Source organism: Lissotriton vulgaris, chromosome 7, assembly GCF_964263255.1.
Source record: "Lissotriton vulgaris chromosome 7, aLisVul1.2, whole genome shotgun sequence".
Lineage (NCBI taxonomy): Eukaryota > Metazoa > Chordata > Amphibia > Caudata > Salamandridae > Lissotriton > Lissotriton vulgaris.
In genome coordinates this window covers 1,056,441,309-1,056,513,397 of record NC_141695.1, presented here as the reverse complement: position 1 = coordinate 1,056,513,397, position 72,089 = coordinate 1,056,441,309, and positions in this window count along the sequence as shown.

Here is a 72,089-nt window from a genome sequence, read left to right as displayed (position 1 = left end):
TCTAATCATTTGTAGCTCCGTGATCTTTGGAGGAGAACAAATGAGACACTATAGCTGGTCGGTTTGGGATTATGGGTACTGATGTGGTCCTGTTTCCTGCGCATAGTTCTGTGTATGTGCAGAATCCCTGCAACAATCCATAAGAAGGCCCAATTCCTCACGGGTACTGGCGGGGCTGGGCCACACCTCTGTGCCATTGAAGTCTCACAGGAATGCCAGGCAAATATGCCTGACCTGACACACCTCATTTGACAACCTGGTATGGTGGTACTTCTCCCTCAAGTCCGACATTGCCTGCGCAATAGATCGTGAAAAGGGGTGGCCCGTGGGAATGATCCTTAAAGGGAAATTCAGTTGCCCAACAGTCTTCTGCAACTGATGTAACATGACTATCTCCTTACTAAAACAATTCTGCAAAGTCTGGGAGAAGGTGGAAACCTTTCCTTGTGGCAGCAAAGACACCCCAGCATCCTGGCGGCAGCCCAGGTTCTCTTTGAAGGTTTTAGGGAGGGTTTCAGGATAACAGAGTCAGAAGAACTACTTGGTTTCTGATGGTGGAGCGTTAGCTGGATCACTTTTGCTAGCGATCCACCAACTACTGTAACTCCAGATTAATGGTGTCAGAAGAAGGCAATCGTATTTAAGGGAGGGCTTACAATGCTGTTTATACTATTTTTACAAAAACAAATATTGCCTAGATTTCTATTTTTATTTTTGAAGGAGCTCTAATAATGTATGCTCAGCCAAACACATTTCTTTATGTTTGAACCTCTTTTTTATTTATTTTATTTCTTTCTTATCTTTTTATCAAACTTTTTTGTTTGTGTGAAAAGAAAAGAATGATACAAAATTGACATATATTAAATCAATCTATTTACAACCACATTAGACTAAACAACACATGTTACGTCACAACAATCAACTATACATTTTACATTACAATACACACTCAATTATATCCAAAAAAGCACAAACTCAATTGGCACTTTTTATATATGACTCATATAATGAGCAAATCAAATTCATAAAGAGCATATATTCAATAAACACTTTCTTTTTACAAGAAAAGATCTTGTTTTTGTTCCTTTATGCTCTTTCTGACATGCCAAAGATCTCTGCTAAAGAGACTCTCATAGGAAGCCCGTCGGGTATTGCAGCGCTGACCCAATGAGGAGCAGCCCTATGATGAAGGATGACTCCCAGCTGGGTGTGTGAGGGCCCTAAATTCCAATAGGATGAATCCCCATCCTTACACTTTCCTTGACCACTCTAAAACAGTTTTCCTTGTTCCTTTGTATTAATTAGGAACAGCAAACCTTCTGTTCTTTCATTATATAACTATTCTCAACATTTTTACAATCTGACCACATCCTTTTTAGTCGAGCGTGGACAGCGCTTGTGCTGCTCTGCGAGGTATACTGTATCCAGGTATGAACTTGACGCTCCGCCCACTCTCCGCTCATTTTTTCAATTGACTGGTGTGACTGTCCTTTGTAAATATTGGCTTTTGATTTGTGAATAGGCTTATTAGTCCCTCCTTAGTGTATCCCTGTCTTCTGTTGTAACCTCCCATCAGGACTGGCCCTTTTATGTGTGTCCTTACTGTATAGCTTGCATTAGCCCTTCAGGAGTACTCTTTGCTTAATTAATCTAAAGAGCACTGATGGGATGCCAGCTTTAGCAATGGCGCACACATTTCTTTTGTGTTTGCAGCACGCTATACGCGCTTTCACTTTCACAATAGGGCCATGCGCATCACTTGTGGGACAGGTTGCGCAGCTCGCCCAACTCATTTTTTTCTCCATTAGATCATAGCAGCAGCACGCCTTATAGAGCACGGCTCACCCAACTCGTTAACTTTAACTATGACGGCGCATGCAGTACCCTCCCCCCGCCACCACCTCCTGCGGCACACCACTCTTTATCTATAGCAGACCACGGGGTACCCTCCACTGCCACCTCCCGTGCGATATGAGATTTATTTTTTAAAAAGCCCCCTTGGAAGAAGGCCGCCCTGTTGTTGGTAGATGCACTGTGTTAGTCCCACTTCTCTATCCAATTGCCGTTTTGGAATCTGTGCCTTTTCTCTCTGTGTGGTGGCTGCTGTTCACTCTCATGAAAGGCTCACCTTGAGCTCAACACAACTATATGACCTGACGCTGTTTTTTAACAATTCTGTGTGGATTTCAATGTCTCTGATAGCTCCAACCCTTTGGTGTTCTACCTGGGCAGTTAGTATATATACTGTCCCTTACCATGAATCCCTGTTCAGTTTTAGTATTCTGTTCCCTTTTCATACACCCTACTGTATAGTGTAGTGTATGACAAGAAAAGGAAATCACCAGAAATGTGAGAAAAAATGTGAGAGAAGATGTTGAGTACCTCACAGAAGTAACACCATGGGAGTCCGCTGGTTAGTTCTCACCAGTAGACTCAGCTTCTCATCCTTAGCATTACCACATCAAAAAATAAAGAAGAGAAAGAAAAAGATCGAAGAGTGTTGTGATGGTGAAAGAAAAATGTGCACCACTAGTAAATATGCTGGTGCTACGGAGAAGTATCTCCCTCGTGCAACTACGTACTGACCCAAAATAAGGTGGACCTTGTGACTTAGGACCACATTAGTTGGAATTAAAAACAAGCTATACCTCCACTAGCTTTACCTCTTCATTCCTTGCCGTGGGGTTGCTCACTTTAAAAGACACTCTGTTGCCTTCTAAGAGGGCCAACATGTTTCGTCGCCTTTGGAATTTTGGCAATTTCGTCAGGACAAGGGTCAGTATTCACCACACTGCTTGTATTTCATATCCATGTCACCTGGGGAACAGAGTTAAAAACAGACACCACATGTTGAGTACAATCTTCTAGAATGAACAATCCCTGGTAATTAGTCCTTCAAAACTGGTAATGCCCTGTACACTGATTTACCGTTTGGATGCCCGAATCTGGCATACCGGTGACCCCTTTGTTGTTACTCACACAGTAAAAGTCCCCATGCTGCTTTCTGTCAGCCTGCCAAAAGAATATACACATGTTAACCTTGTGATCGGGTATGGTGCCTTACTACCGCATTTCACCCCTGATGTATTCTCCCTGTGTTCTAAAATGAATGTCGCGGTTGTCTTAATGATTTGCACTGCTCGCGGAAAAAGTATCTTGTTCAAAAAACCTTGTACTGTGTTTCACATTATGAAATGCCCAACTTTCAAGAAATGTATGAGATAACTCGCGCTATGTTTTGCACGGTTACCGATTTAAAATCCGTGTTTCGATTGTGCTCTAATCAGTGTAATAAATTGCACTGCCCTCAGAAAAGGTACACACCCCTTAGCGTTCTGCTGGTTCTCATTTGTTTTGAAGTAGATGGCGCGGAGACCCGGGCCTACATAAAAAATACAGAATATCTGTCAACGGCCCATGCTCCCACTCCTTACCGGATCTCTGAGTGCGTTTCCTTTGAAATTGTGCGCTCGGACTGCAAGACGAGTCTCCTCCTTTTAGAGGGACTCATCTCTGTGCCAGGTACAGGCTCTCACGGTGACTGCTCCCGCGATCTCGCCTTGATGCCGACCCTTTGATTAGAGTCTACTGTGGGCGCCATCTTAACACCCCCTAAGCGCTCTGTGATGTTATATTGCACTTGATTTACAGAATTCACACGAGGTGTGAAGGGGCCAAATGCACTAATATATTTAAAAAGAATTTAAGGAAATGTTTCTCAATGCACCAGATTAAATGGCCTGCTGTGAGATAAGAACTGCAGATTGCAATTACCAATTAAGTGGTATTGTAATGGTTGCTTTACAAATGTAATGTGTAACATGTTGGGTCTGAGATTTGCAGATTATATCTGATATATCTGTATAACATGTTTGTTCTAAACCTTGCAGAATATATCTGATGTCTCAATGATGTATGGGCATGGCATACCATCAATGGAACGAGAGAACACCTAATGATGTGTTAGCCTCTTATAGTGGGATCAGTCAAATAGGTGCCCCGGGGTATAACGATCATAATGTCACCCCCTGAACTTCTATATTGAGGTCTTGTTGTGTGTTGTAATGTGTCTCATACTATTTCACACTATGCCCACTACAGTCTATAGTTATTAATAACAACAAGCAGTTAAATACGTATGGTGCTGGTTATATAGTCTGCCTTTTTGGTATGGTAAGGCAGCTTAATGATTACTTTATACCCCCACTGGTGATATGGGAAGCTCTGGTGTACTATACGTTCGCCACTTCATGTGCCAATCCTATTTCACTCAATGACATCGTTCAGTCCCCATCGGTCAACTCCCTCTTGATAGATCCAGCGTGCCTCTTTTGTTGTCAGTCATGGCTCCATATTGTGTGTGTCTCCCACTACTTTTTCCAGTACCACCCATTTTATGTTCGTATGATGGTGTTTCTGTTCCAGGAAATGTTGTACAAGCTTGGTTGTCAGTTTCCCAGCTTTCAGGGTGCTCATTCTAACTTTCATCTTCCGTGTGGTGAGACTAATTTATTGGAGACCGCACGGACAAGTGAGCCTGTAGATAACATTAGTGGTGTTACAATTACTGAATCTGTTGAGGTGCCAGGTCTTCCCATTTAGCAGTGTCACACTTTTAGAGGGTTCTGCCAATTCACATACTGAGTATCCCCCATAGGGGTAATGTCCAGTCGGTATCCCTGTTTCCCTGGTGTTTAGTATAGGGCGGGTGTTAAGCAATTTGTCCCGTAAATTTGAGGAACGTTTGAATGCAAATCTTGGGGGCGGCATCTTCATACTAGCTGTATTTAGTATGTGCCAATGTTTTCTGATTAATCCCCGAATTTAAGGTGATAGGGGATCAAAGGTGGTGATCACAGGTATGCATTCACCTTTCTACCGCTTGTTCCTCTCCAATAGGGCAGCTCTTGGGGTGTTCAATCCCCTCTTCTTGGCCTGCCTGATTACTTTAGGGGGATACGCCCTTTGCTCCAGTTTAATGGCCAATCCTTCTGACTGTTATGCAAATTTCTCCACATTGGAACAGTTTCTGCGATATCGCAAGAAATGTCCCACTGGCAGATTATCGCGCAATGCACAGGGATGACACGATCTGTAATGCAGAAGAGAATTCATATCTTTAGGCTTCTAATGCACGTTAGTCAGAAGTTTCTTGTTTTCTGCATGTATGTCTAGATCTAGATAGACCGCTGAGTTCTTACTGTAGGTCCATGTAAATTGCAGACAGGGGTTCAGATTGTTAGCCAGTTTAAGAAATGTTTGAGATCTTTTTCCTCACCATTTCAAATACATAGAATATCATCTATGAATCTCTTCCAGAGACCAATGTTGGTCTGGAAGGGATTCACAGTGTGATAGATATAGTTGGTCTCAAATTATCCCACATAGATACAGGCCAAGCTGGGGGCAAACATTGCCCCCATCGATGTACCCATTACCTGTAGATACAGTTGGACCTTGTATGCAAAAAAAATTCTTGTCAAGGCTATTTCCATGTATTGTAGGATGAACGATTGGGGGACAACAAAGAACCACTCACAATTCCCCAGGGCCCGCGCTGCTGCAACCAGCGTGGCTTCCTGGGGAATGCTTGTGTACAAAGATTCCACATCAATCTTGACCAGAAATAGTTATTTCGGGTCAAAGTCAATGGTGTCCAGAATTGTGAGGACATCGGTGGTATCCTGAATGTATGAGGGTTGTGTAATCACACATTTCCTCAAAAAGAAATCCGAGAACTGGGATATTGGCTCCAAAAGAAATTGAATACCCAAAACTATTGGGCGCTCCAGTGGGGGTCTTTGGGGTTTGTGGATTTTGGGCACCACATAGAACGCTGGTACCCTAGGTTTTGTGTTCACCAGAAATTCTGCTTCCTTGGTAGTTAGCCATTTCTTTTCTTTGGCTTCACCTACCATTTTGTTTATGAGATCTTGTAATTCACCTCTGGGATCACGCGCCAAAGGATGGTAATTCTGGCGGACACCCAAAAGTTTGGATACTTCTTCCTCATAGTCCAACTTGTTCATAACCACCACCGCTCCACCCTTGTCAGAGGGCTTGATGGTTATCAACACGTTGTCTTGGATACTTTTGAAAGCATCCCAGTCTTCACCTTGAGCTCAGTCAGCGGAATGGCAGAGGTGTAAATCAATCCAGAGGGCACCTTCAAGTATATGCTGGTGTGAGTGCAGGTGCCTGGAAGGGAGGAACACCGAACACCATGCAGTAAACGCTGCAATTTTGTTTAATGTCAACAAAGTTTGTGCTCCCACCCACCCTCCAACACAAATGCACTGAGTGTAAACATCAAACTACCTCTGGATATAGCAAAGTCATTGTATTTATTTTTAAATATATTTGTTTACGTGTGTGGTCGCGCTTCAATGTAATTATTGGCACTCACTTCCCAAATGCGCTATGATCACTTATTACAGTGTAGACTGCCAGCATTGCACGTTCTCCAGAAAAAAAACTCATAAGTTTGTACGAGCTCTGCGGAAACTAATAAGAGGCAAGCAGCAGGTGTTTGAGGTAGGTAGCTGCTGTGAGAAGTTGGCCTGGCATATGATGTCCACTATTCTAGTGGGCACCTTGCACCAGTCCAAACGATGGTAGATTTAGACAACTTGCAATGCAAGGACTATAAATAGCACACAGTAAATAGCACAGTATACGTTTTGCCCCAGGGGCCTCACAAACCATATACTAAAATAGTGGTATAAGAACCACGTGAGGGATAGAAGTGAGGCCTAGGGCCTGTAGAACCGCTGGGGCAACCAGGAAAGACCCAAGGTAGGGACACAGGAGACCCATGGGGGACGCGTGCAGTGTCTAAACACAGCCGCAAATCACCATTGACTTCTACAGAGGAAAAGCAAGTTACAATTTTAAAGATTAAGGACACTTGGGAGTGAACTACAGTGTAACCCTTTTAGACTTAGACACTTTGAGAGTCAATACCCAAGGTAACACCGGAGTACTCGTGTTACCTCACCCAGGGAAGCCGGGTGCATAGGTGTCTTTTGGTGTCGGGTTTCGTCGTCGATTCCAATGGAGAGCTGCGAAGAAGTGCTGCAGGCGACCAGAGGAAAAGTTTCCGGGTGGATCCAAGGATGGATCAGAGATCTGAAGAACCTGAAAGCAGAGGGGATAGAGTCTGAGTCACTAGTCAGTGACCAGGATGGCGACAGGAAGATGCTAGCCAATGTTAGGTGCTTTAAGGTAAAGTAGGTAAAGCTTGACTCTTCAGCCACGAGTACCAGGAGGCGTTGATGATGAGGACCGGGAGCTGGATTTGAGCTGTCCCACAAAGGATGTCGAGTGCTGCAGTGTCAGAATCCGGATTGGACCCAACAAGCCTCGGCAACAACAACCCATGCAAGAAGACAAGATTGGCTTTGGTGCAGACCAGCAAGATCTGAGGGACTCACCCTTTGGAGGAGAGTCAGGGCAGGTCTGGAGCAACCAGGAAAGCCCAAGAAACAAAGGATTGTCCTTTGTGGGGACCCACTAGCCAATGTACTAATAATCGCAATGGAGCCTTGAGCTGCGGTGAAGAAAGGGGACTCACGGAACACTGGTGGAGTGCAGGCCTCTCAGCTTCAGTGCAAAAGGTGCTCGGGGCAAGGGCAACAAATATCCCAATGCACAACTTCATGAAACTTCGGAAAGTAGGTGCAGTTGCAAACTTGCAGGATGTCCAGGAGGTCCGATACCATGTCTCTCGTGTCAGCTACAGGTCTCAGCTTTGCTGGGGACTCGTGTCAGCCTCGGAGATGTCTGGAAGTCGGTACCCTGTGTTGCAGATTCTTTGGGATCCGGTGGGAGCCTCAAAAATGCAGACCAGCAAGATGCTCTTCGGTGCCTGTTTGAACAGGGAGGTCACTCCTTGACCCCAAGGGAGATTTCGTCTGTCTTCCAGTCAATATGGAATGTCGAACATCCAAGATTTTGTCTTCAGAGTTATATCCAGGGTAATCTAAAGTCCTAAGGACTGGGTTCCTATACTTATACTAAGTTTAGGGGATGGACTAACTCTAAGGTCCCACCTATGGAAAGACCTAGGGAGAGGGTGGTTATGCCCCTTCCCCTCCAGTTTCATGCCAGAGCTGAGGCTGAGTGCCCCAGCAACCGGTTTGAACTGGGAAATGCATGGAGCACCTTGTGTGCCCCAGGCAGTGTCTCAAAAGTATTCACTGAATGCAACCCACCCTGCCCCATTACACTAAAGCCTGTCTGTGGAGGTGCCAGCACCTCCCTGGCCAGGAAACCTAATATCCAGACCTCCCCTGCCAGAGTTTTGTCCAGCAGCAGGAGGTCAGATTCGTGTCTGTGGCAGCAGCATCCATTTGGTGATGCTGAGGCTCTTTAAAACATTTACCGGATGTACCAGTTTGAACATGTCTTCTCCCTCTGGACGGGTGGAATGCTACCCCCGCTGCCAGAACTGGCAGGGGGGGAGTTTTCCAAAGCGTTTGACACCTAACACAACATGTTTTGATAAAGAGAAACCAAAGTTAGCATTAACCGCGAGGATTATAATGCACTTAAGAGTATATGGTATGGCTATATCATAGAACAGCTATAAGGAGGGATTTCCGAAAGGTGCAGAGGGGCTCAGCTCATGCTAGGGCACCCTCTTACCTAGGGGTGGCATAATACTTGCTTTAGCCCCTGGTAGGCCTCTGGGGTACCTATGCCCATGGTACCTAGGGTACCATATACTAAGGGCTCACAAGGTAACTCAGTAACCAATCTGGTGTGTACCTAAAGTACAGGGTATAAATTTAGGGACAGAACAGCAGAATAGCAGGGCCACAGCCAGACTAAAGTCGAAAAACCAGTGAAACACAGCAAAAAGTGGGGGTAACCATAGGAAGCAGACCCTACTCTCCTACAGCTGCACTACGGAGCTGAGTGTGGTGACTTTTCTTTTGAATGGCTGCTTTGGCCCATCGTTGCTTCTGCCCTCCCATCACCCTCTGACACAAAGGCAGCATTTCCCTTGAACAGATGGCGCACCCTCACTGCTACCCCACCCTTCAACACAAATGCAGAAAGTGCAAACATCAAGGGATGGCTGGATTTACCAAAGTCATACTGCGTATCCCGCCACTTTCAATAATTGCTTTTTCCTTCTATGCACACTCCGTTGTATTTTTTGTATGTATTTATAATTATATTTCTTTGCTTGTGCTGCTTGTTCAGCCATTAGGCCGAGCACTGTGGAAGTTCTTTTCGGAGCTACTACAGGGTCATCTTAAGAACAGCCACAGCCTTTCACAGCCTGCAGGAGCCGCAAAGAATCATTAGGGCAGAGATGGCACTGCGCCTGTATAAAGTATTTTCCCTTCATCAAAAAGCCCTCTCATCGCCGAGACCCGCAGCTTCAGGGCAGTGACACAAAAAAATATGCCAAACACCGCTTTAGAGACCTTTTAATCTTCAGCTGTTGAAGAAGCTTTAAGGTTTTCTTTTTTATGTCACAATAGGCTCAATAGTCGATCCATCTAGGCCATCTTTATCTATGACACATGGATCATTGTGCCCTGGGACAGATAAAGCTGTTTCACACATGCTTTTGGGCTGTGTGCATACTGCCTCTTGTGTCTCACTCACTCTTTCTGCTGTCTAAAATGTGTTTAGTCCATGTCTCCATCTCTAACTCCTTACCTGGCTTCTCTCGTCTCTAATCTCAACATAGTGATCCCCACCTTCTCTTCCACCTCTTACCTCTTCTTCAGTGTTTGGGGTCTTATCTGCAGACTCTTGCCCTCCATGTTGTGGCCTACTATCCCACTCATGGCCCCTTGATGTCTTCTCCTATTCTCTCTTCAAATCACTCCTGCCTGCAGCCTCTCTCACCCAGGCTGCTACACATATCCTCGTCATGACCCCTTGCTGTCTTCTCAGGTCCCCCTGCCTATGGTGCCACAGCCCCATGTTTTCTTCAGCCCCTCTTCCTCCTGGCTGCTACATCTCTCCCCCTCATGGCCCCTTGCTGACATCTCTCCTGCTCTCTTCAATTCCCCCTGCCTCTGGGGCCATAGCCCCTTGTTCCCTGCAACCTCTATCTACCCAGGCTATTACATCTCTCCCATACAGACACTTCTACCCCCTGCCAATGCACTCAGCACAACTGTCTCTTATCTCCCTGCCTATTGACCCCCCACCTCTTTAGTCTTCTTATGGACCCTTGCTGTCCTCTCTCCTTCTCCAGCCTTCCCTCATTCTTCTTCTGGCGCTACATCCCAATATGTCCTGTAGTCACTGTCTCACCAGGCTGTCACATATCTCCCCCTCATGGCCCCTTGCTGACATCTCTCTTTCTCTCTTCAAGTCCCCCCTACCTCTGGGGCCATAGCCCCATGTTCCCTGCAGCCTCTCTCTCCCCAGGCTATTACATCTCTCCCATACGGACACTTCTACCCCCGGCTAATGCATTCAGCACAACTGTCTCTTATCTCCCTGCCTATTGACCCCCGCCTCTTTCGTCCGCTCTCTTCTTCTCTCCCTCCCCAGTTTCAGCATCACAGCCCTCTCTCGGCTGTAGGGGACAAGGCCACAGCCCTGGCCCAGCTGCATGTAAACAAAGGGTGTTTATGTTTACCATGAGGTAAGACTATTTTCCTAATCTCATAATAGATAACTGCTCATTAAAAAGTTAAATATAATCACTGGGCCTGCTTCTCTGTGCATTTAATAGTTTGTTTCCGTGTTTTTCCACTATCTGCCAGTGGTCCAGGTCTTAACCGCTGGATTTCTGGACTCTTTTTTTCCATTATTCATTAGGTCTTGCTGCTTCTCTAGTCCCGTCAGTAATTCCTCCTTCTAAGTCTTCCAGACGGTGCTCCTTGCTGCTACTTCATTGGAAAAAAACAATCAATGGGAATCACACTTTCAAAGAAAAATCAACGCTTTGCTGAGGCCAAAATGTGGTCATATTTACCTATCACCTTTCATTTTCTCCCGTAGAGCGCTACGTAAGACGTTTGGCTGATGCAGTTAAAAATCCTTTGGAATCTCATTGCTGCCCAAAGCCGATGATAATCAGTTAATCATTTCCTTGTCCTCAGAGTGGGCCGATGACAGCAAAACCTTAAAAAACTATCTTACAGCAGTCTCAAGCTGGATACAAGAACATTGTCTAAAACGTAATGCTTATGCTAATAAGACTTGGATCCTTCTGCTGGGCAGTCATACCCACCAATGTGGAGACCATTGGTGGACAGAAGTGCTAGGACCTACTCCGAAACCTAAGTCTGTGATTAAACACCTTGGTGTATGGATGGAGGATTCATTATCATTTGAAATCCAGGTTAAACCCATAGCAGCCCACTGCTTTGGCATCCTGAGAAGCCTTAAACCCAGCTTGGGAGTCTGTACCTGGGTGGCAAACGATTGGTCTTGAGCCGACTACAGGTCATCCAAAATGCTGCTGCCAAGCTTCTTTTCTTCCTCCCCAAATTCTGTTTGGCCTCTTAGCTCTTATTCAAGCTTCACTGGCTCCCTATTAAGAAGTGGCCAAAGTTTAAGGTGCTCTGCATCTCCTACAAGATTCTCTAAAAATCAGGGGGCAGATTTACAAGCCCCATGCATCGCCAGTGCATCACGTTGCGTGACACACCGGTGGCACAGCCTGCTAAGGGATATTTACAAGAACAGGCAAAGTCACCCTGCGTGACTTAACCTGTGCTTGTAAATATCGCTCCTGTTCACACACACTTTGCGTGTTAGGGGTGGGACATGGGTGTTGCTGTGGGTGTTCCCATGCAACACCCATGTCCACTGATGCATTTCCAGATTTACGAGAAATCGTAAACCTGGAAATGCATCAGTTTGCTGCGTCATCATAGGGGTGCCGTAGCCAAGCAAAACGAGAAGAAGTGTTTTAATTTCTCCTTGTTTTTTTCCTCTTTCAATGTGTGCTGCATTCTACAGCACACATTGAAAGAGGGAAATGCCTGCAGTGATTGCTTTTGTGCAGGAAGGGGCCCTTCCTTCACAAAAGCAATCTCCCCATGGCGCAGGCATCCTTGCACCATGGTGCAAGGGTGCCTGCGCCGGCGCATGGCAGCTGTTTCTGCGCCAGCGCAAGGGAGAGTAGAGGAATGCAACATATCATTGTAGATATGTCACATTCCTGTGCTCTGAAAGTGCCGCAGGGTGGCGCAGCCAAAGGGCTTGCGGTGCCGCTCTGCGGCACTTCCTTGTAGATCTGACCCTAGGGGTGCAAATTCTTGCTGCTCTGATGCATTCTAACTCCCCTACGAAAGCCTTACGCTCGGCATGCATGAATCTGACCTCAATACCCCAACACAGGAGAGTCAGGATGGGAAGATGCTCTTTTCATGTCCTTGCACCCCACCCTATTGAACTATTTGCTCTCCTCATTAGGAAAGACTCCAAACCATTTAAGCTCCCGGAGGCAATTGAATACTTGGCTGTTCTCCCTAGAAGCCCAGTCTGCACTCTCCTACTCTGCAGCCATCTTACCTGTGGATAACACCGGGAAGCCTCCTTGGAGGCATCCGTGCGCTTTAGAAATCTTAATCCCATAACATTACATTTTCATTTGGAAGCACAACTGTCTGCCAGCCCATTATTCTCAGGGTCTGAAGTGTTGTACTTAACTTGCGGCAAAGGTGAAAATTAACTGCACCCCACCCTTTGCCACTCTTTACCAGCCTACATATTACATTTATTACACACATGCTAGCACTGTATTTCCCAGCGGTAATATAATGTGGTAAATATGACATATCAAACTGGTGTTTATCGCAGGGCATTCTCTGCAATAAAGCAGTAAAGGAATTTATGTTAAGAAGACAGACAATAAATGTTTATCACAGATTCGTGAAATAGGTTCCAAAAATAGACAGCAATTTCCTGATCTGATCTACAAATGTGATCACGTTTCCTTCCTCTTAGCAGTTTTAGCAATATTTGAATTTTGCATAGCTTTGTTGGCAAATTATTGGCTCGGCTAAAGCGTTCCAGCCAACCACCAAAACAAAACCAAAGTGAGCAGCAGCCTTGTTTGTATCTATGCTGAAAATTCCTCACATAAAACCACTTAATTTTCTTAAGAATTAGGGATAATGCCTTAGCCTTGTATTTATTATTTAATGAAAAGTGGAATGGACCTTCAAAGAAAGATTACTTTCTAGCTCTTTGCATGACGAGAACTATTAAAGTTGTGTTAACAGGCTGATGATTCAGGTGTTTTTGACTTTCATGGCCATCTTTTACAATATGAATGGTATTTCAGACTGCCTTTAAACAAGACCAGATGTGTAGTTTGCCTTTGCCACACACAGGAGTAATTCAAAATATTAGTCTTGTGAATGCATTTTGATATTAAAACAGAAAAGGTATGTTCATCAAAACAGCTTCAACAACATATAAACTAAAACAAGAGTTTATGCAATATTAAAAAATGTGTGAATATTAATTTGAAATATCGTCCAGCATAGTCACTTTGAGGTTGAATCTGACCAAATAATTGTTTTAAAGATTTTAGCATACATGCATATTGAGGGTCTTCCAATGTTGTAGTCAAATCAGTGTGTGAAAGTTACAGATTACAAAAAATCCTGGCACAAGTAAACATTTCTTTTTAAATTACAGTATCCGAGAAGATTATGTTGCTGAAACAAGCATTTCCCCTTCCTTCATTCAGCTATGAAAATGGCTTTGTAGTCCCAAAACTATGATGCATGGCAACACTTGTAGGTAATAAATATTTAGAGGCTTCTTTATAAGAGGCTTGCGCTGCTGGAGCATCACTTTTTTTGACGCTCCGGCGCGAAAAATCTCTCCATCATGTCTATGAGACAACGAAAAGCAACCTTCATTTTCATTTGGAAACCATCCCAAATAGGGACACTGAACTATTAATTGATTTGAAGCTTTGAACTTGCACAAATGGTTCCTGCTCAACTGGTCACATCTTTGCATTTTTCACGAATAACCCCACACTTGAATTCCCCTCTGTATTACCACTGACGTGGTCAGACCATAAGGCAGTTTTTTTCACTGTAGAAGTGCCGAATGAGACTACACTAAAAAAAACTCCACACACAATTAAAACTAGACTCTGGCATAAAATCGAGTGTAACAAACTGACAGATAGCCTATCAAACCTCCCTGACCCCCAAATTTGGTGAAAGATATAGATTAGTCCTGGGCAGAGAAATTCACTCCACTCACAAAGTTGGTGGAATTTAGGAAACCTGCACTCCACTTATAATACAGATTTACTGCTCAATACTGCCATCCGGCTCTTAGCAGAATATTTGTTGTTGTTGTTGCACACTGGTGAGAGATTTGCTGGCTCTTAGCCAGAGTGAAAGATTTTGACAACCGCTAGAACCTATTCTGGTCGCGACCGCGTCTTTTTCGTGATGTTGCCAAACGTGAGTGACCGCGGCTGCAACTCAAACAAATTCTCTACTTGAGAAGCAGCAAAATCTACTCCAAAAATTTTTCTCCTATCCAGAAGCTTCCCCCTAGTGCTTAGTCCAGGTCCTGGTCACTTTTCATTTGGATTTAGAACTAGAAGGATTACTCTCTTATCTGCTGCATATATACTATTGGATTCAATGACTTTGTTCTTGAGATAACCTCCTTTGTCTGGCCAGTGTGTGTTTGTGTGTGTGCCATAGGTCACCATTTTTCTTTGTACTCAATGCCATGTGTCCAGGAGCCATTTTGTGTAGCCAGTGTCTATAGGCCTGCATGTGTTCTTTGTTTTCCATGCCTTCTTGCTTGTTGCTGTTTGGCCATGTGGCCGACAATCATTTTGTGTAGTGAGCTGGTGTGCTGTTGCTATAGACTTGCATGTGTTCGTTGTTGTGGCCATTCCTCCTTGCTTGCTGTTGTTGGTAGGCCATGTTTGGTGGCCATTTTGTGTAACCTAGCGAGCCAGTGTGCCTTTGTCACATGTCTGCATGTGTTCTTTGTTGTGGCCATGCCTCCTTACTTGTTGTTGTTGATTGACCATGGTTGGTGGCCATTTTGTGTAGCCTAGCCACCCAGTGTGCTTTTGCCATAGGCTTACTTGTGTTCATGCCTCCTTGCTTGTTGTTGTTTGACCATGTGGCCGGCGATCATTTTCTGTAGTGAGCTCGTGTGCTTTTGCTATAGGCCTTCATGTTTTCTTCAATTTGGCATTACTCCATGCTTGCTGTTGTTGGTAGGCCATGTTTGGTGGCCATTTTGAGTCTCCGGGACGTTGCAGCTCCACCGGCTGGCCTGCGGTATCGTCCGAAGTGGGAGGGGTAGGTGCCTAGACGCCCTCTGCCAAGAACAATCAGGTAAGGCGCAATGCTCCGTGCTACGCCCTCCGCGAGCGTTTCCATCCGATCGCCGTGGCAGGGACCGAGCTCTAAGCGGGTGAAATGGTAAGACGCGCTGACCGCCCAACCCCTAACTCGGCGGCAATACTTACTCCTTTCAGGTGTTTCACACCAAGTTCTGGCCCCACCAGGTCAGCGCGAGGGAGCTTTCCTAGTAAAGAATACGGGTAAGATCATAACTAGGCTCATTAACGCTATAATATCCTGGCATGTTTGGTGGTTCACGATAAGGTTTAGTCTCCTGTAACACACTGACGCCATCTAGTGTTCATCTTTGAATTTTTCAAGGAAATGTATAAATATTGTTCTTTCTCTCCCCAAATGTTGTCTCAAACACTGCTTGAAATCACGTGTGCTATTGACTTAAGTGACAGCCGTTTATATCACAAGATTTTTAACGCATGACGTATTCCAGCAAAATGTGTCTGATATATACTACTATGCATGCCACTTCCTAGGGCAGACCTCTGGCATGCCCACCTACTGTATACTCCTAACAGTCACAGAACGCGAGAATTCCACGCTCTTCACAATGGCTTTCTGCCTCTCTCTCACTCTCATATCTCTTCACGATGGGGCCTCTAGAGACCCTTCGACACCTCGCTACACTATACTAGCATGTCAAAGGTGCATGTAAGTTCTACCGAGGGACATAGAGAGATACATAGAATCTTCTGATGACACCCTTCTTCTCCTCTCTCCCATTCAGTTCTGGGAAGGGTCCTGACGAAGGATTGCCATACGACACACACCAGGTCGTATACTGGATCCCTCTGATCACTGAGGGATCCCCTGCAATTATATGAGCACTGTTTATATTTTTTGGTCCTGACGAATTGCCTTCGTGGCGAGAAACATGTTGACCATTTGTTCACTAAGGGTTGAATGAGGCTCTACTACCTTGACTGTTCCGCCTCAATACCCCTTATTATTTTAATAAAGCAGTGAGCCATGCCATTAAAAATCTACCTTTTGGACTCTACTGACTTTTTTTAATCTCACCCACGCTCACTTTTGCACAACCATAAACCCTTTCCCCCTTTTTAGGCCCCTTACACCCACACACCCTTTGGCGAAGGAATAGAAGATCCCCGCCAAAGTGCAACATCTGTTGTTGCCCGACAGGCATTGCACCGCCAGTCTGTCGCAGGGGCAGGATACCGATGATGACGCTGGACGATCACCGGGTGGGATTACAAATGTAGTCCAACCGGTGACCTGTGTGAGGTATCCCTAAAAATTCCGAAAAGGGTTCACAACACTCACCCTTTCTGCCTGACTCGATGAGAGAGAGGCTCATGCCAGTCATTTAGTTGACTTTGCCCGGGGAACTCTGTATTATTATTTGTTGGTTAGTCTGTCTGGGACATATACATTGGACCCCGTTAACAATTGTCCTAACCCCGTGCTTCCCTCCTTTTTGATACAATTCTTTGCGTGCCTCGTGCACGGGAACTTCTTTTAAAGGTTACCATTTGGCGAATAAACTACCCGCCACTTTGGACCACCTTGAGACAACATTTCTAGTGAGAGAATTACATTTATTTTGACTATAACCTGACTCTGATTAGCAGACATCCTTAGCACCGCATCTGGACCTCTACACGATCATGGAGGACGTCCCAGGGCTCAGCTTCAATGAGGACACTATAGCCGAGGCATTAAGAACGACGCCATCAATCCTTACCAATCCGCCAATCGCAACATCTGGTGCTTCCTCCGATGAATGGACCACATTGTCTGAGATGAAAAAGGAACTCATCAGGATTACCATTCATGGAATCATGATGACAGAATACTTGAGGAGCAATATAGCACCGCAAGGTTTAATTGTAAACATAATTCCAAGACTTTTTCTGGACGACAAACGGTTCAAAGTGGATTGGTGTCAAGTATCGTGGAAGTGCACCAAGGACCTTCTCTTTCTGATTAGTCAAACGGCGAAACGCCTATCGGATGCACTACAAGAGAAAATCTCTGCCATGGAAGCCACCATGAAGAATGAAATATCCAAGAATAATAAGACAGCATTTACGACCAAACTCTCGGAAATAAACCAAGAAATGGCAGATCACCACGAGTTTTTACTGAAACAAAAAACAACTAAACTCGAGAAAGATATTGCAAAATTTGCGAAAGAGAAAGTATACCCCTACTTGAAGGATGATTTCAAAGGAAAAAAGAAAACCTATTCTTCTGATGATAACTCAGGGAGTGATGCCAGACGTGGATCGACGAGCAGTGACTCTAGTGGCGGGTATCCACCTAAAAATCCTCGACCACCCCGTGCATGGCAACAAGGCTATCATCAAGGCCCAGTCTTCCACGGACCACCACATATGGCACCCCCATGGCAGTACCCCTTCTACCCACAAGGCCCCCCGCAATTCTACCCCCCTAATCCGCCACCTTTTCAAGGCAGAGGTTGGGGCAGAGGAAGAGGGCGAAAGCGAGGCGGGCAAAAGGGAGTACAGTGGCAGGACCAAACACCAGCACCAGCGGCAATGGAGACCAGGAGCACGACATCCAGGGGGAGACGAGCCTAATTGTCAATCTATCAAACAGAACTCTGACACCAACTGAGACGAAAGTCTTAGAGAAGGGTCTTGGATTTGTCCCTACACCAACCCCTGATACATTCCAAGAGATGATCGAGCTCAAACAATTTTTCAGGAAGATTCGCCTTCGGGCCTTCTTCGAAAACCAACCTGAGCTTCCGGATCTTGACACGGGCCTGAGAAAACCTTCCACCTTTACCCCCAATGACGGGATGGTACCACCCGAAGTTCTAACTTTTGAACGGGCGGTCCTGAGGAGCATGCGGGACAGACCCCCGACCAAAACTTTTCATAATCTGTCCAAAGCAGAACGACTAGCATCTAATGATCTAGGTCGAGACGAGTCAATCGTCATTAAGCAGGCAGACAAGGGGGGCGCCACGGTCATACAGAATTACGAGGATTATGATCGTGAGTGCAGGAGACAACTGGCAAACACTAACCACTATAGACTACTCCTGGAGGACCCAACCAAACGACTTACCACCACCATCATGGGCCTTGTCATTGAGGGGGAGACTAATGAGTGGATTAGTAAGAAGGAGGCAGACTTCTTGGTGACACTAGATCCTGTCACCCCTTACTTTTATACTCTCCCCAAAATACACAAGGGCATCTCTCCGGTCCCGGGGAGACCGATTGTTTCAGGAATTGGGTCACTGTTAGAACCGCTTTCGCAATTTTGCGATGCTTTTTTTCAACCTTTTGTCAAACAGATACCATCTTACCTGCAAGATACCAGGGATGTACTCCGCCTGATCGCAGATATTGATGGGAGAGAAGACACTGACCTGCTGCTCACCCTCGACGTGGAGGCACTATATACGAATATTCCGCAACAAGCGACCCTGGAAGCAGTCGATTCATTGATGCGAGAAGAAGAATGGCTGTCCCCAACACCGATAGCCTTCATCATGGAACTTGCCCATATTGCTCTGACCGAAAATTTCTTCAGGTACGAGTCCCAGTTATACCATCAGGTCCGGGGGACCTCTATGGGTTCTACCTTCGCGCCGAGCCTGGCGTGCATCTACATGGCCTCGTTCGAAAAGAAGTACATCTACCCCCCAGAGCATAACCCATACCGAGAGAACCTCACTCTCTGGCGTCGCTATATTGACGACATCTTGATCTTCTGGAAAGGGGACCGTCCGAGCTGTGAAGCCTTCTGCGAATGGATCAATCTACAAGACCCTTTCCTGAAATTTACCGGCACCATCTCAGAAACATCAATACCTTTTCTCGATTTAACCATCAATCTAGAATCGGAAGCGATCACTACCTCGCTGTACAAGAAGGATACTGACAGAAATAGTTTACTCCTCTACCAAAGCCACCATACAAAAGCTCTGCGAGACAATTTGCCTTTTGGGCAATTCCTTCGAATACGGAGGAACTGCAGCTCTGTCCAAAACTTTAAACAAGAGGCCCAGACCCTGCAACATAAGCTCCAGGACAGAGGTTACCCAACACGGTTGTTGAAGAAATCGTTAAAACGAGCATTGAACAACAACAGAGATGCCCTTCTCGAGGTTCACCCAAAAGAACAAGATGACACTATCACCTGTGTCACCTCCTACACCAGGCATTCGTCGTTCATCAAAAAAGCTGTGACCACACATTGGGGTATCTTGAACTCTGCAGGGATGGAACTGGCACGACCACGGTTTGCCTTCAAGAGGACCGCGAACCTGAAGGGCACACTGATCCATACCCGCCCAAAGAAATCGCATACTCTACCAGTCAGGACTCTGTGGGATCTTCCCCCTGTTACTGGACACTACAGGTGTGGTTCCTGTGTAGTATGCCCCCAAACGATCCAAGGTAAAACTATTGAACTCCCAGGGGATCTCATCTGGACAATAAACAAACACACCAACTGTAACAGCTCGAGATGTATATATATCTTGGTGTGCCCCTGCAAAATGCTGTATATCGGGATGACGATGCGTCCCGTAAAACAACGCATAATGGAACACAATAGTAATATCCGATGTACCAAAACACACACCAGGCTTTATGACCACTGTAAGGAACACAAACACACCACTGAAGACATACAGTGGACTGTCCTAGAATGCCAACCGGGAATGAACCAACAAGCCCTGTTCAGATTGGAGCAGAGATGGGTGCATCGTCTACATACCGATGAGAATGGTCTAAATGATGCGGTGCCCTGGACAATGCTCACCAGATAGCTGAATGCTGGGACCACTTTGTCCTTATTATGCCAGACACTTTCCAACCAAGAAGTAGAATTACCCAATTCTCTGCTATTAGCACAGAGGGATCTGTAGATTTACCTACTACTATCTCCCTAGCAATATCAACAGTATGTCTATACTACTTCCCCCTTTCAAGATGGCACCCAGCTTTTCTTCCCTCCTCGCCATACAACGAGGGAATCTTCGCTGTTCAGTCACGGCATTCCGTTGCCTGGCAACACGTGTAGAAAAAGGTAGGGCTAGGACCTTTCTCAAGATTTGCCCGGCGCTAACCGCCCTTGTACCATTCAAATTACCAAGCAATGAGGCAGGCGCCGGAGACCAGAAGGCAGGAAACAGAAGTTTATTCCGACGGAGCAGAACACATCAGATCAGACAACAAGGTATCGTCTTGAGGTGCTCTAACAGCCTCTCGGAGGCCTGGCCTCTTATACACTGGTTTATGGCATGTGACCTTCCTTTATTACAATCACAATTTTGTAAGGCAAGAAGAGAAAACATCCCCGTAATCCTCGTGTTAATCCCACCCCCATATACCTTCACAATGGAGGTCCTCAACCTGCTGATAAGAGAGAGGGTCATCACGCAGCTGAGTGTTTCGTCGAGTCTTAGGGTGTGTGCGCCTGATCATGTCACAGGGGGTGGGGAGGCCTGGATCAATAGAGGGTCCTTTGAAGGAGAGCGACCTAATACAATAAGGGCAGTAAATGATATCTCTCGGCTTTAGGCAATGGCCTCGGACCTGTGTGGACAGTCGGACACGGGGTGAGGGGCCATCAATGGAGTGGTATTCATGCTGCGTGGACAATCCAGTGCAGAGGGGTGGTTTATCAACAGAGGGGCATTCATGGGAGGAGAGGAGGTGTTGGTCAGGCGCTGGCGTGACTCCCAAGGACAGGGTCATGCAGAAGGGTCATGCTCATAAGGAGGAGGGAGCCAGGGTGCGCGGAGGATGCTTGCTGGGTCAGAGGGGCGCGCTGGCGATCGGTCGTGGACAGGGAGACCATGATATCTAAAATGGCTGCCGTGCACGTAGTTCATAGGTGACAAGCTGGCGCAGATGATGTTCAGATTGCAAACTAAAATTCCACAGTCCTCCCTTTTAACATGTCTCGCCAACTTGTCAGTTCGGATTTATCCCCATAAGGTCACGTATTTCTACTTCATAGAGGGGGCTCATGTGCTCATTTCGGAAGTCCAAAGTCTTTGGGCACATACAGCTAGAAACAAGGCCGAGCAAAGGTGGCAGACTTTGGATACCTAAGCAACACCCACATAATATCACAACAGGTACCGTACGAAGGAAGACAACTTCCAACCCCAATTTTTCAAAGTGTCCCAAAACCAGTTCCCAAGCGACCATCCTTCCTGCTCTTGGTGAACCTCTGAGGACAGTCTGTGGAGGTGTTCAATGGCTTTGTAGACTGAAGGCGAGTTGTCAGGCACGTAGGTGCAGCAGCTGGATCCGATGATGCGGCATGCTCCTCCTCGGTCGGCTAGGACCACGTCTAGGACGAGTCGATTTTGAAGTTCCGCAGTGTTGTTGGCGAGGATGCCAGCCGTGATGTTGATCGTTGTTTCTACGGCCTGGGTCAGGTGTCGGATAGCACGGCTGTTTGCCATTGGACCCCACAGAGGAACAAGTCCCTTTGCTGCATCCAGGAACTGTGCTCCGGTGGAGTCGACTTGTCCAAGGTCGTCTGCACGCCTCTGCCGGTGATGGTTGGCAGGGGCTACATATGTGGGTGGAAGAACGAAGGCAATATAACAGGTGCCCTTCCAACCTCTCGGGAGCCAGGTGTAAGCCTTGGTGCCACACACAAAGTACATGTTTGGAGAAGCAACAAACGAAGGGGGTTCAGCTGAGTCCAATGTTCTGGTGATTCGGCAGGCGCTGTAACCCACCAGTTGCGTTCCCTGGCCTTCGAGACATACGAGACCTGTGACGTTGATGACAGACAGGGCCACAGTTAGAGTGGCGGTAGTTTGTTTTTGCAGATGAGTGAAGGTGGTCCTGGCTGGATTGTGGAGCACCTGTACTTCGACTCGTTCTTTGGCTGGAATGTCTTTGATGAAGGTAGCGCCCGCGAGCGCAGGACACAGGGCAGCTGGGGTCTTTCCTGTTTTGTTCAGCCAAAACCCAGAGTAGAAGTGTGACACTGTCCGGCTGGAGGTGGCGTTGTCCCTGTGGCTTTCTTGCATGAGGATCAACCAGGCGAGGCAAGAGCCGTGAACTGAGAAGGGTGAAGGGATGAAGGGGATGGAGTGTCCAGTGGCATGCGGGAGCAACCCGCAGATCCAACAGTTCGTAGCATTTGCAGCAAGGTTGTGTTGGTGCAACAGTTGCACGAAGGAATTGTTCCAGAATTCCTTGCGCCTTTCTCGGAGCTGAGGCAACAGAGAGATTAGGTGATGCTCTTTCAGGGGTGTTGGCTGTGCAGTAGGTAGCAATGTCTCATGAGCCGGTGTGCTTTCCTCCAGAATCCAGAAGGAGGTCAGGAGGAGGAGGCAGAAGAGGAAGACAATGAAGAGTGCAATAGTCTTTGATTTGTGTAGGTTGTCAGTCTTTGGATTTCTATACTGGGTATTTCCTGTTGCTTCCATCATCTTCTTATCTGGCGCTTCCATCATCTTCTTATCTGGCGCTTCCATCACCTTCAAGGGGCTCGGTAGTGGGCAGAACCACAGACTTCGTTTAGCTTCTCTCCCGGTGACCCTTAGTTGTGTGTGTGTCACCGTTCTGAGATTTAACTTAGTCCGTGGCCTACTTGGCCGAAGCTCCCTCCTTTCGACGCAGGAAATACCCTTCCCTGGATGGCACAGTAGGATCAGAGAATTTTGCAAGTTCGAGTGCCTCAGTATCTGGATAACAGTCCAATATCGGTCGGTCTTTGCTCAGGAGCTCTTCTTGGGTGCTGACGTTTTCTGTCGTGGCCAGGTTTGCAGAGACCTTCCGGCAATGATGCGCGTGCAGCCAGTGCTTCTTCCCCTCCACTCGGAGTGCCGTTCGGGTGGTGATCAGCACTTGCCAGGGGCCCGTCCACCGAGGTTCCAGACTCTTGGTTCGCTGGAAATTTCGTATCAATACGAAATCTCCCGGTTGGATGTCGTGACCGGGGCCCCTGGAAGCATCGGGGATGGCCTGCTGCACCTGTTGATGAATGACAGACAACGTTTTAGTTAATTTGCACAAATAATCAGATAGTAGGACGTCTGGGACGTCATGAATGGAGGTCGGTTTGGGAGCAGTCCAGAGATTCATTGGCCGCCCGAACACGACCTTGTAGGGGGTCAAATGGTGCTTGGTGGGAGTGGAGCGCATTGATAACAAAGCCAGTGGGAGGGCATCCGGCCAGTTAAGTCCAGTGGTGGCCACTATTTTTGCCAGTTTCAGCTTCAGTGTGGCATTATGGCGTTCCACTAGACCAGCGGATTGGGGGTGGAAGACCGCATGGAATCGTTGCTTCACCCCCAGCCCCTTCAGGATTAGTTGGATAACCTCAGCTATGAAGTGGGGGCCGTTGTCGCTCCATAAAATTCGGCAAAGGCCATAGCGAGGGAAGAATTCCTTCAGTAGTACTTTGGCAGTAGTCATGGCAGTGTTGTCGCGGGTTGGATAGGCTTCTACCCATTTGCTGAAGGCACATACGATGACTAGTACATACTTCAGGTTTTGGCATCTCTCTAGTTGGATGTAATCCATCTGAAGGACCTCAAAGGGGTGATTGGGGGTCCCAAACCCTCCCCGGGGCACTACAGTTCCTTTCCCGGGGTTGTGTTGCAGGCAGATAAGGCACTGCTGAACTAGGCGTCTGGCTGAGTCAGGGATTTTGTCGTTGTGCCAGACTTTGGAAATGAGTTCGATCATGGGTGCAGATCCTATGTGTGCGGGGGAGTGAGCCATGGTCAGTATGGGAATCAGATATGAGTCGGGCAGCATCCATTTGCTTGCATCCTTCGTTCGCCAACAGCCTTCCTCATCCTTCAAACCCACCCTTGCCCACTTAGCTAGCTCGTGAGTGGTGCTGGCCGACTGTATGTCTCGGATCATTACTCTTGTATCACTCCATGTTTCTGCTTGTGACCTGGTCACGTACATGCGTGTCACCGTCCTATTCTCGGCTGTGGTTCGTGCAGTGATGTCGGCCAATGCATTCCCTTGTCCAACTAAGTCTGTCACCCTTTTGTGTGCCTGACATTTGATCACCGCTAATCGTTTGGGGAGGAGGACTGCTTCAATCAGAGCGGAGACTAGATCTCCGTGGAGGATCGGGGTGCCGTGGGACGTCAGGAATCCCCTCTCTCTCCACAGGAGCCCAAAATGGTGGACCACTCCGAAGGCATACTGGCTGTCCGTATATACGTTCGTGGTGGTCCCTGCGGCTATGATGCATGCTCGAGTGAGGGCTATCAGCTCTGCTGCTTGGGCAGATCGTTGTGTGATGCAGGCTGTCTCAACTACTGTTCGGGCTGTCGTTACTGCATAGGCAGCTGAAGTGGTGCCATCTGGGAGTTTGATGCAAGAGCCGTCTACCCATAGCTCTCCATCGGGGTCAGGGAAAGCAGTGTCTCGGAGGTCAACCCTACTCCTAGTTTGTTCGTCCGTGAGGGTCACACAGTCGTGGATGGGGGGAATGCCGGGGTCATCTTCAGGCAGGGGTAACAATGTGGCAGGATTCAAAGTCGTGCATCTCCTTAGTGTGATGTGGGGTGCAAGTAGCGTCAGTTCATACCCTGTCAGTCGTGCGCTAGTCAGGTGCTGGGTTTTGGTCTGGTTCAAGAGGGTGTCAACTGCATGGGGTACTAGCACTGTGAGAGTGTTGGAAAGTACAATTCCCTCGCTCTGACGAATAGAGACAGCAGCGGCGGCTACTGCTCGAAGGCAGGCAGGCAAAGCTCTGGCTACAGGATCAAGAGTGGCGGAGAAGTAGGCACAAGGGCGCTGCTTAGGACCAATTGATTGAGTTAGGACAGACAATGCGCATCCCTCCCTTTCGTGGGTGAAGAGGGAGAAGGGTTTGGAGTAATCCGGCGTTCCGAGGACGGGAGCTGAGCAGAGTGCATCCCGTAATTCCTTAAAGGAGGCTTGACACTCAGTGGTCCAAGGAAGCGGGGAGGGGACATCTTTGGTCAACAAGGCAAGTAATGGTTTCACAATGAGACTGTAGTTAGGCAACCACTGTCTGCAAAAAGAGGTTAGGCCAACCAAAGAGCGGACCTGCTTTTGCGTTTTCGGGATGGGGGTATCTAGGATGGTTTGGATTCGGTCGGGTGTAAGTTTCCTCCCTTCTTTGGACAGAAGATGGCCTAGGTAAGTCACCTGTGGCTGACAGAACTGTAACTTCTTTTTGGAGACTTTATGGCCGTTCTCTGCAAGAAAGTGTAGGAGTTGGACGGTGGCTGTCGTTGCGAGCGGGGTGGTGTCGGCCGCCAAAAGGATATCATCAACATATTGGATCAACACCACTCCTTCTGGAAGCTGGAAGGCATCCAGCTGTCTTTTGAGGGCCTGGCTGTAAATGCTGGGACTTTCAGTGTACCCCTGGGGAGCTCTACAGAATCGGTACGAGCGGGATTTTAGAGTGAAGCCGAAGAGGTAACGGCTGTCTGGATGGATGGGGATAGAGAAAAACGCGTTCTTAAGGTCGATAACAGTAAAGGTGGTGGCAGTGGACGGGATGAGGGTCAGAATGGTGGTGATATCAGATACCACAGGATATTGGGGTACAACTACCTTGTTAATCTCTCGCAAGTCGATGATGAAGCGGTACGCTTTCTCATCTCCTTCACCTTGCTTCTTAACAATAGGTAGGATTGGGCTGTTGCAGACGTTGCTAACCACCTCTTCAACCACTCCTGCGTCTACCAGAGACTGAATGATCGCTACCAGTGCCTTCTCACCCTCTGGCGATATCCGATACTGCAGGAGTTTCGGGAGCATAGCGTCCTGTCGTACAGTTATGTGAATAGGATCAATCATCATTCGCCCCACATCAGAGTCATTTTTGGCCCACAGGTACGAAGGTAGGGTGTCAAGCAGGGATAGGTCAGCATCAGTTATAGAGCACATGTGTCGTGGGGGACGGGATCTGGGCATGTCTGGGTTGTCGTACAGGATGACTCGTATTCCATCTGGGGAACACCTAATGGTAGCTCGAAAATGCTTCAGTAAGTCAATGCCCATAATGGCGTCAGGGGAGTTGGAGGAGAGGAGAAATGTCGCGTCAGTAGTGTGGTTTTCTAGGTCAAAGGTAATAGGTACGGACAGGGGGTTAGTGGAGGGCGTCCCATCGAAACCTATCGACGTTATGTGTGAGCCAGACAAGGGTGCCCTTGGAATCAGTCGTTTTGATAACACACTACGTGTCGCCCCAGTGTCTACCAAGAATGGAGACTCTGTACCCAAGACCTTAGCGGTGACATAAGGACCTTGCTGGTCAACACAGAGCTCGACTGGATCCCTCCCTTGCCCCTGGCAGTCCTATGCAAAGTCGGGGGCATGTTCACCTTCAGATAGCTGATATTGGTTCTGTCGGGGACGGTCAAATGTGTTCAGTCTTCCTGATCTGTCATTATTGGTGTCGTTGGGGCTCCCTCGTCCCTGTATTCTATTCCTTGGACCACCCGCCACATCCCTGGACTCCCTATTTCTGTTCATTTCTATCAGAACTGGACACTGAAATTTCCAATGACCGAGCCCTTTGCAGAAGGCGCATTGGTCATTGCTAACGTCTCTACGTCCGGTGTGGGGTGCTGGGGTGTGATCTTTAGGAGGTAGATCTCTGGGGGTGGTTGATTGGTAGTTCCCCCTTTGGTGTTCCCGTCCTAGCGCTATACCCTGTATCTGGGCTATCATTACCCTTTCCTTCAAATCTTTCTTCTTTTTCTCGGACGCCCTATCATTCTCATTCTTTTGGTGCTCGTAATACTGAGCCATCTGAAGGATAGCTGCGGGTTTGGAGGCCCCCCAACTACTCTCACTCGTCTGTAGTTTTTGGGAGACCTCCTGTGTTAGTCCCTTTACGTAATTTTGCACAAACAGGTGCTGTCCGGTTGCGGTGGTCATGTCTTGGCCACTGTAGTCGGAGAACACGGTCTCGAATCGGGAGAAGTATTCTGACACATCCTCCTGGGGTTTCTGTCGACAGGCCGTGACTATCGACCAGTCGACTTTTCTTTCCGGGACCAGGGTTTTTAACTTCTGGACCAGTTTGTCTGGGAGTTCCAGTATGTCCTTCACCGGTTTACTCCCCGGCTCTCGCTGTCTATCTAGTTTACCGAGTTGGTCCCAGGTATGTCCAAACAGATCCGTGTGGTCGACCTTCCGGATTTGCTTCCACACATCAGCTGGCAGGCATAACCCAAAGAACAAGTCAATATCTGCTAAAGTCATTATTGTCGAACCCAAGGCTGTGCCTAATTCGGTATAAAATGCCGTCGGGTTCTTTCTTAAGTCGGGCAAGGTTTGCTTGAAGGTTAGGATGTCTTGTCGGTCCCATGGTTGGTAAACCCAATTGTACACAACCCTCCCCTTTGCATTTTCACTATTAACATCATCGCTCGTTCCCTGGCCCCGTGGCGGGATCCAGTAAGGAGCCGCTTCTCTGATAGGCATCATAGTATTGGCTACCTCTGCCGAGGTTGTTTCAGGGACCGTAACCTTGGCTTCTGGTTTCTGTTCCGCGAGGTGGCGGAAGACCTCGAGCATTTGCATGAAGAGCTCCGTCGCCTCACGTTCAGTCCCATCTCCAACATCGATCTTCCTATACAGTGTTGTTAGTTTAGCGGGACCCTTACTCTGATACCTATCTTCATACGCGTTCAGGGTGTGGTAGCTGAACCGCAAAATAAAATGCCGTCTATGGCTGTCGGCATGTGAATTATATACGCTCATTGTGTATTCTTCGCTCTCCCTTCGTTCTACCAATGTCTTTGCTATTTCGTTGATCCCATCCCGCTCGTCTTTGCTTAACCTACTTAACCTGGCGGATGATTGTTTGCTAGCCTCGGGGTCGTCTAATGAAGTTGTTAATGTGGCTGATGTGGAGGTCGCAAGGGCCGGTGCACTAGCACTAGGGCCACTTTCACTCACACTCGGGGCTTGCAAGTTTTGTTGGCTGGGAGCATATGGAGGGGGCATGTAGATGATCGGTGGACCTAGCAGTAGCTCATCGTTTGCCCGTTGTTTGGAGGGTAGTTCAGGGTAGAGCGCAGAGGGGGTCCTAACAGGACATTGGCCTGTTGACCCTGATTCTTGGTTTTGTGTAGCTTCTTTTCTTTCTTTTATTTCTTCTTCTAGTTGCTTTGCGGCCAGATGGGCTGCCTTCCGTAATTCTTTCCCTATTCTTGCTTCTTCTCTTTTCTTTCGCTGTTCCGTTTCTTTGCGCCACATGCCGATACTGTCGAGCATAGTGGGCGTGGTCTTATTCTTCTGGAGCGCTATTTCTAATGTTTTTATTTTATTTTCACTAAAGGAACCTATCAGTGGCCACTGACTTTCAGGGTTCTTTTTCGTATATTTATGCCATAGTTTAGTGTAAGCTATAGCGACTAGTCCATACTTAGTGAACATGTCCTTATTAGGGGTGCCCTCCAGTGGAGCTGGATGGTTCATCTCTAATAAGCGGTCCGGGCTAAACAGGCTACCAACCAGTGGGGAGAAGATAGGCATGACGGTTTACACCGGGGACAAAAATCTGCACTACCTATCTTATCACGGCGGGCAAAGACTAGACAGAATATTTCTATTCTCCGTTGTTTGCCGGCGGTGAATACCTCAAACGAACCAATACCGAATAATCGGCCAATCAAACAATTCAGTGGGGAGAATAAGTTGGCACGAAAAGTTATCGCTACCCACTCTTTCTCTACCTGCAAAGAGAGACCTTGTTCTTCCCTGTTTGCAGACAAAGAATCTCCAGACAATAATCCACGAACGATAGTTCGGGAAACAGTGGGGGAGGAAAATAGGCACGACGGATTACAATAGGTACAAAAGTCCGCGTTACCTATCCTTCACTGTTTGCAAAGAGAGAGCCTGTTTGTTTTTCCCCGTTTGCAGACAGCGAATCTCCAGAGGTTTCAACAAAGCGGAATACTAGTATTATCCAAACAAACAATTTTCCTCAATTCGTCGTGTTTACACGACCTTACCCGGACCGCATGGACGGTTTCCTGTCCTCTGGATCCAGCGCCCGATCGTCCTCTCTCCTTCGTGATGTTCGCGGCACTCCTGATGGTTCCCAGTCAGGACCGTAGATCACTCGAGAGAGGTCTGTTCAGAACTAGTGAAGGTCGGATGATCGGCTGTCAGACGAGGGTCTATCGGACATGAGCTCTTCCCGATCGTTGCAGTCGTTCACTCTGTCATCGGGACCTCTCCCACTGGATCCACGTGTCGCTGATGGGCCCCACGCTTTGGGACGCCAATTTGTAGAAAAAGGTAGGGCTAGGACCTTTCTCAAGATTTGCCCGGCGCTAACCGCCCTTGTACCATTCAAATTACCAAGCAATGAGGCAGGCGCCGGAGACCAGAAGGCAGGAAACAGAAGTTTATTCCGACGGAGCAGAACACATCAGATCAGACAACAAGGTATCGTCTCGAGGTGCTCTAACAGCCTCTCGGAGGCCTGGCCTCTTATACACTGGTTTATGGCATGTGACCTTCCTTTATTACAATCACAACTTTGTAAGGCAAGAAGAGAAAACATCCCCGTAATCCTCGTGTTAATCCCACCCCCATATACCTTCACAATGGAGGTCCTCAACCTGCTGATAAGAGAGAGGGTCATCACGCAGCTGAGTGTTTCGTCGAGTCTTAGGGTGTGTGCGCCTGATCATGTCACAGGGGGTGGGGAGGCCTGGATCAATAGAGGGTCCTTTGAAGGAGAGCGACCTAATACAATAAGGGCAGTAAATGATATCTCTCAGCTTTAGGCAATGGCCTCGGACCTGTGTGGACAGTCGGACACGGGGTGAGGGGCCATCAATGGAGTGGTATTCATGCTGCGTGGACAATCCAGTGCAGAGGGGTGGTTTATCAACAGAGGGGCATTCATGGGAGGAGAGGAGGTGTTGGTCAGGCGCTGGCGTGACTCCCAAGGACAGGGTCATGCAGAAGGGTCATGCTCATAAGGAGGAGGGAGGGGGGAGCCAGGGTGCGCGGAGGATGCTTGCTGGGTCAGAGGGGCGCGCTGGCGATCGGTCGTGGACAGGGAGACCATGATATCTAAAATGGCTGCCGTGCACGTAGTTCATAGGTGACAAGCTGGCGCAGATGATGTTCAGATTGCAAACTAAAATTCCACACACGCCCTGAACACGCCCACTCTAATGGCCGCACTCCCCGGTCTTAACTAGAGTCTCCGGGACGTTGCAGCTCCACCGGCTGGCCTGCGGTATCGTCCGAAGTGGGAGGGGTAGGTGCCTAGACGCCCTCTACCAAGAACAATCAGGTAAGGCGCAATGCTCCGTGCTACGCCCTCCGCGAGCGTTTCCATCCGATCGCCGCGGCAGGGACCGAGCTCTAAGCGGGTGAAATGGTAAGACGCGCTGACCGCCCAACCCCTAACTCGGCGGCAATACTTACTCCTTTCAGGTGTTTCACACCAAGTTCTGGCCCCACCAGGTCAGCGCGAGGGAGCTTTCCTAGTAAAGAATACGGGTAAGATCATAACTAGGCTCATTAACGCTATAATATCCTGGCATGTTTGGTGGTTCACGATAAGGTTTAGTCTCCTGTAACACACTGACGACATCTAGTGTTCATCTTTGAATTTTTCAAGGAAATGTATAAATATTGTTCTTTCTCTCCCCAAATGTTGTCTCAAACACTGCTTGAAATCACGTGTGCTATTGGCTTAAGTGACAGCCGTTTATATCACAAGATTTTTAACGCATGACGTATTCCAGCAAAATGTGTCTGATATATACTACTATGCATGCCACTTCCTAGGGCAGACCTCTGGCATGCCCACCTACTGTATACTCCTAACAGTCACAGAATGCGAGAATTCCACGTTCTTCACAATGGCTTTCTGCCTCTCTCTCACTCTCATATCTCTTCACGATGGGGCCTCTAGAGACCCTTCGACACCTCGCTACACTATACTAGCATGTCAAAGGTGCATGTAAGTTCTACCGAGGGACATAGAGAGATACATAGAATCTTCTGATGACACCCTTCTTCTCCTCTCTCCCATTCAGTTCTGGGAAGGGTCCTGACGAAGGATTGCCATACGACACACACCAGGTCGTATACTGGATCCCTCTGATCACTGAGGGATCCCCTGCAATTATATGAGCACTGTTTATATTTTTTGGTCCTGACGAATTGCCTTCGTGGCGAGAAACATGTTGACCATTTGTTCACTAAGGGTTGAATGAGGCTCTACTACCTTGACTGTTCCGCCTCAATACCCCTTATTATTTTAATAAAGCAGTGAGCCATGCCATTAAAAATCTACCTTTTGGACTCTACTGACTTTTTTTAATCTCACCCACGCTCACTTTTGCACAACCATAAACCCTTTCCCCCTTTTTAGGCCCCTTACACCCACACACCCTTTGGCGAAGGAATAGAAGATCCCCGCCAAAGTGCAACATCTGTTGTTGCCCGACAGGCATTGCACCGCCAGTCTGTCGCAGGGGCAGGATACCGATGATGACGCTGGACGATCACCGGGTGGGATTACAAATGTAGTCCAACCGGTGACCTGTGTGAGGTATCCCTAAAAATTCCGAAAAGGGTTCACAACACTCACCCTTTCTGCCTGACTCGATGAGAGAGAGGCTCATGCCAGTCATTTAGTTGACTTTGCCCGGGGAACTCTGTATTATTATTTGTTGGTTGGCCATTTTGTATAGCCTAGCCAGTCAGTGCGCTTTTGTCACAGGTCTGCATGTGTTCTTTGTTGTGGCCATGCCTCCTTGCTTGTTATTGTTGGTTGACCATGTTTCATGGCCATTTTGTGTAGCCTAGCCAGCCAGTGCGCTTTTGCCATAGGCCTCCATGTGTTCATGCCTCCTTGCTTGCTCTTGTTGTTTGATCATGTGGTCGGTGCCGATCTGTGGGGCAAGCCAGTGTGGTTCTGCCATAGGTCTGCATGTGTTCTTTGTTGTGGCCTGCCTTCTTGCTTGCTGTTGTTGTTTGACCATGTGGTCAGTGGCCATTTTGTGTAGTCAGACAGTTTGATTTTGCAATAGGCCTGCATGTGTTCTTTGTTGTGGCCAGTGGCCATTTTTTGTAGCTTAGCCAGTCTGTTTCCATTTGCCATGGGCCTGCGTGTCTTTTTCAGCACTAATTCAAACTGCAACAATGCCACATTTATCAAAATGTGTTTCTTGCTTGTTTGCTGTTAGGTGCAACAGCGACATCACCCACAGTACTGCCAGACAGAAGGTCTTTAAAAAGTGACATGAACACAAAACACGTGAGGTGAATACTTCAATCTCTTTCGCTTATGCAGATAAGTGCCTCTGCCAACTGACAGCTTTAAGATGGCTCCAGAGAAAGGTTCTGCCAAGAAAGTGGCCAATGGGGAATAGAAGAAGAAGCAGATTCCCACCACTGGTATGTCGGCCAAAGCCTTTTTCGGGGGTCATGTGCCTGCCGCACTGGCATCCTGGCAGCAGCACTTCCGAATCAATGGTACACCCCAACCGAAGCCCAAGGCCATGTCTCTCAGTGAGGCAGCCACCACAATCATGTATATGCCAAATAGCAGTGACATTGAATTGGATTTGACTGTTTTGCAAAGTAATAGTCAATCATTGCAGGAAAGTGGACAACAGCTGCAGCCAGCAATAAATCTCCCTGAGGTAAGAGCAGAACAGGAGGTTGAGCTTCCTGCTGAGCAAGAAGCTCCTCGGTTAGAACCACTGGCTTCCAGATCTCCAGCAAGAAAAAGGAAGTGTACTTCACCATCTTCTCCAAGCCCCCCTTCTTATGATCTGGACATGGAGTGGACCCCGGAGAGGCAAGAAAAAAGGAGAGTTCCTGCAAGCCTTAGAATTATGGAAGGGGATGAGGATGATGAGACAGTTATCATGTGGGGGGTGAAAGTGATGAAGAAGAAGAGGGTGATATCTTTACGTATAGCAGCCATGTTCACAGCAGTGCACAAATATCACCCACCTCAGAAACCACACAATGGTACAAGAGCAAGAGTCAGCTGGAGACACCACAGCAGCACACAGTGACTGTCCCAACAAAAAGTACATTGAGTCTACTACCTGCTGGTTCATCTTCTCTCAGAAAGTTGCCTGCATCAGTGGGGCCAGGAAAAAAATCCATGTTACTAATATGGGCATGCTTAGGAAGGAGGGGTGGTACGAACACAATCACTCAAAAGCACGTCTGTACAACAGGAAGCTGGCTAAACTGTTACTGGTGGATTCACCCTTTTTCTTTTTTGGATGGAGTGGGTTTTTTAGAATTTGTGGTGGCCATCTGTCTGAAATGTAATGTTTCCAGTAGGACCTTTTTTGCCAGAGTTGCTAGTTCAGTGCTCTATCATGATGTGCTGCAATTGGTTGTGCTGCAATTGGTTGTGCAAGCATGCATCAGAGTGCTGTTTACACTATCCACCTGGCAACGGACATGTGGACCTGTTGTCAAGCCACTGATTACATGTATATCACTGTACACTGGATCTCTTTTGTGGGGGTTAGGCACCAGCTATGTACAGGCATCTGCACTGAAGAAACTTTTAATGGCACTCAGTAGGATGCAACAGTAGCCATGTTCGCCATGGAGAAACCCCATACAGCTTTAAACATCTTGGAAGACTTTAACAGCAAGGTACTTGAATGGCTGTGACACAGAGGTGTCAGAATTGGATTTGTTGCCACAGACAATGGCAGTGATATAGTGAACCCTGGCAGATTGTAAATATTTCAGCGTCCTGTGTTTGGCACATTACATTACCATAGTTGTGCAGGATTTTCCCGAACAAGAAAACCTAGTCAGCAACTTACTGACCATCTGCAGAAGAATCTGCACTTATTTCAGCCATTCTTTTAAAGCCCAAAAGTAGTTGAGGATCATTCAGTGCACTAATAGAGTCTCAGTTAAAGCCATCATACAGGAGGTGCCGACACGTTGGAACTCGACCTGTTACATGTTACAGCGTCTGTTTGAGCTGTACAAACCAATCAGTGAGTATGTAATGCAAAGAGGGGATTCAACTGGACAGAGCATAGTAATTGAGATGGGCAAATGGGGCCTAGTCAAATGCTTGACAGAGATGCTACTTTCTTTTGAGGTTTTCACATGGGAAGTTAGCAAGGAGAACAGTACGAAGGGCCAAGCTATCACGTTGTTGTATCTGCTAAAGGGACAAGTTAAAAAAGTAGTCTGAAAGGTTGTCACTCACAGGTGAGAATGAAAATGAAGATGTTCATGAGTTGTTTGAGGGCTTAATCCTTAGCTTGGCTGATAATACAAGGCTGCAAACAGTCATTGTGTCATCCAAAGAGTACATCTGTGTCACAATACTTGATCCACAGTACAAAAACAATACTGGCCACTTTCATTCCTTTTTCAGAAGAGGATGTTTCACAATGCAAGTCCTCGAAGAAGAACGGCTAGAAACGAGAGTCCCACTCCCAGAAAGAAGTTCTGGAGTCCTGCTTTCAACTTCCAGAAAGTTGCAGTCCTATTGCTTCACAGCACGAACACCAACATCAAGAACACCAGCAACAACAACAATGGGGACACAAGAAATGGCCCCATCCTCTGCATTGGCTTGGTATCATTTTGCAGGGCTTAATTCCAGTACAGAGGTGAAGGCAGAAGAGGTGGAGCAAGTGGCAGCACCAATGATCATTGAGAGGATGTTCGAGGAGTATTGGGACCCAAGACACAAAAAGTTCTATGGGGATCAAAACTCATTGGTGTATTGGTATGGGAGGATGTGCCAAAGGTTGTGATTAGCAGGCTGGCAATAAAGTATCTGGCTTGTCTGATAGTCAGTGTGTCTGCTGAGCATTTATTCAGTGCAGCTGGCGCAGATGTCACAGTGAGAAGGCCCAGTCTCTTGCCTCAAAACGTGGAGAGATTGCCATTGATCAAATCAAACCAAAACTTCATACCACAGAATTACACTGTTCCTGAAATACCACGGAAGAAGGATTAGGGTGATTGGTCAAATTCAGGTCAGAGTGTGTTAGCTGACCACCTTCTGGGTGGACGACCTGAGTTTGAAGATGAACTCTACTTCCCTGACTGAATAGGCCAGCACAGAACATTTTAAATGTAAATGACAGCATTTTTAAAGCGCACATCTACCTCTTACGGAGGTGTCCCGGGCGATGGGGGCCGTCGGGAAGATTAAGCAAGCTATTTCCCAGAGTTACATGGTGCTGGGCTAACCTGCCACCGGAGCCAGGGATCAAACCGTGTACCCTGTGGTCCAGAGTGAGGCACCCTAGCCTGCTTTATTTGTTTGTGTTTGACTGACTTAAGCAGCCCCATTGTTTTAAGCACATGTATGGGTAGATTGGAGTTGGACCAGTGTGCAGTGAAGAAGCCTCCCCACATTCCCTTAAAGGACATTGAAGAGACTATGCCTGCCTCCATCCCATGCCTATCCTTTTTTTCATATCCTAGCAGGACAGCCCCAGAACATTTGATTTACAAGACTTCCCAGTGTGTGTTGTTTGCATCAAAGAGACACAAGTGTGTACCACAGTGCTTGGATTGGAACTGGTAACTATTGCACCAAGGAGCAATATATTATTGAGTGATGATTCACAATTCATGTGGTGGCAGACAGTATGGAAGGGTGTTCAACTAATTTATAAGCTTAATCGTGATTATTTGCAATGTTTGTGGCCTGATGAGTGATCATTCTTGCTGAAGGTGATTGGTCCTTACCCTTAGACTCTTGACAAGATATGCTTGCCGGGTCAAGTCCTTTTTCTCTGGTTCTCAATCTTCAAAGACCAGACCAGTTAATTTAGTTAATAAACACAAAATTAGACAAGAAAATTACTCAACATTTCTCTTTTTGTTCATCAACAGCAGTGCAGTACAGGTCGATCTCTCTCATTTGAGTTGGGATGGAATTGGACTAATTCGTTACTCGGAGTCAGGAGGATGATGGAAGGACTCAGGGCAGGACTGCCTCAACAACAGCCAGAAAAAGGAAGTTATTTACTTCAGGGAAATCAACACGATGATGACTCTAAGAGGCCTACTCAGCTTATGGACTGGTGAGGGATGCATTATTTTTGGAAATGCAAAGCTGCTGGGTGTGTATCCTGGCTCAAATGTGAAACTCCTCTATTATATGGTTGTGGTCGGGTGGGGGAACCTATTGTTGTAAGTAACTGAAGATAGACAAGTGATGGCAAATCATCACATTATGCAAGCTCTTGGCTAAATGTTATTATGACAGGTGTGAGATTGATCAGCCGTAAGCATGGGCGGAAAATCCGTTCCGCTCGCGGATTTTGCGGATTTTCGGTAAATTCGCGATCCGCGAACGCTCGCGAATTTACCGAAAATCGGCAAATTCGCACACACAGCAGATTTTTTTTTCTTGGTGATACAATTTTGCGGCATGCGGCGTAAGTTCGCAATTGCGAACATGTAGGTGCGGCGGGCAGCAACAATCTCGCACTTTTCTGCACAAGAAATCCACTAGCAAGCAGCATAGACCTTCTGAAAATGATGATTTTTATCAGAATAACTCCTCAGGTTGACATTTGCCTGCCCTTTTTTGGATTTGAGGCCTTTTGACTTTCTTTGGATCACTTTTGGATTAGAAATCAACTTTCACAAGTAAGTTTGTTTGGGGCATTACATTTGCTGTTCTGCAGAAAAACGAGTTTTGCTAAACTGAAAGCACTCAGCAGGTGCAAAAGTTCAAATTCATCATTAGTAACCATTCCCTGTAGTGCTTCCTGACTGGGGCCCCTCCAGAGTTCAGTTGCTAGTTGCAACAATTGTATGACCCTGCTCTGACCCTCACAGCCGGATCATAGAATAGCTACAAGTAGGCCACAAAGGTCCTGGAAAAAAAAATTGCACTGCAACAGAAAGCAAATTACAGATAAGGAAGCAGGTGCCAGACTGGAATTTTAAAACAGTGACACATTAATAAATCAACCCCAAATTAATTCATGTCAGTTGAAGCAGGGCAGGTGTGCTTGCTTTGTGCCCCCATAATCTACAGTGATGATGATGAACCAGAGGGTGGCATTGATGTACCAGAGGGTGGCATGGATGAAACAGAGGGTGGCAGTGTTGAAACAGAGGGTGCTGTGAACCTGTGATGATGAACCAGACGTAGAAACAACATAGTCGCGACCGTTGCGTGCCGACAAGTTAGTTCGCAATTGCGAACTGGTACAAAATCCTCGCGAACTGGCAGAAACCCTTGCGAACAATATAAAAACAAAAAAATCCGCAAATTCGCAAGAATTTGCGGATTTTGCGGATTGCGAGTTCCCAAATACGCAAATTCGCGAAAGCCAGATTCGCAAAATTCGCCCATGCTTAATCAGCCGGTTGATACAGCCACTTGTCTGTGATTGGTTGTAATTGTCAATTGCTCTCACTTCTCAGTTAATCAATCGCACATGATTATTAAATGAATGATTGCAGCAGGCTATGCTCTTGCTCTGCCTCTGAGTCTTCTTAGTACACTCCTGGCGAAGCTTATCTTCCCTTGACTCTACTGTATCATTTCTGTTTTACAATCCACAGGCCTTCTCTTCTGCACAAAAGGGGAATCCCAATAAAACTCCTGCTTACCTTACAGGACCACTTCAGCCAGGCATCCAAGATTGACAGACATTCTGAGAACAATGCAGATGCTCTGCCACATTTTGATATAGTGTTGCAGCAAACAAATGATGGAATGCTGACAATGCAGAGATTCTCCCCCAGTCAAAAGATCTGGGTTAAATCCACCGTTCTTTTGCCCACTACACCACCCCAGTTTGGACCCAGCCATATGCAAATCAGTCTTGACCCTGTGCCCCATGGGAACAGTCCAGACCGACTGCCAGGCCAGGTCCTCCCTGGATCGGAAACAAGCATCCTGGGACTGGGTTCTGGGTATGTCACCCTTCATCAGCCAGGCTAGCTTGAATCCAGTGGCATAGTGAGCAAGGAACCCATGTCTGGGCATACCCATCCCATTTAGGATGAAAAGTGTTACAGCAAACAAATGATGGACGGAATGCTGACAATGCAAACATTCTCTCCTAGTCAAAAGATCTGTCAACTGGAATGGCATGGAGAGCAAAAAAGCGATGGATTTAGGCCCAGATCTCTTTATTGGGGTGAATGTATGACATTGTTCTGAATTCTGTCCATCAATTGTTTTGTTTTTGCATTTGTAAACCCGAGTGGGACGAGTATGCCCGGACGTAGGTCCCATGCTCTCCATGCAACTGGAGTCAAGCTATCCTGGCTTATGAGGGTTGAAAGCCTGAAACAGGTCCTAGGATGCTTGTTTCCAGTCCAGGGAGGACCGGCCTGGCAATTTGGGCTGGACTATTCTCATTGGGCGCAGGGTCAAGACTGATTTGCACATGGCTGGGTCCAGACTGGAATGGCATGGTGAGCAAAAAAGTGATGGATTTAGGCCCAGATCTCTATACTGGTGTGAATGTATGACATTGTTCTGCATTCTGTCCATCAATGGTTCTTTTTACATTTGAATATAGAGCATCCGTTTCTAAACAATCATAATTTCTATTTTCCAACCCTAGATGCCAGAACATTTAGATATATAATAATAACTTATGTCTCTGGGGCTGAAGGGCTTTTTGCAATGAATTTAACTGAACTGTGTCATACTCATTCCTTCATTTCCTTCCACATGTGCTGCTCATTGCCCTGATGAATATTGTTGTTGGGTTGTGTTTCTCTTTGTCATATCTTTCCCCAAATTCCCTTTCCCATACATTTGTCAAACCCCTAATGCTCTTCCCCTGGGCTGTGTCATTTATTGAGGTTTGAGTTAATTTACACCATCAATGGATCACACACTTGGTGGGCGAATGTGGAGAAAGCGACACCAACTTACTGTGGGATCTTCTACTACTTGAGCAATAACCCACATCAGTCCCATTTACCCACCTATGCACACATCATTTGTCAACATCATCATTCAGGCCTTATGTTGTGTTGCTTAACCTTGTCCACTCGTGACCCTGAGTCCACTTCTACTGAGTCAAGGATTTCGTAAGTTTAGTTTTAATTAAATAGTACCTCCCTATTGCTCAGAAGAAGTTACTATTGCTAGTTTTTATGATCATATCTGGTCTTCTTTGTTGTGTCTTGGCGGTAGTCTGTCTCAGTCTTTCTAAAGTTATGATATAAATAATATATCGCACTAACTCTCTTTTCTTTCAATCTAGTTGCCTGTGATGGATAATCTTTTGATTACTCCTACAGCTGGAGTTCATCTAGGTGGGAGTCGGACCTCTCTTCTGTATCCTGTCAGCACGCTAACCTGTTACTACTACCACCACCATAAGATGGCACCTTGGGAAACCCTGCAGTAGGAAGACTCCGAGAGGTAGCAGCCCTTGATTTACCTATTCAGGTAAGAAAACAATGGAGTTAAGTGAACTAGTTTAGTTAGTAACTAACTTCTTCTGAGGATGTTTATTTAGGTTGTCATAGGCAATATAGGCAATGGCAATCCCCCCTAGTTGCCAATATATTTAGATAGGGTATTAGAAAAAGGGTATAACTAATAGGTCTACACTTTTTTAAGCAGATTTTAAAAAACGTGCTGCAATAAAAGGCAGCAGTGCAAAGTACAACACCAAAGAAAGGATTTGAAGCATAAATAAAGTAAAATAATTATTTCCTTAATTTTTTTTAACAATAAACCCCACCCTTTTCACCCATAACAGGCCCATACCTCTACCAAAACAAATCACATGGTCTCTCTTAGAACCTGGTTCTCTGGTTGGCAGGGGTACGCACCCTAGCCCAAGTAGGGACCACCGCTTCCGACAGGGTAGCTTGGCGCAAAGCAGGAGGGCTTAACTTCAGAGGCAATGTGTAAAGTATTTGTGCAACACACACCAACAGGACACAGTGAACCACTCACAAAAGAAAAAGACACTACACCAATGAGTTATAAAAATAAAAATATCTTTATCTCAGTTTCAGGCAAGATCAATCATCAGATAAATGCAGTTGCATAGAAAGAAGGTAAAGTTATCCTTATCTGTAAATTGTGGAAGGTTCAAACATAGTAAGAATTCCCCCTATGCAGTCAGCAGGCATCAGTCAAATGTCTTTTAGCAAGGTGGATACTCAGTTCCTAGTAGGGACTGACTTTCAGCTAGCAATCATAAGGGCAAAACAATTCTTGAAACCTCAGGTGGTGGTATGCCCAGATCGAAGCGCAAGGGGGGCAAAGAAGAGGGTTATGAAGGTGTGACACTTTTGGTCAAAAACACTCGCTCGGTTATTAGTTCAACTTAGGGCAAGGTTCTCTTGCTGAAGAGCAGTTCACTTCTTCCCAAAAATAGGGCCCGTAGGGATTGAGGGAGCCCTTTTCAATTGTTGTCCAGTATGCACTTCTCTGTGCTTCCCTCAATCAGCCTCGCAGCAGCTTGCACAGTATCTGCTTTGAGCCTAAAAGGGAGGCTTCCTGTTTCCCCCTCCAAAGTGCACAGTCCCCGGCAGTCCGCTATCCACAGAGGCAGTCCCTGCAGCCTTCAACCTGCACTGGCCCACTTTCCCCCACACAGCAGCTCACCTTGTAGGCTGTCTGTTTCCTGAGACCGGCGCGCTGACTTGGGGCTTCCCTGGACGTCGGAGCCAGCCTTCCCGGGTGCGCACGTGCACCTCCTCTCTCCTCGTTGGTGATGACGCATCAGGAGTCCTGGTTGTCAGGCAACGCACCGCGCTGGGGCAATTCCTAGCGCGGCTCCTTCCCTGACGTCAGTGGTGCAGGCAACGGCTTCCCGAGGCTCCCGGGCCGCCAGCGGTGACTTCAAAGGTGATCTTGGTGCACTCTCACTCGGGCCCACAAAGGTGAAGTCGGGGGCAATTTTATGGCACTTTCCCCACGGATCAGCGCTGATGATGGCTGAAGGCGGTTTGACTCGTGGATCACTCGTGCTAGCAGCAGTGGGGGTTCCAAAGCCCAAACAGCGCTTCACCTCACAGCGCTTCAGTCACGGCACAGCGCTTCTCAGCTCATTCCTGTCCCTGGCGGCAGTGGTGATCTCACGCCCATATAGCGCCCCTTGCCACAAGGCTTTGGTCCTTGCACAGCGCTTCTCCCTCCCAGAGCCTCACAGTTCACTTAGGGTCCCCAGTAACGTGCAGACTCCTTGCTCAGTGTTATAGTGACAGACCAGTCTTTGTGGCTTTGGCAATCCTCGCAACAGATGTCAGGGTAGGATCAACAGGCAGTAGGCAGCTCAGCAGGTTGGGGCAGCAGTTCCTTAGAGCAGTCAGCCTCCTTTCCAATGGCAATCCTTCCTGGCGTGGCAGTCCTCACTCCAGCAGGGATTCTTCCAGGTCTAGCAGTGTAACAAAGATGTGAGGCCAGGACCCTCCCTTATATATCCTACAGTCGAGTTACTGGAAGGTGGTGGAAGTTGCTGGAAGGGTCTGGGGCAGGGGCTTCTGGAAGAGTCCAGGGAGTTTTGGGATGTTCCCTGCCTTCCCTGACCTGGCTGTCACAGTGACGAAAGACAGGGCCGTTAAGGCTGTAGTGGGCAGCTGGTCACAGCCAATTCCAGGGGAGAAGGTGTGAATCACCACTTCCACCTCCCAACCTAGGCAGGTTATCAGTCTGCAGCGGGGAGGGGGGAGTCTACAGTGCCCAGACTAAGTGTGGTAGGAAAAGGTCCACTTTCTAAAGGTGGGATTTCTAAAGTAGTAGTACCCAAACCCCATATAACTTTGGAAAGGGTTCCCCGCCCCGATTCCAACGAGACCAAACATGACATACTTATTAGGTCCCACTCAGAAGTTATTTCCTAAAGGGGGGTCCCCCACTGTTAACCTATAGAGGGTAAGGTCTCACTGCCTCCTCCTGCTCTTCCTCCAGAGCCACCAGCCAACAATATTCCTACTGGATTTTCTACAGCATCTGCCACCGGACTGCTATCTCCTGTCATGAAGGTGCAGGTGGTGGACCAGCATGAGTAGCTATATCAAGAAAAAAACAAAAAGAAAAAAGATAAAATGTAAACAATGTACTGTGCAAAGACTTGTTTAAAATTAAATTGTTCAGAAAAGGGGGTGGTGATGGACCGAGTATCTGAATTAAGCAGAACACTCCTACCCAGTCAACAGATCAGGGCTTGATCCATCACCATTTTTTAGCTCACTGCACCATCCCAGCTCAGAACCTGGCTACATGCAAATTAGTCTGTCCCTGGCCCAGTGCATCATGGGAACAGGGCAGACCAAACTACCAAGCCAATTCTTTTACTGGGAAGGAAACAAGCTTCCGGGGACCGGTTTCTGGCATTACAGCCGTCTTCGGCCCAGCTTGCTTGAATCCTGATGGCGCAATGAGCAAGGGACTCACATCTGAGCATACCCTTCCACGCTTATGGTGGACAAAACGATTCAGAAAAGGGGGTGGTGATGGACAGAGTATCTGAATTAAGCAGAACACTCCTACCCAGTCAACAGATCAGGGCTTGATCCATCACCATTTTTTAGCTCACTGCACCATCCCAGCTCAGAACCTGGCTACATGCAAATTAGTCTGTCCCTGGCCCAGTGCATCATGGGAACAGGGCAGACCAAACTACCAAGCCAATTCTTTTACTGGGAAGGAAACAAGCTTCCGGGGACCGGTTTCTGGCATTAAAGCCGTCTTCGGCCTGGCTTGCTTGAATCCTGATGGCGCAATGAGCAAGGGACTCACATCTGAGCATACCCTTCCACGCTTATGGTGGACAAAACGATTCAGAAAAGGGGGGGGTGATGGACAGAGTATCTGAATTAAGCAGAACACTACTACCCAGTCAACAGATCAGGGCTTGATCCATCACCGTTTTTTAGCTCACTGCACCATCCCAGCTCAGAACCTGGCTACATGCAAATTAGTCTGTCCCTGGCCCAGTGCATCATGGGAACAGGGCAGACCAAACTACCAAGCCAATTCTTTTACTAGGAAGGGAACAAGCTTCCGGGGACCGGTTTCTGGCATTACAGCCGTCTTCGGCCCGGCTTGCTTGAATCCTGATGGCGCCAGGGACAGACTAATTTGCATGTAGCCAGGTTCTGAGCTGGGATGGTGCAATGAGCTAAAAAACGGTGATGGATCAAGCCCTGATCTTTTGACTGGGTAGGAGTATTCTGCTTCATTCAGAAACTCTGTCCATCACCACCCCCTTTTCTAAAATTAAATTGTGGCACAGTAGCAGTACATTGCTGGTCCCTTAGGGCCATTGGAATTTGATGTGATTAGGAGAGTCACAGGGCAATTTTTTACCCACACATGCCTCACCTAAAAAGCACTGACTGTCTGAAAAGAATTAAGGCAGAATAACACCAGATACAAATATTTTTTTTTCCATTTAAAGGCTTTCCTAGTAAAAAAACTAAACAGACACTTTGGGCCTCATTCTGATACCAGTTGGACCGTCCTTCTGACTGCCGTTCTTGCGCGCCCTTTCTGACCGCCAAGTCCAGGAAGCTTCACCCTGCCATATTACCATGTAACCACTGCTTCCACTGGCAGAACATACCCCCAAATATGCCCCTGCAAATGGGTACAAAACTCACATTAAACATGTGAATTGTACACACGTGCATGACATTTGTGGGGGTATGTCTTGTGCACCATGTACCCCATTGCTGTAGTGAGCGGAATGTGCACAGTCCAGTCAATGGGGATTTATATACCGCATAAGGACTTACCTGGATTCCGGCAACCACAGGATCATAGTCATTGGGGTTCAGCTGCCCAGGTGTTGGGGGACCTGGAAGAACAGATCCACAGCAGAGACTGCTGGTGAGAACAGATTTTGGTGAGTATGCACCCCAAATCCTTTGTTTCTGAAGAGTTTAGGCAGCCGGTCAGACTGCCATGGTCGAGTCATTGGAAACCCTCATCATAATCCCTATGGCGGTTGGAGATGCCTGTACTGCCCTATGGATGCTGTTCGGCAGTCTGAGAAAAGCTGTCAGAGTCTGTGGTCTTTCAGCGGTCGATCGGATTACAGGATGCATGCATCGTAATTCGGCGGTTGGACCGATCACTTCCGACAAGTCCGCAATGGTCCAACCGCTTCCGACAGGAACGTGGAAGCCAGTCCGACCAGCCTGATAATGGGGCCCTTTGTGTGAAAAAATAAAAATAAATTACCTGCCATTAATGAGTAAGGCATTATGCACTATGGATTACACGCTGTGCTAAATTAATGAAGGTATGCTACCCAGCGAGTCAGGTACTTTGCTACTCTCTGCAGGATGCAGCTGGGACAGCTTTAATGTACAATTATTTCACTTTAATTCCAAAGGCCCTACTTTTCTCCAAATGCTTTTCAATTCGACCCTGACTCTAAAGAGATACTACAATGTCACATATAAAATGTGAATATCCTGTCTGCTACAGGTAGATTGTGAAAAAGCAGTGCACTGCAGTACAGGGAAAGGAATAGGATATATACATTGTATCTGGAGCATTTGTCACAGAGTATCCCATCTGCAAAACTTATAATCACGTACTTAGACCCACTTTACTCCCTGGCTCGCCCTCCACCGCAAAATATTTCCCAAAAAATAATTCGCTCTGCAGTAAGAAAAGGAAGCTTAACTTACTTTACTGCAGGGTAAGTTAGAGGGATTTTGCCAAGTAGGTAGAGCTTTTGCTATAGAATAGTGGGGTGTCACTGTTCGTCATCTTGTGCCTAAGCTTTGGCTTATTCAGTCACTGTAGTTGACGAAACTCAAAAAGTCAAAAATTGAACCAACATAAATCGTTTATTGAAACCATCAAATATATCAATCACTTTACATGGCCAGAAAAATATGGCACATGCCAAGAATGGATTTTTCAATTTTGTGGTAGGCTGGAAAAGAACTTAGAAAAGAAAAGAGGAGTTTAGTAATATGAGGTGATTGGGAGGGAAGGGAAACACACATTGTTTTCAGTTTGAAGTGCATTACAAACTTTATAAATGCCACATTAACTGAAGCAGACTCACATTGCACAGTCAACACTGCAGTGACAAATTGAACAATGCTGTACTTAGGCCATGGGTGGTGAAATGCCATGGGCAGGGAAGACGGTATAATGATGATGGGTGGGATACATACCTGCCTTGCTTAACAAATACAGTGAGTCAAAGAAGTAGACAAAAAATGTACTTACCCTCCACTTTGAACCAGGGCTTTGATAAAATCAAGCAAGCAAAGTAAGTGAGCATGCTCCTCTCCAGAAGAGATCCCTTGTTTCTTCATCCAAGCAATTATCCATTCATTCTTTCATTGTTCTGTTCACCCTTTGACACCCAGCATTTAAGATTTACCTACTTTCATCCAGTCTTTCACCAACATTTCTAATCCATCCATAAATCCATACATCCGTATATCCATCCACAGTATCCACCTTTTCAATTATCCTTTCACCCATGCTTCCATTTATTGACCCTTGCATCATTTCAACTACCTGCACATCCTTCATCCTTTCACATGTATACCATTTCACCTATCATTTCTTTTAACCTTCCACCCTTCTCTCCCTTTTCAATTCATCCCATCATTTTTAGCATTTATTATGAGCTTTTCTCAGCTTATTTGTAGATAGAAGAGGCCATAAGAACTCAATCACCACTGTAACTGCTAAAGTGGGGGGTTCGCGAGTCATGCTGCCCTTACAGTGAGTATAACTGTAGTTGTCAATAGCAAGCAATGTGACTTACCACTGCCCATCCCTGCCACAGCTGGACCTCCCCCTCCTAATGCCTTCACATCTGCAGAACTGGTGCTGGACCCGGCACTGGTGGTCTGTGCATCTAGAAACAAATATTACATATTTTTAAATGCCAGATACGCCACCCTTTTTTAAAATTTTCTTTTATTTAAGCAAAACACAACCATAATACATCACTACAGTTCGGTTGATAGTATCTTTTATCAAAAATATCACTTTTGGCATTTAATTGGTTGACAAAAGCCAGGTAATGAAGCCAACCAAAAACTTTTCGTAATGGAGGGGCAGAGCAATGATGACTCTGAGTCAATGAAATGCAATGAAGGGCTGGAATAATGGCCACTGAAGGACATATGGTGTAGGTTGGCAGAATCAATGGGACCTCATACTTTCTTGCCATGCTGCACTGTCATAGAAACTGCTGGTATACTTTATAAATTAATTATAACACATCATTGGGGGGGAGTCAACTATGACCATGGCCACTCTCTTGTTTTAACTGTTTGAGCATAAGCATCAAAAGAAAGCCTTCTAAACAAACATACGTGGTGAATGATGCTAGATTACTCTAGCCTGCAATTTTCACAGTAGACAGTAGAGTACCACATTTCTGTTGTCTTAGTCTTACACTACCTCACGATATATAGGAGAGAGGGAAATCTTATTAACAATGCAAAAAAAACCTACAGACTATTTCAGACAGGTCATCCACCAAAACTTGAAATACAGAAAAAAAGATAATGCAGTGATAACAAGAATTTAAAAAACATTTGATAGATGAGTTGAAAAAAAACGAGACACTTAAAAAAAATTAAAAAGGCAAAATGTAAATTATTTTAATAGTGGCAGAGGTATTAATAATAATATCAGGACTTACTGGGATCAGCAGAACCATTGCCTGTTGCTCTACTGGTGGAATTCCCGACTCACTAACCCATCTCAGAAGAACTATCGCTCTTCTTACCCTTGGGTGCTGATGTAAGAAATAAAGAAGCTAACAAAAATAGATTAGTGGTGGTACAGTAAATCTCCCCAAAAATATTTTGATAGGCAAATGCTGTAACATTGTACTTTTCTAAATCAGAACACCTATAGTATTAGTATTGCTTACCGAGTTGACCATCCTAATCCTAAACCCTATTCCAAATTTCCCAAACTACATTTGGAACTAATGTACTGCAACAAATGATCTTTGATCTTAATTCTCATTTCACAACCCCTTTGATGGGCCAGCTCAGTCTCACTTTTTTTTTATCCGTATATGCATACTACACATCACATTGAGATTGCTTGGGACTATTCAACCTACACAAGAAAATCACAGAGAATGTTAACTCACTGATATTGATATCTTAATGAAAGGACAGAGGAGTCTGCAAGGTATCTTATATAATCATCCCAAGTTAGCGCCAATGAGTAGGATTAGGTAGCGCCGAGTACCTGGCTGGCACAAACTGGATCACATAATATTCATAACGTAAACGTAACTTACCTCTGAGTGTGAGCAGTATGGTATTTGAAAAAATTTGAGCATTGTAGAACACAAACACAGCAAATAATTACTCACCAAGCCCCGCAATCTCGATGCCTAGCAGGACGAGCAGGTCCTGCTCGTGGTCAATCATGTCAGCCCATTGTTGCGTCAACTGCTATTAGGTGCTCAGGACTTGAGTGTTGTGGCACACACAACAGCGCCCCCTCCCACAATGCAACCAAAGCTCCTGCAGGGCGCACCCACTCCCATGCCTTCCGCCTGCTTCTGGCATGGAGGGTGTGTGGCTCTGCACATAAAAAACAAGTGCTGCCACCTCCGGCTCTGAAAAAATGGCACACCTTGAGGTCGTCAGCACCGCAACCCTTGGCGGTGCTGACGACCTCAAGGTGTGCGGCTTGCAGCTACACTGGCCCCACTGCTCCCTCTCCCACCCGCCTTACCCTGCTCTGCCATAGCACTGGGTGTTATGTTAAATGTTATGTTAAATGAACTTGTATCGCGCTCAGCTACTCGACAGAGTGTCCCAGCGCGTGCAAAGGTAAAGGCAGAAGGTACCAGAAGGTTATCTAAAAGAGGAACATTTTAAGCTTTTTCTAAACATCGCATTGTCCTGGATGCTCCGTAGCGCCAAAGGTAAAGCATTCCAGGCCAAACTAGCTTTCCTGACAAGTGAAAGCCACCCAACCTGTGACGATCGAATCTGGGGGTCTGCAGCAAAAGTTGAGAAGAGGATCGCAGCTGTCTCGCCGGAGTGTAAAATGCAAATCTTTTCTGAAGATAGCTAGGGCCCTTGTCAGAAAGGGCCCTACGGGCGATGAACAACATTTTGAATTTAATTCTAGCCTCCACAGGGAGCCAGTGCAGAGAGCGCAATCGCGCACGCACACTACACCTTTTAGACAAGCCAAGCAGGAGTCTAGAGGCAGAGTTTTGAACAATCTGCAATTTGCTTAACAGGTACCCAGGGATGCCCACGTACAGGGCATTCGCATTGTCCAAGAGAGATAAAATTAAAGCACGGACCACTGTTTCTTTGGCAGGTCCTGAAAGAAAGGGAAGGAATTTTCTGAGGGCTTTAAAGGTGCCAGAACACGTCCCGACAAGTTTCTTAATGTGTGTAGAAAAATTTAGATTCTCAGAAAACCATATACCTAGATTTTTTGCAGTATTATTCCCTGCGCTAGGCAGGGGGAAACAAGGGGGCCACAACTTAGCTCTGATGTCTACCAGAAAGGTCCCATACAAGAAAACCTCGGACTTCCCTTCGTTACACTTCAGCTGGGCCTCGGCCAGCCAGTGGAAGACAGAGGCAAGACAGTGCTGTGCCGACTGGACAGATGCATCATCACTTCCCCAAGTAAACAAAAACTGGGTGTCATCAGCATAGGCCATCACCTTAGCCCCCAGCGGGAGAAGAAAACAAAGGAAATAGGAAAAGGAAGGAAGATTGGAAGGACTAAGGAAGTAAAGGGAAAGCCCAAAAAAAGTATAAAAAACTAAAAAGTCACGAAAAAACAGAAAATAAAATGATAAAAACATAAACTACACAAACACAAAGACACACTGATAAAATAAAGAAGAATGAGGGGTGGATGAGTTGGCTAGGGGAGGATTGAAAAGATTAAGTGCGTATTGAAGACAGGCTCAGCAGCACCATGCACAGAATAGAAACAAAATGCTTGTCCCCATTGCGCTACATGAACATAAAAATGTAGTTCCAAAGGGTACATCGAGCAGCTCCGCCCACCCGTGGTATTCCATGGAATCTCACAGAGTTTTTGGCCCGCTCCACATATTTCAGGGCAGCAGAACTCCACGCCTCTGCCCAGGCCTAATAAAGATGCATTGGCTGCTAATTACTCTGCTTGGATTGAAAACGTTGTTCAGTCACATAAAAAAAACATTAAAAAATCTTAGAGATAAGCCTTCCACCTCTTGGTGCTCTGCTAAAATAAAATTATAAAAATGCAAAAGACAAGAACAAATATGGAGGAAAACTTACAGCTCACAAGAGAGAGACCTATATATGGAAAAAAAGGCCTAATAATCCCTATAATAAAGAAATCCTCACTAAATCCTCTGGAAGTTATTAGTTAACGCCCAGTCTCACTACTTCCGTTTTGTGCCAAAATAGCTGAGAAAGCTATGAGTGCAGAATCGTTGACTTTTCTTGCAATGAACCATTAGCTTGATTTATCCAGCATGGTTTTAGAGGTGGTCATAGCACAGAATCAGCACTGATCATAGCTACCAAGATTAGAGAGATAATTGACAATGGTGGCAAAGCTGCCCTTCTTTTGGATTTGTCAGCAGTTTTTAAAACCATCAATCATAAAGTACTGCTTGCCCACCCAGAGAATGTTGGAATCAGTGACCCTGACTTGATTACACTATGGTCCTTCCTAGCAGGACCAGACCAAGCAGTTACCCTTGGCAATTGTCTCTCCAAGCCATTCTCTCTTCCATGTGGGGTCCCTCAGGGCTCAGCATTAGCCCCACTTTCTTTAATATCAATGTTACCACACTGGCTAAGCTGACAAGCTCCTTCGGGATCTCTATAGTCTCAGATTCTGATGACACTCAGATAGTGGTCTTGTTTTCCACTGACCTGCTTGAGGTAGCCACTAATTTCTGCAACTGTATGTAGGAGGTGGGAAAATGGATGAAGCAAAACTGTCTTAAGCTTAACTCAGGGAATACAGTGGTCCTTTTTATTCAGCCAGAACACTTTACTCTGGCCCCCCATGCGGAGGCCATGGGATCTAGGAAACATGTCTTGTCCAGTCAGGAAAGTTAAATATCCCAGAGTCTATTTCGACAATAAGTTGACCTTTGTAGATCACTCTGTCATCTCACCTCCTCTCCACTAGCTGTTGAAAACTCTCAGGAAAGTCTTCCCCTTCATCCCCTTTGGGCTCCTAAAATTGGCAATGGTTGCCGTCTTACTGTTGAGAATCGATTATTTTAATGCTCACGATGTGGGCTTACAACAGCTTCTGCTATACAAACTGAAGATTCTGGAAAATGCTGCTGCCGGCTGCTATTAACTATTCCTAAATTTCATTCAGCCTTGCAGGCAAATTCTGACTTACATAGGCGGCCTGTGAAGAAAATATTACTTTTAAGACTCTCTGTGTGGCACATAAAGCTCTGCATGGAACTGGACCGGAGATCTTAAAGTCAAAGATCGTTGGTATGTTTCCAACCGAACACTACGCTCTGCCTGCTCCAAAAACATAAGGGTCCTGAGGTTCCAAAAAAGCCCTCTGGGGGGAGATGCTTCCTACTGTCTACTGGAAAAGTGTGGAACAAGCAGCCCATACATTTAAAGACACAGTCTAACCTGCTACTCTTTAGGAAAGGGCCTAAAAACTGGTGTTTTGCTACTTAATCTGTTTCTGAGTTTTCTGGCTTGTGATTATTTGCTAGCATTGAGATACCTCTGGGCATTTGTGCGCTCTATAAAACTAAACGTATACTATGCAAGCTCATTTAAACACAAATACATTTATGCTGGTGCACAGACTCACAGTCTATTACACAAAGGTAGCATACATGTTTGAGTAATTTAAACTTTTGAGTAACTTTACTACTATTTGGCTACTTACAAAATCAAAAGTGTAACTTGCATGTCTACATCAAATTGATGTGCCTGTGGGATAGTCACAAACGGCAGGGACTGTTCACAAAGATAACATACACTTCTGATTAATTCACACATGTAACTTATTCATACTTTTTTGCATAACTTTACATTCTTTAGGCCTGATTAACAAAGGTACACTTACATGTTTGCGTAAGTTTAAGTTGTTTTGGTAGTGACATACTACGAGTTAATTGTAAGTTTACAACTGAGGAGATTCTACATGACATTATAGATTCGCAGGAGATGTTTTGGAGAAAATGCTCCAATAGGTAGGGTAAAAACTTTGCATGCAAGCAGTAATGGAACTGGTGCAGTGGTGCTTCTGTTGCCCTAACTGTTTGTAGGCCATTCTAGAAAAGTTAAAGTTACCTCCAGTCTCTTTTTCATCTGTCATCAATGCCTTAACTGTCACTATCTATGTTTCTGTCTCATTTTGTCTCTCTTTTGCTTTCTTTATGTAATCTGAAAATTTAACTAAATGCTCACATTCTATTGGTCTTTTATTCATTGGTTTGCTGCACCAACTATTATACAACAAATATCACAGGATAATGAAATAATACAACAAAACACGGACCTGGTCTGTCTAATCATCCAGGTATGGATTAATATGGCTGAGATACCCGCCACCCCCTCTCGACTCAATCCCCAAGGATGGAAAACTGGAAACAGTTATGAACTTTTGGAAGGCGGGAGGGAGTGACCCTCCCGGCCGTATTTATTAAAATATGAAACAAAATTAAAACGTTAAAATAACAGTTTCATATTATGTACAATTTCATTTCCACATTACGATGTTTGGCTAACCTTAACAGATCTCTAATACAAAGGTTCTCCTAGCCGAACTAACATCCTACAAAACATTTGACTTGAAATTGTACATCCTAACGTTAAAGGGCCAACGGCAAGGTCGTAACCGGTGTCAGATCCCTAAACCAGAAATACCTCCCTCACTTGTGAGGGGGGCGACCGAACAGAGGCGTACCTCAAGTGCATCTACCAATTTCCCTTTGACTTGACGGGGGCCCCAATGAACTCGACGCCATTTAACGGTCGTCCGAGGACTCGTGTGAGGTGTCTAAAAGGTAGCGTAAACCCCCTCCCACACCCCACACAACTTACTCCATCTGCCGTCGCAGATGTCCTGGCCCCGGGAAATTCCCCAGGAGGGCCCGTAACCCCTCCTATCCAGGAAGGGGCCTTGACCGCCTTTCCTTTCCTTCCGGCGGCCCATCCTTAGAAGGGACCGCCTCCCCGTTGAGGGGCCAATGGCCACCTCCCCCGAGCGCTCCCATCCGTAATGGGTGACGCCCCCCCATAGGGATCTTCCAATTACTGCTCACCGATCATGACCTTACCGCCCGACCAAAATAAATTCGACAATTAACTAAATTACTACAAAGACAACCATAACTACTTCACGTATGATTACCGATCAACACTAGTGAAAAACTTTATTCAAAAAACATACTCTATATGATCATTCTCTTTATTGCATCCAGAAAAAACACGTCCATCATCACAACCTGTAAGAAATAGAGTTACCACATCAAAACTTTATTTAAAAAACCACTTGCTGTCCTCAGGGGCTGGTGGGTGGGTCAAAATTGGCTCTTCGTTCCGTCTCGAGCTCACGTGCAGCGGGGAGGTGCAGCTTCAGAGCACAGGAACAAGAGGATGCTTTCTTGGCTTGTTGCTCCTTTTATCCATCTTCGGGCGGGCGCAAACCCGCCTCCACCTGCCCCCCGGGGGCGTGGCCGGCGGCGTCAGCGTCTAGGACAACCCACTCCGGGGCGAGAAAAGGCGCGCCCCGGCTACGCCGCTTCGGGCATACCAGCCGGGACTCGCCCCCCGCCCAAGATGGCCTCCCGGGGGGATCGGGGTACTCCACCATACGTTCGGGGGGACCGAGTGGTCGCCGCTTTCCATATGGCTGAGATACCCGCCACCCCCTCTCGACGCAATCCCCAAGGATGGGAAACTGGAAACAGTTATGAACTTTTGGAAGGCGGGAGGGAGTGACCCTCCCGGCCGTATTTATTAAAATATGAAACAAAATTAAAACGTTAAAATAACAGTTTCATATTATGTACAATTTCATTTCCACATTACGATGTTTGGCTAACCTTAACAGATCTCTAATACAAAGGTTCTCCTAGCCGAACTAACATCCTACAAAACATTTGACTTGAAATTGTACATCCTAACGTTAAAGGGCCAACGGCAAGGTCGTAACCGGTGTCAGATCCCTAAACCAGAAATACCTCCCTCACTTGTGAGGGGGGCGACCGCACAAAGGCGTACCTCAAGTGCATCTACCAATTTCCCTTTGACTTGACGGGGGCCCCAATGAACTCGACGCCATTTAACGGTCGTCCGAGGACTCGTGTGAGGTGTCTAAAAGGTAGCGTAAACCCCCTCCCACACCCCACACAACTTACTCCATCTGCCGTCGCAGATGTCCTGGCCCCGGGAAATTCCCCAGGAGGGCCCGTAACCCCTCCTATCCAGGAAGGGGCCTTGACCGCCTTTCCTTTCCTTCCGGCGGCCCATCCTTAGAAGGGACCGCCTCCCCGTTGAGGGGCCAATGGCCACCTCCCCCGAGCGCTCCCATCCGTAATGGGTGACGCCCCCCCATAGGGATCTTCCAATTACTGCTCACCGATCATGACCTTACCGCCCGACCAAAATAAATACGACAATTAACTAAATTACTACAAAGACAACCATAACTACTTCACGTATGATTACCGATCAACACTAGTGAAAAACTTTATTCAAAAAACATACTCTATATGATCATTCTCTTTATTGCATCCAGAAAAAACACGTCCATCATCACAACCTGTAAGAAATAGAGTTACCACATCAAAACTTTATTTAAAAAACCACTTGCTGTCCTCAGGGGCTGGTGGGTGGGTCAAAATTGGCTCTTCGTTCCGTCTCGAGCTCACGTGCAGCGGGGAGGTGCAGCTTCAGAGCACAGGAACAAGAGGATGCTTTCTTGGCTTGTTGCTCCTTTTATCCATCTTCGGGCGGGCGTAAACCCGCCTCCACCTGCCCCCCGGGGGCGTGGCCGGCGGCGTCAGCGTCTAGGACAACCCACTCCGGGGCGGGAAAAGGCGCGCCCCGGCTACGCCGCTTCGGGCATACCAGCCGGGACTCGCCCCCCGCCCAAGATGGCCTCCCGGGGGGATCGGGGTACTCCACCATACGTTCGGGGGGACCGAGTGGTCGCCGCTTTCCATATGGCTGAGATACCCGCCACCCCCTCTCGACGCAATCCCCAAGGATGGGAAACTGGAAACAGTTATGAACTTTTGGAAGGCGGGAGGGAGTGACCCTCCCGGCCGTATTTATTAAAATATGAAACAAAATTAAAACGTTAAAATAACAGTTTCATATTATGTACAATTTCATTTCCACATTACGATGTTTGGCTAACCTTAACAGATCTCTAATACAAAGGTTCTCCTAGCCGAACTAACATCCTACAAAACATTTGACTTGAAATTGTACATCCTAACGTTAAAGGGCCAACGGCAAGGTCGTAACCGGTGTCAGATCCCTAAACCAGAAATACCTCCCTCACTTGTGAGGGGGGCGACCGCACAAAGGCGTACCTCAAGTGCATCTACCAATTTCCCTTTGACTTGACGGGGGCCCCAATGAACTCGACGCCATTTAACGGTCGTCCGAGGACTCGTGTGAGGTGTCTAAAAGGTAGCGTAAACCCCCTCCCACACCCCACACAACTTACTCCATCTGCCGTCGCAGATGTCCTGGCCCCGGGAAATTCCCCAGGAGGGCCCGTAGCCCCTCCTATCCAGGAAGGGGCCTTGACCGCCTTTCCTTTCCTTCCGGCGGCCCATCCTTAGAAGGGACCGCCTCCCCGTTGAGGGGCCAATGGCCACCTCCCCCGAGCGCTCCCATCCGTAATGGGTGACGCCCCCCCATAGGGATCTTCCAATTACTGCTCACCGATCATGACCTTACCGCCACAGGCCGGATAGTTGACCGGCTATCCGGACCCCCCACAACAACTCCTGCCTAAAGGTCATGGTTTAAACTCCTTAGCCAAGCTATGAGGTCACCTATGAGTAACTCATTGCCCACCCGGGACAAATGGACCCCATCCCCCAAATACATACTGTCCCCCTTAATACAACCATGCGGAACAGAATGCAGTGTACTCGAACGAAACAATCTACCTAATTTGTTATTTACCTTCTTTACTGAGTGATTCAGAGCAGAAACCGAAATAGCCCCCCGCCACACTTTCCGTGGAATCATATGGGACCATGCAATTGTGCACCCTGGAACTCTTCTTGCCAACCAACTTACTGTGGAGAGCATTGCCTCAAGAAGAAGTCGTCTACCAGTGGCCACCAAATCGTTGCCCCCAAGATGGACTATGATTATAGACGGCGGTGACCTTGTCCGCCCTAACAAACCCTCGAAAAAGGATTGAAACTGGTCAATACAGAGCCCGCCCCTTCCGTAGAAGGTCACCCTGTACCCGTATTCCCCAGCCATGTGAATCATGTCACCTGCTTTGAATACGTCCGCGGCACGCCTCACGTATGAGTGGCCCACGACCCACACCTCCTTTTTCGCAGCCGGTGATGTCTGACCGCTGGTCCCCAGGTGTCGGGTCGACTGCACAGTCCGCCCCGCCTCGTAAGCTTGCGCAACTGAAAACTAAACAAAAAACAAGAAGCGTGAGTACATCATTACAGCTTCACAACATGTGCAACCGCACATACCTTTTATAACAGTTCGAGGACCAACGCCCCAAACGTTTTATTTCTTCAACACTCAGACCCCTGGCTGTAGCCTCAGTAGCAGCCCCTATCCGAAAGGAATGGGTCCCGAACTCGCCGGGGTTCAAGCCCGCGGCCGAAATCGACATCGCAAGCACCCGCTGGAACTGAAACCTCGTCAGTGGGGTGGCGTCAGCGTGTCTCAACAAGGTCCCCCCCCATGATGCCACCCTCTGCGCTAAATATTCCTCTACGCAAACAACAGGGCACATGGAAGACCCGGGAATCCTCTGAATGATTATGCAGTCCCCAATTGCGCCCTGATCGGTTTTGGACCTAACAAACGAGACCGTCATCGTCTCCACCTTGACCTGAATGTGCTCCCGGCACAGTCCCCCCATCGTATCCTGCTTGTTCTTCGCCACTAGTTCGCTTACCCGCATAGCCCCATGGAATGCTAGCGCAAATGCGGCTCGGAATAACACTGTTTCATACTGGGATGAACACGTTGCAGGGAGTACGGACAATAACAGGGTCAACCTATCCAGACCTATCGGGTGCCTCTCATCTACTCTGCGACCCTCAAGGCGTTGCCACCCACATAGCGCTTTCTGTACCACAAAAGACGCTGTCGGGTCCTGGATCCCATGAGCCCTTGCCATAAAGGAAATGGCGGCCCGATGCCTCTGGGCCGTAGCTACTGATTTGCCTGCCTGATGTAAAGACAGCAAAAATTTTACGACAAGCTCTTCCTGCCCCCAAAGCTCCCCCCCAGCAGAACCCAAAAAGGACAAATAGGAACGGAACGCCCCTTCATATGCCTTCCTTGTCCTGGGTGCTAAACTCTCTCCCACGAGGTTTTGTAGTTCGGGGCACCGAGAGACCAGAGAGCTTCGGAAAAGGGTGCTGCCACCGGGTCCGCTGTGGGCAGAAAACCCCAGAAGGCCTGCATACGGAAACGAGAAAGCGCATCAGCCGCTTGGTTCAGTACCCCCGGGACATGTCTTGCCCTAAAGAGCACATTCAACTGCATACACAATAACACAATTTCTTTGAGCAGTCTCAGAATCCATTTGCAACGTGCTGCCTGACTATTGATACACTCAACCACAGTCATGTTATCAGACCAGAACACCACAGAGTGATCCCGAAACTCCTCCGGCCATGTTTTCAAGGCCACCAAAATAGGGAAGAGTTCAAGAAAAGCAATGTTACTCGTCAGCCCGCACTCGTGCCACCATGACGGCCATTTTTGAGCCGACCATTGTGTACCAAATATGGCACCAAAACCTACACTCCCCGCCGAATCTGTCCAAAGCCCCAGCTCCTCGGAGGACACCGCCGGTTTGTTCCAGACAATTCGACCATTGAAATCCGCCAGAAATGCCAACCAAATGCGCATGTCCTGGCGAACCTCTGCCGAGAGCCTCGTGCGGTGATGCCCTTCCTTCAGGCCGACCATGGCTTGTGCAATCGAGCGGGAAAAGGGGCGGGCCATTGGCATTACTCTTAGGGCAAAATTCAACTGACCCACCACCTGTTGCAATTGATGCAGGTTTACTTTCGTCGCACGAATACATGTTTCAAGGGATGTCCTGAATTTTAACACTTTTTCCCTGGGTAATCTAAAACAACCTTCTTCCGAGTCGAGCTCGATCCCCAGAAACTCGAGCAAAGTTGAGGGACCCACAGTCTTACCTGGCGCCAATGGCACACCAAAATGATTCATTAAGACACAAAATTCATGTAAGGCCTGTCCACATTCAGGATCCCCGGCTGCCCCCAAAAACAGAAAGTCATCGAGATAATGCATAACATGCTGAAAACCCGTCTTCCTTGTGAATACCCATTGCAGAAAACAACTGAACTTTTCAAAATAGGCACAGGATATAGAGCACCCCATTGGCATACATCTATCCATGTAATAGCGACCCTGAAACATAAAACCAAGGAGACGCTGATCGTCTGGGTGCACCGGGAGCAACCGGAACGCTGACTCGATGTCTGATTTTGCCATCAGCGCCCCGGGCCCCAGGCGATTCAACATGGCAACTGCCTCATCGAAAGATGCGTACCGCACCGAACACACTTCCGGGTCTATCGCTTCATTCACGGAAAGACCACGTGGGGCTGACAAGTTATGTATCAGCCGAAACTCACCCGGGTCCTTCTTGGGGACCACCCCTAAAGGGGAACAAACAAAGTTAGCAACCGGTGGTAAATCAAATGGACCGGCGACACGACCTCGAGTCACCTCCTTCCCAATCTTTACCTGTACCACCGCCGTATGCTGCAAGACCGACAGTTGATTCTTACAGTTTGCTACACCCTGAAAATCCCCCACTGGGATGCGGAAACCATATGAAAACCCGTCACGCAACACCCCAGCGGAAGCATGATCCGGGTATTCGTTGAGCCAAGGAATCATTGCCATGGTATCAATCGGAGTAGGTAAAGGCGCCCCTCGGACTATTTCAGACCTGTTTGGCGCTTCCCCTACCACCGTTATCACCCGTTTTGGCTCTGCACATGGACTCAGGATGGGATGGCTGCCCACACCCTCCACATTCATGTGTGAACTTGCATGACCCCTGGGGCCTCGTACATTTTCCCCTGTTAAAATTCCAACAAATCCCCCTTTTACCTGCGTTGCCACTCGACTTCGAGTGGTGCTCGTTACCTGCACCCGTCCGAAAGGGTGTCCCAGAGGATTGGCGGGAAGATTCACCCCCGTTACTCCCTGACAATGGCACTTTTAACATTCCTGAACTCTCCATTTTCTGCCATGAAACGGAGTCGAAACAATCCCATGTTAGGTCTGGGTCGTGCTCCTTAGCTTTTCTAAAAATATTGTCTGAACAGAACCACTGATTGCCCCCGTACGACAGGGAATACTCCATGATACGTGACTGATAAATAGGCAACTCGGTCAGCAACTCGGGCCTGCGCTCGCCCACGATGGAGGTAAAAATGCCCCACGCTCTGCCCCAAGTACCTATGTTTTCGTCAACCTTAAAGGCGGCCATTTTTGCGCGCCAAACACTCGGATGCATGAGCTCCTTTTGGCTCTTAACATGCTCCATCTCGTAATGGTCGGTAAGCAAAGAAAAAATGTTCACATACTTATTCGCCCAAATCTTTTCCTTAATTTCCAGTGGAACATGCTGAGCCACCCTCTCCCTTCGTGAAGGTACAGACCCCTCCCCCGCGATCGGCAATGGCCGCTTACCTGAACCAGATGCTGCATTTGCTGCCGAACTTGGGCCTGCTGCATTTTCCGCCGCCGGAACTGGCGGGGTAACAGAAGATGGTGCCTTCGCAGCCTCTCTAGATTCCCGCAGTTGTCTCATTACTGCCCGGGCGTCGTCAGCCGTGGTGCCCTCACTATCTTTTCCCAACCACGCTGCTAATTGCGACGCTAACTCGGAAGGCATATCTTCCCCGTTCACGGGGGTGACCACCACGGGGATCGGATGCCCCTCCTTCGGAACCGGGGTTGGCTCCTCAAGTGGGGTATCGGGAACCGGGGTTTCCCCCCCAAGTGCCCCCCTTTTGGACCTCTTGCCTCTCCCACCAGGGACTACTCCTGGCAAAGCTGGTCCGATGACTCGCTTCGGTCCTCCCTCCCCGTTCTTAGCCGCCATCTGCTTCTTCAAATCGGCTACCTCCTTTATGAGCATGCGGAGCATCTGATCAGTACCGACCCGCTTTCCGACCTTCTTGCCTGGCATTCTCAAACGAAGATATCTGTAAAACAAAGAGAAAGATTACAACGCTCAAAATTGGCTCTTCGTTCCGTCTCGAGCTCACGTGCAGCGGGGAGGTGCAGCTTCAGAGCACAGGAACAAGAGGATGCATTCTTGGCTTGTTGCTCCTTTTATCCGTCTTCGGGCGGGCGTAAACCCGCCTCCGCCTGCCCCCCGGGGGCGTGGCCGGCGGCGTCAGCGTCTAGGACAACCCACTCCGGGGCGGGAAAAGGCGCGCCCCGGCTACGCCGCTTCGGGCATACCAGCCGGGACTCGCCCCCCGCCCAAGATGGCCTCCCGGGGGGATCGGGGTACTCCACCATACGTTCGGGGGGACCGAGTGGTCGCCCCTTTCCATTATATACAAAACCTTTCAACAAAATTTAGGAATTGCCAGAAATCCAGCAAAACTTTGTTCTAAATAAAAGCATTGATACATATAATTCCACTGTTCATTAAATACAAGTGGTTTTAAGTAGTGTTAAGTCATGTAGTACCCACTTTTAAAAAATATTTTATAATAGATTCTATTAAAACATTACATTAAAAAAATATATTGATGGTCATACTATTCGAAAAGCACAAGAGAGATAACTAAAGATACCTTTAATCTTACAGTTATTCTCATGAACTCTTTAAAGCAAGTTGTCTGAATGAACTGTCTTTTGTAACCATTTATAACATAGACAAAGATAGTCATTAATGCAATAACTTGACAATTACAAAGAAACAATCTACTGCTACTATTACTATTACTTATGCTATTACTACTAGTAGTATAGAATAATATTACTTATATTAATAATAATATAAACAACTATTATGGATACAAATAATAATAATGATGATAAAAACAATAACAACAATGAATAATAGAAATAACCGTAGAACAATATGGATTATTATTTGAATTCATATTATTAGTGGTGTTAATATTATTATATTTTTGGCAGTATTGATAGCATTATACAAAAAATAAAAACAATAGTATTGATAATAACAATACAAATAATGTTGTTAGTCGTACTAAATGCTTCAGACAAACAATAATAATAATTATTGTTATTATTATCATTATTATTAGTATTGTAATCATTATTATTATTATTATTATTATTATTATTATTATTATTATTATTATTATTATTATTATTATTATTATTATTATTATTTTAATGATAGCTTCATTGATAGGATTAAAAAAAACAAGAGATCAGTTTACTCTCAATACTGATTCCAGGTGACTCTCAGGATGAGAAGGTACACCTCTATCCTGTAAGTGCCTTACATGACATGAAAATAGCTTTTTTTGTAACTGTAAAGTGACAAGAAAATTTCCAACTCAAAGTCCAGATGAAGGGATAACTCTATTGGCTACATTAATAAGGGTGACTTTTCCTTTCAGATATAGGACATCTGAATTTCATAGTTTCATAGTACTTAGAGCAAGGGTCTTCAAACTCTTTAGTGATGTGATCCCCCTTGTGTGAAAGAAATGTCACTTGCCCCCTCCCGAGAATATCAAACATATTTTGTATCAATAATTCTATAAAATCTGCTGTTCTGAACATGTTTACCAATTCAAACATTAGCGTTATTTTAAAATTCAAATCAAATACATGACTGGCAAATTGCTTTTTGTAGCTAAGTTGGATCCCTCATCCCACTTTTTGACATCTACCGGACACGATTGACAAAAACATTACTGATGGCCCATGACAGAGTGACCGCTCTGTTTTCTTTCACTACAATCACAGCCCTAATTTCAGTAAGAAATATGGCTCGATTCACCAGGGACATAGTAAATGCTGCTCCTGCCCAAATCCAGTGGGCCCACAACACCGTTTGACGACTGATGGTTTAGAAAAACATTTAATAAATCACTATGATCAGTTTATTATGAGTTCCCTCAGATTCATGCACACGAAACCCTAGAAATCCAACTTTATTTTAGGCAAAACCGTAATGTGCACAAAGGCCATAATAGCAATAATGCTTTGTGAATATGAGAAACACAAAACTTGTGAGCGTGCGTGTAAAGTGTGCACCATCCGAGCTCAGAACCTGGCTACATGCAAATTAGTCTGTCCCTGGCCCAGTGCATCATGGGAACAGGGCAGACCAAACTACCAAGCCAATTCTTTTACTGGGAAGGAAACAAGCTTCCGGGGACCGGTTTCTGGCATTACAGCCGTCTTCGGCCCAGCTTGCTTGAATCCTGATGGCGCAATGAGCAAGGGACTCACATCTGAGCATACCCTTCCACGCTTATGGTGGACAAAACGATTCAGAAAAGGGGGTGGTGATGGACAGAGTATCTGAATTAAGCAGAACACTCCTACCCAGTCAACAGATCAGGGCTTGATCCATCACCATTTTTTAGCTCACTGCACCATCCCAGCTCAGAACCTGGCTACATGCAAATTAGTCTGTCCCTGGCCCAGTGCATCATGGGAACAGGGCAGACCAAACTACCAAGCCAATTCTTTTACTGGGAAGGAAACAAGCTTCCGGGGACCGGTTTCTGGCATTAAAGCCGTCTTCGGCCCGGCTTGCTTGAATCCTGATGGCGCAATGAGCAAAGGACTCACATCTGAGCATACCCTTCCACGCTTATGGTGGACAAAACGATTCAGAAAAGGGGGGGTGATGGACAGAGTATCTGAATTAAGCAGAACACTACTACCCAGTCAACAGATCAGGGCTTGATCCATCACCGTTTTTTAGCTCACTGCACCATCCCAGCTCAGAACCTGGCTACATGCAAATTAGTCTGTCCCTGGCCCAGTGCATCATGGGAACAGGGCAGACCAAACTACCAAGCCAATTCTTTTACTGGGAAGGGAACAAGCTTCCGGGGACCGGTTTCTGGCATTACAGCCGTCTTCGGCCCGGCTTGCTTGAATCCTGATGGCGCCAGGGACAGACTAATTTGCATGTAGCCAGGTTCTGAGCTGGGATGGTGCAGTGAGCTAAAAAACGGTGATGGATCAAGCCCTGATCTTTTGACTGGGTAGGAGTATTCTGCTTAATTCAGAAACTCTGTCCATCACCACCCCCTTTTCTAAAATTAAATTGTGGCACAGTAGCAGTACATTGCTGGTCCCTTAGGGCCATTGGAATTTGATGTGATTAGGAGAGTCACAGGGCAATTTTTTACCCACACATGCCTCACCTAAAAAGCACTGACTGTCTGAAAAGAATTAAGGCAGAATAACACCAGATAAAAATATTTTTTTCCATTTAAAGGCTTTCCTAGTAAAAAAACTAAACAGACACTTTGGGCCTCATTCTGATACCAGTTGGACCGTCCTTCTGACTGCCGTTCTTGCGCGCCCTTTCTGACCGCCGAGTCCAGGAAGCTTCACCCTGCCATATTACCATGTAACCACTGCTTCCACTGGCAGAACATACCCCCAAATATGCCCCTGCAAATGGGTACAAAACTCACATTAAACATGTGAATTGTACACACGTGCATGACATTTGTGGGGGTATGTCTTGTGCACCATGTACCCCATTGCTGTAGTGAGCGGAATGTGCACAGTCCAGTCAATGGGGATTTATATACCGCATAAGGACTTACCTGGATTCCGGCAACCACAGGATCATAGTCATTGGGGTTCAGCTGCCCAGGTGTTGGGGGACCTGGAAGAACAGATCCACAGCAGAGACTGCTGGTGAGAACAGATTTTGGTGAGTATGCACCCCAAATCCTTTGTTTCTGAAGAGTTTAGGCAGCCGGTCAGACTGCCATGGTCGAGTCATTGGAAACCCTCATCATAATCCCTATGGCGGTTGGAGATGCCTGTACTGCCCTATGGATGCTGTTCGGCAGTCTGAGAAAAGCTGTCAGAGTCTGTGGTCTTTCAGCGGTCGATCGGATTACAGGATGCATGCATCGTAATTCGGCGGTTGGACCGATCACTTCCGGCAAGTCCGCAATGGTCCAACCGCTTCCGACAGGAACGTGGAAGCCAGTCCGACCAGCATGATAATGGGGCCCTTTGTGTGAAAAAAAAAAATAAATTACCTGCCATTAATGAGTAAGGCATTATGCACTATGGATTACACGCTGTGCTAAATTAATGAAGGTATGCTACCCAGCGAGTCAGGTACTTTGCTACTCTCTGCAGGATGCAGCTGGGACAGCTTTAATGTACAATTATCTCACTTTAATTCCAAAGGCCCTACTTTTCTCCAAATGCTTTTCAATTCGACCCTGACTCTAAAGAGATACTACAATGTCACATATAACATGTGAATATCCTGTCTGCTGCAGGTAGATTGTGAAAAAGCAGTGCACTGCAGTACAGGGAAAGGAATAGGATATATACATTGTATCTGGAGCATTTGTCACAGAGTATCCCATCTGCAAAACTTATAATCACGTACTTAGACCCACTTTACTCCCTGGCTCGCCCTCCACCGCAAAATATTTCCCAAAAATTAATTCGCTCTGCAGTAAGAAAAGGAAGCTTAACTTACTTTACTGCAGGGTAAGTTAGAGGGATTTTGCCAAGTAGGTAGAGCTTTTGCTATAGAATAGTGGGGTGTCACTGTTCGTCATCTTGTGCCTAAGCTTTGGCTTATTCAGTCACTGTAGTTGACGAAACTCAAAAAGTCAAAAATTGAACCAACATAAATCGTTTATTGAAACCATCAAATATATCAATCACTTTACATGGCCAGAAAAATATGGCACATGCCAAGAATGGATTTTTCAATTTTGTGGTAGGCTGGAAAGAACTTAGAAAAGAAAAAAGGAGTTTAGTAATATGAGGTGATTGGGAGGGAAGGGAAACACACATTGTTTTCAGTTTGAAGTACATTAAAAACTTTATAAATGCCACATTAACTGAAGCAGACTCACATTGCACAGTCAACACTGCAGTGACAAATTGAACAATGCTGTACTTAGGCCATGGGTGGTGAAATGCCATGGGCAGGGAAGACAGTATAATGATGATGGGTGGGATACATACCTGCCTTGCTTAACAAATACAGTGAGTCAAAGAAGTAGACAAAAAATGTACGTACCCTCCACTTTGAACCAGGCCTTTGATAAAATCAAGCAAGCAAAGTAAGTGAGCATGCTCCTCTCCAGAAGAGATCCCTTGTTTCTTCATCCAAGCAATTATCCATTCATTCTTTCATTGTTCTGTTCACCCTTTGACACCCAGCATTTAAGATTTACCTACTTTCATCCAGTCTTTCACCAAAATTTCTAATCCATCCATAAATCCATACATCCGTATAATCATCCACAGTATCCACCTTTTCAATTATCCTTTCACCCATGCTTCCATTTATTGACCCATGCATCATTTCAACTACCTGCACATCCTTCATCCTTTCACATGTATACCATTTCACCTATCATTTCTTTTAACATTCCACCCTTCTCTCCCTTTTCAATTCAACCCATCATTTTTAGCATTTATTATGAGCTTTTCTCAGCTTATTTGTAGATAGAAGAGGCCATAAGAACTCAATCACCACTGTAACTGCTAAAGTGGGGGGTTCGCGAGTCATGCTGCCCTTACAGTGAGTATACCTGTAGTTGTCAATAGCAAGCAATGTGACTTACCACTGCCCATCCCTGCCACAGCTGGACCTCCCCCTCCTAATGCCTTCACATCTGCAGAACTGGTGCTGGACCCGGCACTGGTGGTCTGTGCATCTAGAAACAAATATTACATATTTTTAAATGCCAGATACGCCACCCTTTTTTAAAATTTTCTTTTATTTAAGCAAAACACAACCATAATACATCTATACAGTTCAGTTGATAGTATCTTTTATCAAAAATATCACTTTTGGCACTTAATTGGTTGACAAAAGCCAGGTAATGAAGCCAACCAAAAAATTTTCGTAATGGAGGGGCAGAGCAATGATGACTCTGAGTCAATGAAATGCAATGAAGGGCTGGAATAATGGCCACTGAAGGACATATGGTGTGGGTTGGCAGAATCAATGGGACCTCATACTTTCTTGCCATGCTGCACTGTCATAGAAACTGCTGGTATACTTTATAAATTAATTATAACACATCATTGGGGGGGGAGTCAACTATGACCATGGCCACTCTCTCGTTTTAACTGTTTGAGCATAAGCATCAAAAGAAAGCCTTCTAAACAAACATACGTGGTGAATGATGCTAGATTACTCTAGCCTGCAATTTTCACAGTAGACAGTAGAGTACCACATTTCTGTTCTCTCAGTCTTACACTACCTCACGATATATAGGAGAGAGGGAAAGCTTATTAACAATGCAAAAAAAACCTAGAGACTATTTCAGACAGGTCATCTACCAAAACTTGAAATACAGAAAAAAAGATAATGCAGTGATAACAAGAATTTAAAAAACATTTGATAGATGAGTTGAAAAAAAAGGAGACACTTAAAAAAAATTAAAAAGGCAAAATGTAAATTATTTTAATAGTGGCAGAGGTATTAATAATAATATCAGGACTTACTGGGATCAGCAGAACCATTGCCTGCTGCTATAGTGGTGGAATTCCCGACTCACTAACCCATTTCAGAAGAACTATCTCTCTTCTTACCCTTGGGTGCTGATGTAAGAAATAAAGAAGCTAACAAAAATAGATTAGTGGTGGTACAGTAAATCTCCCCAAAAATATTTTGATAGGCAAATGCTGTAACATTGTACTTTTCTAAATCAGAACACCTATATTATTAGTATTGCTTACCGAGTTGACCATCCTAATCCTAAACCCTATTCCAAATTTCCTAAACTACATTTAGAACTAATGTACTGCAACAAATGATCTTTGATCTTAATTCTCATTTCACAACCCCTTTGATGGGCCACCTCAGTCTCACTTTTTTTTATCCGTATATGCATACTACACATCACATTGAGATTGCTTGGGACTATTCAACCTACATAAGAAAATCACAGAGAATGTTAACTCACTGATATTGATATCTTAATGAAAGGACAGAGGAGTCTGCAAGGGATTGGTGTCACTACAACGCAGGCTATTACAACGCCTGCCGTTACAACGCGGTTTTTGCATCGCATACCACTACAACGCATAGTGCTTTTAAGCGCTGGATAGTGATTTATTTAATTTACTATTCCAACTCCAGTCCCCGTGGATAGTAGGGAAGGTGTTGGATAGTAAATTAAATATATTCCCTATCCTAGAGCGCCCCCCAGCGCAATGCGTTGTAATGGTTTGCGTTGTAACGGTTGCGTTGTAATGGTAGTGCGTTGTAATAAATGCGTTGTAAGTGATGTTCCCCGTCTGCAAGGTATCTTATATAATCATCCCAAGTGAGCACCAATGATTAGGATTAGGTAGCGCCGAGTACCTGGCTGGCACAAACTGGATCACATAATATTCATAACGTAAACGTAACTTACCTCTGAGTGTGAGCAGTATGGTATTTGAAAAAATGTGAGCATTGTAGAACACAAACACAGCAAATAATTACTCACCAAGCCCCGCAATCTCGATGCCTAGCAGGACGAGCAGGTCCTGCTCGTGGTCAATCATGTCAGCCCATTATTGCGTCAACTGCTATTAGGTGCTCAGGACTTGAGTGTTGTGGCACACACAACAGCGCCCCCTCCCACAATGCAACCAAAGCTCCTGCAGGGCGTACCCACTCCCATGCCTTCCGCCTGCTTCCGGCATGGAGGGTATGTGGCTCTGCACATAAAAAACAAGTGCTGCCACCTCCGGCTCTGAAAAAATGGCACACCTTGAGGTCGTCAGCACCGCAACCCTTGGCGGTGCTGACGACCTCAAGGTGTGCGGCTTGCAGCTACACTGGCCCCACTGCTCCCTCTCTCACCCGCCTTACCCTGCTCTGCCATAGCACTGGGTGTTATGTTAAATGTTATGTTAAATGAACTTGTATCGCGCTCAGCTACTCGACAGAGTGTCCCAGCGCGTGCAAACGTAATGGCAGAAGGTACCAGAAGGTTATCTAAAAGAGGAACATTTTAAGTTTTTCTAAACATCGCATTGTCCTGGATGCTCCGTAGCGCCAAAGGTAAAGCATTCCAGGCCAAACTAGCTTTCCTGACAAGTGAAAGCCACCCAACCTGTGACGATCGAATCTGGGGGTCTGCAGCAAAAGTTGAGAAGAGGATCGCAGCTGTCTCGCCTGAGTGTAAAATGCAAATCTTTTCTGAAGATAGCTAGGGCCCTTGTCATAGAGGGCCCTACGGGCGATGAACAACATTTTGAATTTAATTCTAGCCTCCACAGGGAGCCAGTGCAGAGAGCGCAATCGCGCACGCACACTACACCTTTTAGACAAGCCAAGCAGGAGTCTAGAGGCAGAGTTTTGAACAATCTGCAATTTGCTTAACAGGTACCCAGGGATGCCCACGTACAGGGCATTCGCATTGTCCAAGAGAGATAAAATTAAAGCACGGACCACTGTTTCTTTGGCAGGTCCTGAAAGAAAGGGAAGGAATTTTCTGAGGGCTTTCAAGGTGCCGGAACACGTCCCGACAAGTTTCTTAATGTGTGTAGAGAAATTTAGATTCTCAGAAAACCATATGCCTAGATTTTTTGCAGTATTATTCCCTGCGCTAGGCAGGGGAAAACCAGGGGGCCACAACTTAGCTCTGAAGTCTACCAGAAAGGTCCCATACAAGAAAACCTCGGACTTCCCTTCGTTACACTTCAGCTGGGCCTCGGCCAGCCAGTGGAAGACAGAGGCAAGACAGTGCTGTGCCGACTGGACAGATGCATCATCACTTCCCCAAGTAAACAAAAACTGGGTGTCATCGGCATAGGCCATCACCTTAGCCCCCAGCGGGAGAAGAAAACAAAAGAAATAGGAAAAGGAAGGACGATTGGAAGGACTAAGGAAGTAAAGGGAAAGCCCAAAAAAAGTATAAAAAACTAAAAAGTCACGAAAAAACAGAAAATAAAATGATAAAAACATAAACTACACAAACACAAAGACACACACTGATAAAATAAAGAAGAATGAGGGGTGGATGAGTTGGCTAGGGGAGGTTTGAAAAGATTAAGTGCGTATTGAAGACAGGCTCAGCAGCACCATGCACAGAACAGAAACAAAATGCTTGTCCCCATTGCGCTACATGAACATAAAAATGTAGTTCCAAAGGGTACATCGAGCAGCTCCTCCCACCCGTGGTATTCCATGGAAACTCACATAGTTTTTGGCCCGCTCCACATATTTCAGGGCAGCAGAACTCCACGCCTCTGCCCAGGCCTAATAAAGATGCATTGGCTGCTAATTACTCTGCTTGGTTTGAAAACGTTGTTCAGTCACTAGCGCAGATGAAAACATAAAAAAATCTTAGAGATAAGCCTTCCGCCTCTTGGTGCTCTGCTAAAATAAAATTATAAAAATGCAAAAGACAAGAACAAATATGGAGGAAAACTTACAGCTCACAAGAGAGAGACCTATATATGGAAAAAAGGCCTAATAATCCCTATAATAAAGAAATCCTCACTAAATCCTCTGGAAGTTATTAGTTAACGCCCAGTCTCACTACTTCCGTTTTGTGCCAAAATAGCTGAGAAAGCTATGAGTGCAGAATCGTTGTCTTTTCTTGCAATGAACCATTCTCTTGATTTATCCCAGCATGGTTTTAGAGGTGGTCATAGCACAGAATCAGCACTGATCATAGCTACCAAGATTAGAGAGATAATTGACAATGGTGGCAAAGCTGCCCTTCTTTTGGATTTGTCAGCAGTTTTTAAAACCATCAATCATAAAGTACAGCTTGCCCACCCAGAGAATGTTGGAATCAGTGAACCTGACTTGATTACACTATGGTCCTTCCTAGCAGGACCAGACCAAGCAGTTACCCTTGGCAATTGTCTCTCCAAGCCAGTCTCTCTTCCATGTGGGGTCCCTCAGGGCTCAGCATTAGCCCCACTTTCTTTAATATCAATGTTACCACACTGGCTAAGCTGACAAGCTCCTTCGGGATCTCTATAGTCTCAGATTCTGATGACACTCAGATAGTGGTCTCGTTTTCCACTGACCTGCTTGAGGTAGCCACTAATGTCTGCAACTGTATGTAGGAGGTGGGAAAATGGATGAAGCAAAACTGTCTTAAGCTTAACTCAGGGAATACAGTGGTCCTTTTTATTCAGCCAGGACACTTTACTCTGGCCCCCCATGCGGAGGCCATGGGATCTAGGAAACATGTCTTGTCCAGTCAGGAAAGTTAAATATCCCAGAGTCTATTTCGACAATAAGTTGAACTTTGTAGATCACTCTGTCATCTCACCGCCTCTCCACTAGCTGTTGAAAACTCTCGGGAAAGTCTTCTCCTTCATCCCCTTTGGGCTCCTAAAATTGGCAATGGTTGCCGTCTTACTGTTGAGAATCGATTATTTTAATGCTCACGATGTGGGCTTACAACAGCTTCTGCTATACAAACTAAAGATTCTGGAAAATGCTGCTGCCGGCTGCTATTAAGTATTCCTAAATTTCATTCAGCCTTGCAGGCAAATTCTGACTTACATAGGCGGCCTGTGAAGAAAATATTACTTTTAAGACTCTCTGTGTGGCACATAAAGCTCTGCATGAAACTGGACCGGAGATCTTAAAGTCAAAGATCGTTGGTATGTTTCCAACCAAACACTACGCTCTGCCTGCTCCAAAAACATAGGGGTCCTGAGGTTCCAAGAAAGCCCTCTGGGCCGAGATGCTTCCTACTGTCTACTGGAAAAGTGTGGAACAAGCAGCCCATACATTTAAAGACACCGTCTAACCTGCTACTCTTAAGGAAAGGGCTTAAAAACTGGTGTTTTGCTACTTAATCTGTTTCTGAGTTTTCTTGCTTGTGATTATTTGCTAGCATTTAGATACCTCTGGGCATTTGCGCGCTCTATAAAACTAAACTTATACTATGCAAGCTCATTTAAACACAAATACATTTATGCTGGTGCACAGACTCACAGTCTATCTCACCTCCTCTCCACTAGCTGTTGAAAACTCTCGGGAAAGTCTTCCCCTTCATCCCATTTGGGCTCCTAAAATTGGCAATGGTTGCCGTCTTACTGTTGAGAATCGATTATTTTAATGCTCACAATGTGGGCTTACAACAGCTTCTGCTATACAAACTGAAGATTCTGGAAAATGCTGCTGCCCGCTGCTATTAAGTATTCCAAAATTTCATTCAGCCTTGCAGGCAAATTCTGACTTACATAGGCGGCCTGTGAAGAAAATATTACTTTTAAGACTCTCTGTGTGGCACATAAAGCTCTGCATGAAACTGGACCGGAGATCTTAAAGTCAAAGATCGTTGGTATGTTTCCAACCGAACACTACGCTCTGCCTGCTCCAAAACATAAGGGTCCTGAGGTTCCAAAAAAGCCCTCTGGGGGGAGATGCTTCCTACTGTCTACTGGAAAAGTGTGGAACAAGCAGCTCATACGTTTAAAGACACAGTCTAACCTGCTACTCCTTAGGAAAGGGCTTAAAAACTGGTGTTTTGCTACTTAATCTGTTTCTGAGTTTTCTTGCTTGTGATTATTTGCATTGAGATACCTCTGGGCATTTGCGCGCTCTATAAAACTAAACGTATACTATGCAAGCTCATTTAAACACAAATACATTTATGCTGGTGCACAGACTCACAGTCTATTACACAAAGGTAGCATACATGTTTGAGTAATTTAAACTTTTGAGTAACTTTACTACTTTTTGGCTACTTACAAAATCAAAAGTGTAACTTGCATGTCTACATCAAATTGATGTGCCTGTGGGATAGTCACAAACGGCAGGGGCTGTTCACAAAGATAACATACACTTCTGATTAATTCCCACATGTAACTTATTCATACTTTTTTGCATAACTTTACATTCTTTGGGCCTGATTAACAAAGGTACACTTACATGTTTGCGTAAGTTTAAGTTGTTTTGGTAGTGGCATACTACGAGTTAATTGTAAGTTTACAACTGCGGAGATTCTACATGACATTATAGATTCGCAGGAGATGTTTTGGAGAAAATGCTCCAATAGGTAGGGTAAAAACTTTGCATGCAAGCAGTAATGGAACTGGTGCAGTGGTGCTTCCGTTGCCCTAACTGTTTGTAGGCCATTCTAGAAAAGTTAAAGTTACCTCCAGTCTCTTTTTTCATCTGTCATCAATGCCTTAACTGTCACTATCTATGTTTCTGTCTCATTTTGTCTCTCTTTTGCTTTCTTTATGTAATCTGAAAATTGAACTAAATGCTCACATTCTATTGGTCTTTTATTCATTAGTTTGCTGCACCAACTATTATACAACAAATATCACAGGATAATGAAATATTACAACAAAACACGGACCTGGTCTGTCTAATCATCCAGGTATGGATTAATTATATACAAAACCTTTCAACAAAATTTAGGAATTGCCAGAAATCCAGCAAAACTTTGTTCTAAAT